The 72089-nt window shown below is 39.5% G+C and overlaps 1 protein-coding gene and 2 non-coding genes across 3 annotated transcripts; all 3 read left to right on the top strand.

Moving 5' to 3' along the window:
• The first annotated feature begins 25549 nt into the window (after nucleotides 1-25549).
• LOC130978062 (small nucleolar RNA R71) lies at nucleotides 25550-25653 on the top strand. The gene has a single exon (XR_009085726.1). It is a non-coding gene; the product is annotated as a small nucleolar RNA R71 (small nucleolar RNA).
• Nucleotides 25654-44297: 18644 nt separating this feature from the next.
• LOC130978607 (small nucleolar RNA R71) lies at nucleotides 44298-44405 on the top strand. The gene has a single exon (XR_009086229.1). It is a non-coding gene; the product is annotated as a small nucleolar RNA R71 (small nucleolar RNA).
• A 14410-nt stretch (nucleotides 44406-58815) lies between these two features.
• Nucleotides 58816-59796, top strand: LOC130975077 (uncharacterized). The gene is made up of 2 exons (XM_057899908.1): nucleotides 58816-59201; nucleotides 59256-59796. Exons 1-2 carry the CDS (start codon nucleotides 58816-58818, stop codon nucleotides 59794-59796), a joined length of 927 nt encoding a protein of 308 aa, XP_057755891.1.
• The last annotated feature ends 12293 nt before the right edge of the window (nucleotides 59797-72089 follow it).

The following is a 72089-nucleotide window of genomic DNA, read 5'->3' as shown; positions in this document are numbered from 1 at the left end:
TATGCAGTGAATCCAGCAACATCACTTGTCTGCATAATCATATTGCCTTTTACAGTGTTATTTTTCTTCTTAGTTGGATAATTTTTGTTTTCTCTTTGTTTCATTTATTTACTTGTTTTTAATGCTTTCTTTCATTAACTGTTTTTGTTAATACATCACCAAGACATCCTTATTCATGACAGACTCTTCATTTGGTGATTGTATTTAACATATAACAGTTTCTTTTGTTTAGTTTTAGTTCAAATAAATTGACATATGGTTGCATTCTAAGTTTGGTGTTGCTATGCAACAAAATTTGGTTCCAATGCTTACTAGATACTTGCATTAATTTCAAGTGAAAGTGTCACACTAAGTTTGGTGTACCACTTATATTTTTATGCAATGTATCATGCTCACCTTCTTATGTTTGCAATTAAAATGTCTCTATCTCTGGTGCCTTGATTGTTATCTTTCATTTTGCTTGCTTAAAACACATGTGCTACTAACATTTCATTGTATAAGACATTCATGATCTATCTTAGCCCCATAGCCATTGTTCTAATTGTTGCTTGAGGATGAGCAAGCATTCTGAGTTTGGCAAGGGAAAGAGGAAGAATAGAGGAAAAAGGACAACAATAATGAAGATGAACTACAAGGTTGTAGAGTTCCTTTTCTTCTCATTTGTTTCCAACACTTAAATTGCATGATTGTCTTCATCTTTTCTGTTTACATGTGTGTATGAATAAAGCATAGCTTGAATCTTGATTTGTAACATGTTGCTGTGGCATTATGACTACCAACTTGAGTTTTGTGAGTTCAAAAGCAATAAAGCATCATGATCATAAACAAACAAGGAATTAAAGAAGATTTTAGCATGTGCATACAAGTATTGGAAAGCTAATATGATTAATTGTTGCTCAATTGCATTGGATTTTATTTAATTGAAGTTTTTATCTAGGACATTTTGTGAAATCTTTTGAAATCATGAAAACCTTGAAAAAAAAAGCAAAAAAAGGGCAAGAAAAGAAAAAAGGAAAGAATGAGAAAGCTGAAGGCTCTGAGCACCGATGGCAATTTATTTGTTAAGTGCTTGTGGTGATTATGTATCAAGCCAAATGCTTGAAAACAAAACACTTAGAAGTCAAGGCTAGGCTCAAGTGCAAAAGCACTCCCTCAAAGCTCAAGGCTCTGAGCATCAATGATTAGAGAGTTAAGAAAAGAAACAAATGAGCTTAATGAAGTCCTCTAATTAAATGCTTGTGGTGCTTATGTATCAAGTGGTAATACTTGAAAACAAAGCATTTAGAAGTCATATCTTTGTTATTAACTCATGGGGTAAAGCACCCAAAAGGAGAAGCTAAAAAAAAAATCAAAAGCTTGTTTCAAGGAAGAATTATAAGAAAAAGATTTCATAAATTGAGCTAGATAGAAGCATCAATCATTTACATTTCTTTTGTGATTGAAGCATGCATAGAAAACTAGCTTACCATGAACATTGAGTTGCTATTCTTCTTACCTTGGATTGTCAATGTTTATTGCATGATTCTTTTCTTGCTTGGGGACAAGCAAGGTTTAAGTTTGGTGTTGTGATGACATCTCACCATGTCATGTTTTTCTATGCTTTTTCATACAATAAATTGATGATTAGTGCTTAAATATTGCATTCTTTTGTGCTTAATTGGAATATTTCCTTGATCTTTTAATTTTATAAATCTTGTAGGAAATAAGAAGAAAAAGAAGCAAAGAAGCACAAAATAAGCTAAAAAGGAGAAAAAAAAGAGCTTTGGGGCACACTTTGAAGTTGGAGCACACTTTGGAGCCTTAGGCCATGCTTTTAAAAGCGTGGCCCATGACCAAATCAAAGAAGGAAGCAACCAGCACGCACATTGCTCCGCTCTTGCCAAGAGCAGAGCAATATCGTGATGAAACAAAGTGAGGTTGGAGCAAATTTTCGCCAAGTTAAATTTGGGGCGCTCACAACATGACCATGCCTCCTTCAAAGGGCTATAACTTGAGCTACAGATGTTCGATTGATGTGCTTTCAGTTGCGTTGGAAAGCTGACATTCAGAGCTTTCCAATGATATATAGCAATTCATATTTGGCGTAAAATGGAGGCTTGAGTGAAAGGCATCTTTAAGGGCAAAAAATAAGCGAAAATAAACCAAAGTGCTTCCACCAAGGCTCGAAGAGGGAGACACAAGGAAACCAAGGAAGTCTGCTCTCTCAAGGAGAGCAGAGTGCTCTCTTGGTGAGAGCAATGTTGTGTTCTCTTCATAAAAATTCAAGGAAAATTGTTTCCCCAAATGCTTTCACAAGGGTTTGAACTTGGGACCTCCCCTTGGAAGCTCTATTGCCCTGCTCACAAGGAGAGTAGAGCACTACTCCTTGGTGCCACACACATGAGGCATACAACTTGACACGGCCCAGGGAAGCATGTCACGCACAATTTGGCACGGTCAAGGAACTTGGTGCTCACACAAGACACACCACAAGCCAATGCTCTGCTCTCCACAGGTGCAGAGCATCCTCCTGGGAGCAACACTTCGGCTAAAAATTCAACCAAAATTCCATTTAAATTCAATTCCTCTCCAAATTGAATCAAGGCCAACCAAACCCATTTCTCCTCAAATCCAAAGCAAGAAAAGCCCACATCATCACTCAAAGGCACATGGATCAATTAGATTAGAATTTTCATTTTAATTGTAATTTGTTTTAATTTCATTTTCATTTTCACTTTGTAAAGTCTATATAAAGGCATCAATTCCATCTCATTGAAAGGAGGCTAGCTCCACTAGGGAGCATTAGGATTAGAGAGCTCTCTCTTTTAGTTTTCTTTTCTTTGTTTTGAATCTTGGGTGGAGAATTGAAGGAATTCTGTTTCATTCTCCCTTTGAGATTTCTCTTTGTTTACCTTGCTGCATAATTTCAGTAAATTACAATTTGAATCAAATTCCTCTTACTGCTTTCATCTTCATTTCTTCTTCAATCTATCTACTATTGAATCAAGGAAGGGCTTAAGATCTAGACTTATTTTCTGGTCTCTTTGATTCCCTGAGATCTTCAATTTTATTTTGCAATTGAGTTAAGTTCTTGGCTGCTCTTCTATTTTTACTCTTTCATTGAAATTGTTGATTCTTCTTCTGGAATTTCATGCATGATCTAAGTTCCTGCTGTTTTGATTCTTCAACACCTTTACATTTTTGTTTTGATATTGAATTGATCTGTTTCTAAATTTCAAAATCTGAGAGCTCTTTAATTCACTGCACTTTACATTTTTCAGTTCTGTTTAAATTCCCTGCTCCTACTCCCTTTTATATTCAATGCAATTTATATTTCTTGTCATTTAAGTTTCTGCAATTTACATTGCTTGCTCTTTAAGTTTCTGCCCATTTATATTCTGCAATTTTAATTTCCCTGTAATTTTACATTCTGCAACATCAATTTCACCCAATCACTCAATGTTAGCTTGACTAAACTAATCACCCACTAAAGTTGCTTGATCCATCAATCCCTGTGGGATCGACCTCACTCTAAGTGAGTTATTACTACTTGCTGCGACCCGGTATACTTGCCGGTTAGATTTGTGTGTTTAGAAATTTCTTTTTCTACAAAAACACCATCAATTGTGCAGGTGGACTAGTTTGTCTTCCCATTACGAAGCCTTTCCTCTCCCTTCGTGGTGGCCATCCTGAAAGAAGAGGGAAAAGAAGAAAAGTAACCCAAAAATAAAGATGGAAAATAAATAAAATATGGGTGTTAATGCCAGATAATAAGGGTCTCAATTACATGGTAGCTACAACATGCAAGTGAGAAAACAGTAGAAGTACATGGCAAAGCAAGAGTGCAAAAACTTGCAACAATGAGAAAGAGAGTGCAAGATAATATAAATTCATGTCAATGCAAAATTAATACAAATATCATAAAAGAATAGCATTGACTTAAACAATATTACCCAACAGTGTAAAACAAGTCACTAAGTACCAAAATAATACCAGAAAAGACACAACAGTTGAATATGAACAAGTAACACCATTGGAAAAATAATAAATTTAGAAAAGAAAAAATGAAAAGATGCACAAAATTAAAATGCAATGGAAGAAAGTATGCAAATAAATTAAATAAAATAGAATGGAGGTGAAAAACCCGATTTTTAGGGTTTATCTTGTATTGAATTTAGAGTATTTTGATAACCTTTTCTCGCATTTAGCCTATGAATTGGCATGGTTTTGTAATCTCTCCTGTATTTGTGCTTAAGTGTAAAAACATGCTTTTTAAGCCTTATTCTGATGAATTCTAATTCCTCTTTGATTCCATAAGATGCTTTGATGTGTTTGCTAGTAATTCCAAGATTGAAATAGGCTAGGCATGGATCAAAGGAAGCAAGGAAGGAAGCATACGAGTGGAGAGAAGCATAAAAAGACAAAGAAGTGAAATCAACCAAGCACGCGCACGCGCACAAGGCGCCCGCGCGCACATTGCAGAATCGGCCAGGGACGCGCACACGTACCGTGTGCGCACGCGTCGCAGTCCGCACATGACTTCATTAGAGCAACATGTGCCTGGCGATTTGGAAGGGTTTCTGAACCCATTTTGGCGCCAATTACTGATAGAAGGGAATAAAAGGATCAAGGATTGAAGGGGGAGGAGGGGGTTTTAGAAGTTAGTTACCATTAGTTTAGCTTTAGTTTAGAGTAGTTTTAGAGAGAGAAGCTCTCACTTCTCTCTAGAATTAGGATTAGGTTTAGGATAATCTCTCTTCTTAGATCTAGGTTTAATTCATGCTTTAATTCACTTCTCCTTTATCAAGTTTTAATCTTCTCCTCTTCCTCTTTCTAGTTATGTGCTCTAATAATTGTAATTCTTCATTTTGTTTTGGATAGATTGTTGTTCCTTTGTTTTCTTTCAATAATGCAATTTGAGGTAATTCATGATAATTGTGATTTCCTTGATTTGTTGTTGTTAATTCTTTGCAATAATTGTTGTTAGATTCTGGTGGACGAAATTGTGATCCATATTCTTTGTATTTGTATGAAATCATTATTATGGCACCGGTTGAATTCACAACTCCGTTCAAGTAACCAACAAGTGTACTGGGTCGTCCAAGTAATAAACCTTACGTGAGTAAGGGTCGATCCCACAGAGATTGTTGGTATGAAGCAAGCTATGGTCACCTTGTAAATCTCAGTTAGGCAGATTAAATTTGCTTATGGTTTCGAAAATTAATAATAAAATAGAAATAATAAAAGGGATAAAATACTTATGCAGATTCATTGGTGGGAATTTCAGATAAGCGAATGGAGATACTGTATGGCTCAAGAACGCCTACTTTCCTACTGCTTCAACTCAATCCTTCTTACTCCTTTCCATGGCAAGCTGTGTATAGGGGTTCACCGTTCGACGATGGCTACTTTGTATCCTCTCTGGAAAATGGTCCTCTGCGCTGTCACTCGCATGGCTAATCGTCTGGAGGCATCACACTGGCCGAAGGCTACATCCCATCCTCGCAGTGAAAACTACGCTCACGCGCTCTGTCACAGCACGGCTAATCACTGGTTGGTTCCCGCTCCTGCTAGAATAGAATCCCTTGATTCTTTTGCGTCTGTTACTAACGCCCAGCATTTGCGAGTCTGAAGCACGTCACAGTCATTCATTACCAGAATCCTACTCGGAATACCACAAACAAGGTTAGACTTTCCGGATTCCCAGGATCCTACTCGGAATACCACAGACAAGGTGAGACTTTCCGGATCCTCATGAATGCCACCATCTATCTAGCTTATACCACGAAGATTCTGTTGGGGAATCTAAGAGATACACATTCAAGCTCGGTTGCATGTAGAACGGAGGTGGTTGTCAATCACGCGCGTTCATAGGTGAGAATGATGATGAGGGTCACATAATCATCACATTCATCATGTTCTTGGGTGCGAATGAATATCTTGGAATAAGAATAAGAGAGAATTGAATAAAAGAAAATAGAATTGCATTAATACTTGAGGTGCAGTAGAGCTCCACACCCTTAATCTATGGTGTGCAGAAACTCCACCGTTGAAAATACATAAGTAAAAGGTTCAGGCATGGCCGAATGGCCAGCCCCCTGAATGTGATCACTAGCCTCTTAAGATGAAGAATAAAACAAAACTGAGACCAAAGATGTCTAATACATTAGTAAATCATCCTATTTATAATAAACTAGCTCCTAGGGTTTACATGAGTAAGTAATTGATGCATAAATCCACTTCCGGGGCCCACTTGGTGTATGCTTGGGCTGAGCTTGATCAATCCACGAGCTGAGGCTTCTCTTGGAGTTGAACTCCGAGTTATGACGTGTTTTGGGCGTTCAACTCCGGATCATGACGTTTTTCTGGCGTTTAACTCCAGACAGCAGCATGTACTTGGCGTTCAACGCCAAGTTACGTCGTCAATTTCAGAATAAAGTATAGACTATTATATATTGCTGGAAAGCTCTGGGTGTCTACTTTCCAACGCCGTTGAGAGCGCGCCATTTGGAGTTCTGTAGCTCCAGAAAATACATTTCGAGTGCAAGGAGGTCAGATTCCAACAGCATCAGCAGTCCTTTTGTCAGCCTTTTTCAGAGTTTTGCTCAAGTCCCTCAATTTCAGCCAGAAATTACCTGAAATTACAGAAAAACACACAAACTCATAGTAAATTCCAGAAAGGTGAATTTAACATAAAAACTAATGAAAACATCCCTAAAAGTAGCTTGAACTTACTAAAAACTACCTAAAAATAATGCCAAAAAGCATATAAATTATCCGCTCATCAGATTCCATTCTTGTTGTTGATTTACTATGCTTTCCTTTTGTGCCTTCCAAGTGTTTGATAAAATGCTTGGTGAGATTTTAGTAAAGGTTTTGTTCCTCTTGGCCTAGGTAGAGTAATTAATGACTCTTGAGTTATCTAATTCCTTTGTTGATTGATAATTAGAAGCTGCTAATTAATTTGGATGCCTCTAAAGCTAGTCTTTCCTTTAGGAGTTGATTAGGACTTGAGGAATCAAATTGATTCATCCACTTGACTTTCCTCCATGGTTAGAGGTTAACTAAGTGGGAGCAATGGACAATTTGCTATCACAATTGAGGAGGATAATTAGGATAGGACTTCTAGTTCTCATATCTTGCCAAGTGCTTTGTTAGTTGTTAGTTTATTTCCTTTGCCATTTATATTTCTTGTCCAAAATCTTAAAAACCCCAAATAACTCACAACCAATAACAAGACACTTTATTGTAATTCCTAGGAAGAACGACCCGAGGTCCAATACTTCGGTTTATAAATTTTAGGGATTTGTACTAGTGACAAACAACTTTTTGTATGAAAGGATTATTGTTTGGTTTAGAAACTATACTTTACAATGAGATTTCATTAGTGAAATTCTAAACCGTCAAAAATCCAATCATCAGGAGGTGAAAAAGATAAGAAGTCAAAGAAAATAAGAAAGGAAGGAGAAAGAAATAAGAAAAGATAAGAAAAATAAGGATTTGGAGAAGAAAAGATAAGATATTTAGCAAATTAGGATAAGCTGTGCGGCACAAGCGATGCGATCGCGTGGGGCCCGCGGTTGCGCGACTTGTGCTGATACTGATTGACGCGATCGCGTCGGTCATGCAGTCGTGTGACACAATTCATGCTACTGGCGCGAGGGCAGCCTTGCGCTCGCACAACTCTCTGTTCAAATTATTATTAGTGCCAAATTTAAAGTGACGTGATCGCATGGGGCATGCGATCGCGTGAGTGGGCTTTAGAAGAATGTGACGCGGTCGCGTGGGGCACGCGGCCGCATGGGTAGAATTGTGTGTTCAACACCAATCCAGCATCACTTTCGCACAATAATTCGTTGTGCACCCTTTTTACGTCAAAAATCAGGGCACGCGGTCGCGTGGGAGGCCATTATTCCCATGGGACGCGGATGCGTTAGCGACGCGGTCGCGTGGGACATTTTGTGCCACTTGCACGCCTCCAGCCACGCTTCAGCGTGACTCTCTGTTCGTTTTTATTTTCTCCCCTCTCCTTCCGACGTGGACGCGTCGCTGATGCGGTCGCGTCGCATGGCTCCTTTTTTTATGCAGGTATGTAATTATGCAGTATGTAGTGCTAAATGCAAATGTTATGAATAGCATCCAGGTTCAATAGAAATAAACAGTATAAAATAAACAAAAACGAAATAAAATGGAAACAGAAACGATCATTCCATGGTGGGTTGTCTCCCACCTAGCACTTTTAGTTAAAGTCCTTAAGTTGGACATTAGATGAGTTTCCTGCTATGGTGGCTTATGCTTGAATTCGTCCAGAAATCTCCACCAATGCTTGGAATGCCAACAGCCTCCGGGGTCCCAAACTAGGCATGTGAAGCATCTGAGCAGCTTCAAACAGATTTTCAGACTCCCGGGGTGATGAATATCAGAATATATTCCAGGATCCTAAACTTTGGTTCCAAATCCGCTTTCGTTTTGATCTATACTTTTCCGAGATCCATTCGATTGAACATGATACCAATCCGTGCACTTTGAATTGAAGCGTGGAACCTTATTGAACCTTGTATACCAGCTCTGAGTGCGAGCCATTTCCCTTTTACTCTTAAAGCCGCAGAGAACTCTAAGCTGGCCATCTGTTTCAAGTAAACCGTATTCAAGTGGAAAAATAAAGATAAGAGTCAAGGATTTTACCCCCTTAAAGCTTGTAATGGGTGGTAGTGGCCTCGGGATAGGTGGTTCCAGTGATTCTGTAAGTTTTACTCCCTTGTGGTCTTCAGTGAATTCATCCACTTCCTTGCAAACCTTTTCCATTCCAGCCATGTCCTGGTCAAAGTCTTCCATATCTTTCTCATCACTTGAGTCATAAACAGGAGGTTGAGAAAAGTCGACCTCTGCATAATCTCCATATTCACTTAGGGAAGATTCTTCCATCTCAAAGAATTCACTTGCAGATTGGTGGACGAAATTGTGATTCATTCTTTTCCAACTCGAAACAATCCCCGGTAATGGCTCCAAAAACTTGGTGCTCAATATTACGGTGTCTAAAATTCAATTCACAACTCCGCACAACTAACCAGCAAGTGTACTGGGTCGTCCAAGTAATAAACCTTACGTGAGTAAGGGTCGATCCCACAGAGATTGTTGGTATGAAGCAAGCTATGGTCACCTTGTAAATCTCAGTCAGGCAGATTAAATATTGATTTATGGGTTCGAAAATTAATAATAAGAAAATAGATGATATATAATAAAAGGGATAGAATACTTATGTAGATTCATTGGTAGGAATTTCAGTTAAGTATATGAAGATGCTGTATGGCCCAAGGACGCCTGCTCTCCTATTTCTTCAACTCAATCCTTCTTACTCCTTTCTATGGCAAGCTTTGTATAGGGGTTCACCATCAGCGGTGGCTACTTTCAATCCTCTCGGGAAAATGATCCTATGCGGCTGTCACTCGCACGGCTAATCGTCTGGAGGCATCACCCATGGTTGATGGCTACATCCCATCCTCGCAGTGAAAACTAATGCTCACGCACTCTGTCATAGTACGGCTAATGACTGGTTGGTTCCCGCGCCTACTGGAATAGAATCCCTTGATTCTTTTGCGTCTGTCACTAACGCCCAGCACTTGCAAGTTTGAAGCACGTCACAGTCATTCATTACCGGAATCCTACTCGGAATACCACAAACAAGGTTAGACTTTCCGGATTTCCAGGATCCTACTCGGAATACCACAGACAAGGTTAGACTTTTCAGATCCTCATAAATGCCGCCATCTATCTAGCTTATACCACGAAGATTCTGTTGGGGAATCTAAGAGATACACGTTCAAGCTCGGTTGCATGTAGAACGGAAGTGGTTGTCAATCACGCGCGTTCATAAGTGAGAATGATAATGAGGGTTATCTAACTCATCACCTTCATCATGTTCTTGGGTACGAATGAATATCTTGGAATAAGAATAAAAGAGGATTTGAATAAAAGAAAATAGAACTTCATTAATACTTGAGGTACAGCAGAGCTCCACACCCTTAATCTATGGTGTGCAGAAACTCCACCGTTGAAAATACATAAGTGAAAGAGGTTCAGGCATGGCCGAATGGCCAGCCCTCTCCATGATCAAGTGACCAAATATTCAAAGAGATTAAACTGTCAAAAAGATGTCAAATACATTAGTTAAATGTTCTATTTATAATAAACTAGCTCCTAGGGTTTACATGAGTAAGCAATTGATGCATAAATCCACTTCCGGGGCCCACTTAGTGTATGTTTGGGCTGAGCTTGTTCAATCCACAAACTGAGGCTTCTCTTAGAGTTGAACTCCGAGTTATGACGTGTTTTGGGCGTTCAACTCCGGATCATGACGTTTTTCTGGCGTTTAACTCCAGACAGCAGCATGTACTTGGCGTTCAACGCCAAGTTACGTCGTCAATTTCCGAATAAAGTATGGACTATTATATATTGCTGGAAAGCCCTGGATGTCTACTTTCCAACGCCGTTGAGAGCGCGCCATTTGGAGTTCTGTAGCTCCAGAAAATCCATTTCGAGTGCAGGGAGGTCAGAATCCAACAGCATCAGCAGTCCTTTTGTCAACCTTTTTCAGAGTTTTGCTCAAATCCCTCAATTTCAGTCAGAATTTACCTGAAATCACAGAAAAACACACAAACTCATAGTAAAGTCCAGAAATGTGAATTTAACATAAAAACTAATGAAAACATCCCTAAAAGTAGCTTGAACTTACTAAAAACTACCTAAAAACAATGCCAAAAAGCGTATAAATTATCCGCTCATCACAACACCAAACTTAAATTGTTGCTTGTCCCCAAGCAACTGAAAATCAAATAGGATAAAAAAAAGAGAATATACTATAAATTCAGAAATATCAATGAATATTAATTATAATTAGATGAGCGGGACTTGTAGCTTTTTGCTTCTGAATAGTTTTGGCATCTCACTTTTTCCTTTGAAGTTTAGAATGATTGGCTTCTTTAGGAACTTAGAATTTCGGATGGTGTTATTGACTTTCCTAGTTAAGCATGTTGATTCTTGAACACAGCTACTTATGAGTCTTGGCCGTGGCCCTAAGCACTTTGTTTTCCAGTATTACCACCGGATACATAAATGCCACAGACACATAACTGGGTGAACCTTTTCAGATTGTGACTCAGCTTTGCTAGAGTCCCCAGTTAGTGGTGTCCAGAGCTCTTAAGCACACTCTTTTGCTTTGGATCACGACTTTAACCACTTGGTCTCAAGCTTTTCACTTGGACCTTCATGACACAAGCACATGGTTAGGGACAGCTTGATTTAGCCGCTTAGGCCTGGATTTAATTTCCTTGGGCCCTCCTATCCATTGATGCTCAAAGCCTTGGATCCTTTTTACCCTTGCCTTTTGGTTTTAAGGGCTATTGGCTTTTTCTACTGCTCCTTCTTTTTCTATATACTCTTTTTAGCTCCATTTTTTTTTCGAATGCTTCTTCTTTTTCACTGCTTTTTCTTGCTTCAAGAATCAATTTCATGATTTTTCAGATCATCAATAACATTTCTCTTTGTTCATCATTCTTTCAAGAGCCAACAATTTTAACATTCATAAACAACAAGATCAAAAGACATATGCACTGTTCAAGCATTCATTCAGAAAACAAAAAGTATTGTCACCACATCAATATAATTAAATTAAATTCAAGAGCTATTTTCGAAATTTATGTACTTCTTGTTCTTTTGATTTAAAACATTTTTCATTTAAGAGAGGTGATGGATTAATGGATTTTATTCATAGCTTTAAGGCATGGTTGCATACTAATGATCATGAAATAAAGACACAAAACATAAATAAACACCATACTAAAAACTGAAAACAGAAAGAAATAAAGAACAAGGAATGAATCCACCTTTAGTGGCGTCTTCTTCTTGAAGGACCAATGATGTTCTTAAGCTCTTCTATGTCCCTTCCTTGCCTTTGTTGCTCCTCCCTCATTGCTCTTTGATCTTCTCTTATTTCTTGGAGAATGATGGAGTGCTCATGATGTTCCACCCTTAATTGTTCAACATTATGGCTCAAATCTTCTAAAGAGGTATTGAGTTGCTCCCAATAGTTGTTGGGAGGAAAGTGCATTCCTTGAGGCATTTGTTGATGATGAACTTCCTCATGTTCTTCTTGAGGGCCGTGAGGCACTTCTCTTGTTTGCTCCATCCTTTTCTTGGTGATGGGCTTGTCTTCTTCAATGGAGACATCTCCATCTATGATAACTCCGGCTGAGTAACATAGATGGCAAATAAGGTGAGGGAAGGCTAGCCGCGCCATGGGTGAGGACTTGTCGGCTATTTTGTAGAGTTCATTGGAGATGACCTCATGAACTTCTATTTCCTCTCCAATCATGATGCTATGGATCATGATGGCCCGATCCACAGTAACTTCAGATCGGTTGCTTGTAGGGATGATGGATCTTTGGATGAACTCCAACCATCCTCTAGCTACAGGCTTGAGGTCCAGTCTTCTTAGTTGGACCGGTTTGCCTTTGGAGTCTATTCTCCATTGGGCGCCTTCCACACATATGTCCATGAGGACTTGGTCCAACCTTTGATTAAAGTTGACCCTTCTTGTGTAGGGGCGTTCATCACCTTGCATCATAGGCAAGTGGAATGCCAACCTTACATTTTCCGGACTGAAATCCAAGTATTTCCCCCTAACCATTGTGAGATAATTCTTTGGACTTGGGTTCATACTTTGGTCATGGTTCCTAGTGATCCATGCATTGGCATAGAACTCTTGAACCATTAAGATTCCAACTTGTTGCATGGGGTTGGTTAAGACTTCCCACCCTCTTCTTTGGATCTCATGTCGGATCTCCGGATACTCATTCTTTTTGAGCTTGAAAGGGACCTCAGGGATCACCTTCTTCTTTGCCACAACATCATAGAAGTGGTCTTGATGGCTCTTGGAGATGAATCTTTCCATCTCCCATGACTCGGAGGTGGAAGCTTTTGCTTTCCCTTTCCCTTTTCTTGAGGAAACTCCGGCCTTAGGTGCCTTTGGTAATGGAAAAACAAAAAAAGCTTATGCTTTTACCACACCAAACTTAAAATTTTGCTCGTCCTCGAGCAAGAAAGAAAAGAAGAGTAGAAGAAGAAGAAGAGAATATGGTAGAGAGGGAGAGAAGTAGGTTCGGCTATATAGGAGAAGAAGGGGTTTGTGTTGTGTGAAAATGAAGAAGAATGGAAGGTTATTTATAGGGAGAGGGAGGGTGGGAGTTCGGCCATTTGGGTGGGAATGGGTGGGAAATTGAATTTGAATTTTATGAGGGTAGGTGGGGTTTATGGGGAAAAGGAGGTTGATGTGAATGATGAATAGGGTAATTGGGAAGAAGACTTGAGGTGATTGGTGAAGGTTTTTGGGAAGTGTGATATGGGGAAGAGTGAAATGGGATTTGGATTAGGAGAGTGTGATTAGGATTAAAAGGTAAGGTGGGAATGTGGTAGGTGGGGATCCTGTGGGGTCCACAGATCCTTAGGTGAGGATCCTGTGGGGTCCACAGATCCTGAGGTGAGGATCCTGTGGGGTCCACAGATCCTGAGGTGAAAACAAATACCATTCCTTCACCATATAGGCATGTGAAATGCCTTCATGCATCATTCTGGCGTTCAAACGCCCGTTGATGCATGTTCTGGGCGTTCAACGCCCATGTAATGCATGTTTCTGGCATTGAACGCCAGTTTCATGCTTGTTCCTGGCGTTCAGCGCCAATTTGTCCTCTCTGTGCACATTCCTGGCGTTTAACGCCAGGTTGTTGCTTGTTTCTGGCGTTCAGCGCCAGAATGGTGCTCTGTTCTGGCGTTGAACGCCAGCCAGATGCATCTTACTGGCGTTGAACGCCAGTCTGCGCTACCTCCAGGGTGAAAAAATTTTTTCTTCTGTTTTTGACTCTGTTTTTAATTTTTTTGATTTTTTTCGTGACTCCTCATGATCATGTACCTAATTAAACACAAAAATAACAATGAACAAAATAAAATAAAATTAGATAATTAAAATTGGGTTGCCTCCCAACAAGCGCTTCTTTAATGTCAATAGCTTGACAGTGGCTCTCATGGAGCCACAAGGTGATCAGGTCAATTTAGTGTGGTCCCAACACCAAACTTAGAGTTTGGATATGGGGTTTGAACACCAAACTTAGAGTTTGGTTGTGGCCTCACAACACCAAACTTAGAGTTTGACTGTATGGGCTCTTCTTGACTCTGAACTGAGAGAAGCTCTTCATGCTTACTCTCTTTTGTCACAGAAGGATGGCCATGTGCCTGAAACACAAGGTAGTCCCCATTCAATTGAAGGACTAACTCACCTCTGTTGACATCTATCACAGCTCCTGCTGTGGCTAGGAAAGGTCTTCCTAGGATGATGCATTCATCATCCTCCTTCCTAGTGTCTAGGATTATGAAATCAGTAGGGATGTAAAGGCCTTCAACCCTTACTAGCACGTCCTCCACTATTCCATAAGCTTGTCTTATGGACTTATCTGCCAATTGTAATGAGAACAAGGCAGGTTGTACCTCAATGATTCCCAGCTTCTCTATTACAGAGAGTGGCATAAGATTTATCCCTGACCCAAGATCATATAGAGCTTTTTCAAAGCTCATGGTGCCAATGGTGCAAGGTATTAAGAACTTGCCAGGATCTTGTTTCTTTTGAGGTAGAGTTCTCTGAATCCAAGTATCTAGTTCACTAATGAGCAAGGGAGGTTCACTTTCCCAAGTCTCATTACCAAACAGCTTGGCATTCAGTTTCATGATAGCTCCTAAGTATTGAGCAACTTGCTCTCCAGTCACATCTTCATTCTCTTCAGAGGATGAATATTCTTCAGAGCTCATGAATGGCAGAAGGAGATTTAAAGAAATCTCTATGGTCTCTAGATGAGCCTCAGATTCCTCAGGATCCTTAATAGGAAACTCCTTCTTGCTTGAGGAACGTCCCAGGAGGTCTTCCTCACTAGGATTTTCGTCCTCCTCCTCCTTTGTGCATTCGGCCATATTGACTATGTCAATGGCCTTGCACTCTCCTTTTGGATTTTCTTCTGTATTGCTTGGGAGAATACTGGGAGGAGTTTCAATAACTTTCTTACTCAGCTGGCCCACTTGTGCCTCCAGATTTCTAATGGAGGATCTTGTTTCATTCATGAAACTGAAAATGGCCTTTGACAGATCAGAGACTATATTGGCTAAATTAGAATTGTTTTGTTCAGAGTTCTCTGTCTGTTGCTGAGAAGATGATGGATATGGCTTACTATTGTTCAGCCTATTGCGTCCACCATTGTTAAAGCATTGTTGAGGCTTTTGCTGATCCTTCCAGGAAAAATTTGGATGATTTCTCCATGATGAGTTATAGGTGTTTCCATAAGGTTCACCCATGTAATTAACCTCTGCCATGGCAGGGTTCTCAGGATCATAAGCTTCTTCAGAAGCTGCCTCTCTAGTACTGTTGGATGCATGTTGCAATCCATTCAGATTTTGAGAGATTATGTTGACCTGTTGAGTCAACATTTTGTTCTGAGCCAATATGGCATTCAGAGCATCAATTTCAAGAACTCCTTTCTTTTGAGGTACCCCATTGTTCACGGAATTCCTCTCAGAAGTGTACATGAACTGGTTATTTGCAACCATGTCAATGAGCTCTTGAGCCTCTTCAGGCGTTTTCTTCAGGTGAATAGATCCACCTGCAGAATGGTCCAATGACATTTTCGAAAATTCAGAGAGACCATAATAGAATATATCTAATATGGTGGTCCATTCTGAAAACATGTCAGATGGACATCTTTTGGTTAGCTGCTTGTATCTTTCCCAAGCTTCATAGAGGGATTCACCATCTTTTTGTTTGAAGGTTTGAACATCCACTCTCAGCTTGCTCAACTTTTGAGGAGGGAAGAATTTATCTAAGAATGCAGTAACAAGCTTATCCCATGAGTCCAGGCTATCCTTGGGTTGTGAATCCAACCATACTCTAGCTCTGTCTCTTACAGCAAAAGGGAAAAGCATGAGTCTGTAGACTTCAGGATCAACTCCATTCGTCTTTACAGTCTCACAGATCTGCAAGAACTCAGTTAAAAACTGATAAGGATCTTCAGATGGAAGTCCATAAAACTTGCAGTTTTGTTGCATTAAAGCAACTAGTTGAGGCTTAAGCTCAAAGTTATTGGCTCCAATGGCAGGAATAGAGATGCTTCTTCCATCAAACTTGGATGTTGGCTTTGTGAAGTCACCAAGCATTCTCCTTGCATTATTATTATTATTTTCGGCTGCCATGTCCTTCTCTTGTTCTAAAATTTCTGAAAGGTTGTTTCTGGATTGTTGTAATTTAGCTTCTCTTAATTTTCTCTTCAGAGTCCTTTCAGGTTCTGGATCAATTTCAACAAGAGTGCCCTTATCCTTGTTCCTGCTCATATGAAAGAGAAGAAAACAAGAAAAGAAGGAGGAATCCTCTATGTCACAGTATAGAGATTCCTTTATGTTAGTAGAAAAAGAAGGGAGTAGAAGAATGAAGAAGAGGGTTCGGATTTTTTGGATTAGGAGAGGTGAAGAGAAGTGTTAGTAATTAATTAATTAAATAGAAGAAGAGAAGAGGAGGGAGAATTCGAAAATAATTTTTGAAAAAGGGGTTAGTAATTTTCGAAAATTAGAGATAAAATGTAATTAAAACATGAAACAATTAATTAATTAAAAAGAATTTTTGAAAAAGAAAGAGATATTTTCGAAAATAGAAGAGGGAAAAGTAGTTAGGTGGTTTTGAAAAAGATAAGAAACAAACAAAAAGTTAGTTAGTTGATTGAAAAGGATTTGTAAATCAAATTTGAAAAAGATAAGAAGATAAGAAGTTAGATAAGATTTTTTTTGAAATCAAATTTTGAAAAAGATAAAATTTTTGAAAAAGATCAAATAAAAGATAAAAAGATTTAGTTCAAAAATTTTGAAATTAATTACTTCACTAACAAGAAACTTACAAGATAAGATTCTAGAATTTAAAGATTGAACCTTTCTTAACAAGAAAGTAACAAACTTCAAATTTTTGAACCAATCACATTAATTGTTAGCTAATTTTCGAAAATATGATATAAAGATAAGAAAAAGATTTTGAAAATAATTTGAAAAATATTTTTGAAATTTTCGAAAAAATAGAAAAAAAAAATGAAAAGGATATGATTTTTGAAAAAGATTTTGAAAAGATAAGATTTTTAAAATTGAAATTTTGACTTGACTTGTAAGAAACAACTAATTTTAAAATTTTTTTGACCAAGTCAAACCAAAATTTCGAAATTTTGGAGGGAAATAAGGAAAAGATATTTTTTTGATTTTTGAATTTTTAAGGAAAAACACAAAAATGACCCAAAACATGAAAATTTTGGATCAAGACACAAGATGCATGCAAGAATGCTATGAATGTCAAGATGAACACCAAGAACACTTTGAAGATCATGATGAACATCAATAACATATTTTTAAAAAATTTTTAATGCAAAGAAAACATGCAAGACACCAAACTTAGAAATCTTTAATGCATGGACTTTAACAAACAAAAAATGCATATGAAAAACAACATAAGACACAAAACAAGAAATCATCAAGATCAAACAAGAGGACTTATCAAGAACAACTTGAAGATCATGAAGAACACTATGAATGCATGGATTTTCGAAAAAATGCAAGAAAAATTTTTAAAGCATGCAATTGACACCAAACTTAAAAATTGACTCAAGACTCAAACAAGAAACACAAAATATTTTTTTATTTTTATGATTTTATGAAATTTTTTTGAATTTTTATTAATTTTTTCGAAAATAGAGTTTAGAAAAACGAAAAATAAAAGAAAAATTTTGAAAAAGATTTTTGAAAAGAAAATTACCTAATCTGAGCAACAAGATGAACCGTCAGTTGTCCATACTCGAACAATCCCCGGCAACGGCGCCAAAAACTTGGTGGACGAAATTGTGATTCATTCTTTTCCAACTCGAAACAATCCCCGGTATTGGCTCCAAAAACTTGGTGCTCAATATTACGGTGTCTAAAATTCAATTCACAACTCCGCACAACTAACCAGCAAGTGTACTGGGTCGTCCAAGTAATAAACCTTACGTGAGTAAGGGTCGATCCCACAGAGATTGTTGGTATGAAGCAAGCTATGGTCACCTTGTAAATCTCAGTCAGGCAGATTAAATATTGATTTATGGGTTCGAAAATTAATAATAAGAAAATAGATGATATATAATAAAAGGGATAGAATACTTATGTAGATTCATTGGTAGGAATTTCAGTTAAGTATATGAAGATGCTGTATGGCCCAAGGACGCCTGCTCTCCTATTTCTTTAACTCAATCCTTCTTACTCCTTTCCATGGCAAGCTTTGTATAGGGGTTCACCATCAGCGGTGGCTACTTTCAATCCTCTCGGGAAAATGATCCTATGCGGCTGTCACTCGCACGGCTAATCGTCTGGAGGCATCACCCATGGTTGATGGCTACATCCCATCCTCGCAGTGAAAACTAATGCTCACGCACTCTGTCACAGTACGGCTAATCACTGGTTGGTTCCCGCGCCTACTGGAATAGAATCCATTGATTCTTTTGCGTCTGTCACTAACGCCCAGCACTTGCAAGTTTGAAGCACGTCACAGTCATTCATTACCGGAATCCTACTCGGAATACCACAGACAAGGTTAGACTTTCCGGATTCCCAGGATCCTACTCGGAATACCACAGACAAGGTTAGACTTTCCGGATCCTCATAAATGCCGCCATCTATCTAGCTTATACCACGAAGATTCTGTTGGGGAATCTAAGAGATACACGTTCAAGCTCGGTTGCATGTAGAACGGAAGTGGTTGTCAATCACGCGCGTTCATAAGTGAGAATGATAATGAGGGTTATCTAACTCATCACCTTCATCATGTTCTTGGGTACGAATGAATATCTTGGAATAAGAATAAAAGAGGATTTGAATAAAAGAAAATAGAACTTCATTAATACTTGAGGTACAGCAGAGCTCCACACCCTTAATCTATGGTGTGCAGAAACTCCACCGTTGAAAATACATAAGTGAAAGAGGTTCAGGCATGGCCGAATGGCCAGCCCTCTCCATGATCAAGTGACCGAATATTCAAAGAGATTAAACTGTCAAAAAGATGTCAAATACATTAGTTAAATGTTCTATTTATAATAAACTAGCTCCTAGGGTTTACATGAGTAAGCAATTGATGCATAAATCCACTTCCGGGGCCCACTTAGTGTATGTTTGGGCTGAGCTTGTTCAATCCACGAGCTGAGGCTTCTCTTAGAGTTGAACTCCGAGTTATGACGTGTTTTGGGCGTTCAACTCCGGATCATGACGTTTTTCTAGCGTTTAACTCCAGACAGCAGCATGTACTTGGCGTTCAACGCCAAGTTACGTCGTCAATTTCCGAATAAAGTATGGACTATTATATATTGCTGGAAAGCCCTGGATGTCTACTTTCCAACGCCGTTGAGAGCGCGCCATGTGGAGTTCTGTAGCTCCAGAAAATCCATTTCGAGTGCAGGGAGGTCAGAATCCAACAGCATCAGCAGTCCTTTTGTCAGCCTTTTTCAGAGTTTTGCTCAAATCCCTCAATTTCAGTCAGAATTTACCTGAAATCACAGAAAAACACACAAACTCATAGTAAAGTCCAGAAATGTGAATTTAACATAAAAACTAATGAAAACATCCCTAAAAGTAGCTTGAACTTACTAAAAACTACCTAAAAACAATGCCAAAAAGCGTATAAATTATCCGTTCATCACAGATGCAAGTTCATTACTAAGAGGACTTGACTTGTGACTATCATCATCAAGAAAGCATGCGTCTTGAGTTACTCTGTCCAGTTCTTCATAAGATATCCGCATTGGAGGTTGTGAAACATCCTCTTTAGCATCAGTTGTAACATCCTTGACGGGGTCTTCTATGACTCTGTATTCCCCAGGAGGTTCAGCATCTCCTAAATCTTCAACCAACTCTTCTTCTTCTACAATGACAGTGTCCTCGACTTGTTCCAGTACGAAGTTATGCTCTATGCTATCCACTGGAGTCTCTTTAGTCTTCTTCACAATACATTCTTCATTAGATTCTCCACATGAAGCCATGGGAGTCTGTTGAGTATCCGAACGTCTGAAAGATAATTGATTTAACTCCAGACAGCAGCATGTACTTGGTGTTCAACGCCAAGTTACGTCGTCAATTTCCGAATAAAGTATGGACTATTATATATTGCTGGAAATCTCTGGATGTCTACTTTCCAACGTCGTTGAGAGCGCGCAATTTGGAGTTCTATAGCTCCAGAAAATCCATTTCGAGTGCAGGGAGGTCAGATTCCAACAACATCAGCAGTCCTTTTGTCAGCCTTTTTCAGAGTTTTGCTCAAGTCCCTCAATTTCAGCCAGAAATTACCTGAAATTACAGAAAAACACACAAACTCATAGTAAAGTCCAGAAATGTGAATTTAACATAAAAACTAATGAAAACATCCCTAAAAGTAGCTTGAACTTACTAAAAACTACCTAAAAACAATGCCAAAAAGCGTATAAATTATCCGCTCATCACAACACCAAACTTAAATTGTTGCTTCTCCCCAAGCAACTGAAAATCAATTAGGATAAAAAGAAGAGAATATACTATAATTTTCAAATTATCAACGAATATTAATTATAATTAGATGAGTGGGACTTGTAGCTTTTTGCGTCTGAACAGTTTTGGCATCTCACTTTTTCCTTTGAAGTTTAGAATGATTGGCTTCTCTAGAAACTTAGAATTTCGGATAGTGTTATTGACTTTCCTAGTTAAGCATGTTGATTCTTGAACACAGCTACTTATGAGTCTTGGCCGTGGCCCTAAGCACTTTGTTTTCCAGTATTACCACCGGATACATAAATGCCACAGACACATGACTGGGTGAACCTTTTCAGATTGTGACTCAGCTTTGCTAGAGTCCCCAGTTAGTGGTGTCCAGAGCTCTTAAGCACACTCTTTTGCTTTGGATCACGACTTTAACCACTCAGTATCAAGCTTTTCACTTGGACCTTCATGACACAAGCACATGGTTAGGGACAGCTTGATTTAGCCGCTTAGGCCTGGATTTAATTTCCTTGGGCCCTCCTATCCATTGATGCTCAAAGCCTTGGATCCTTTTTACCCTTGCCTTTTGGTTTTAAGGGCTATTGGCTTTTTCTACTGCTCCTTCTCTTTTTTTTTTTTTCGCAAGCTTCTTCTTTTTCACTGCTTTTTCTTGCTTCAAGAATCAATTTCATAATTTTTCAGATCATCAATAACATTTCTCTTTGTTCATCATTCTTTCAAGAGCCAACAGTTTTAACATTCATAAACAACAAGATCAAAAGACATATGCACTGTTCAAGCATTCATTCAGAAAACAAAAAGTATTGTCACCACATCAATATAATTAAATTAAATTCAAGGATAAATTCGAAATTCATGTACTTCTTGTTCTTTTGAATTAAAACATTTTTCATTTAAGAGAGGTGGAGGATTAATGGATTTTATTCATAGCTTTAAGACATGGTTACTACATACTAATGATCATGAAGTAGAGACACAAAACATAGATAAACACAACATTAAAAACCGAAAATAGAAAGAAATAAAGAACAAGGAATGAATCCACCTTTAATGGCGTCTTCTTCTTGAAGGTCCAACAATGTTCTTAAGCTCTTCTATGTCCCTTCCTTGCCTTTGTTGCTCCGCCCTCATTGCTCTTTGATCTTCTCTTATTTCTTGGAGAATGATGGAGTGCTCATGATGTTCCACCCTTAGTTGTTCAACATTGTGGCTCAAACCTTCTAAGGAAGTGTTGAGTTGTTCCCAATAGTTGTTTGGAGGGAAGTGCATCCCTTGAGGCATCTCAGGGATTTCTTGATGATGAGCTTCCTCATGCATCTCTTGAGAACCGTGAAGGGTATCTCTTGCTTGCTCCATCCTCTTCTTAGTGATGGGCTTATCCTCTTCAATGAGGATGTCTCCTTCTATGATAACTCCAGCTGAGTAACATAGATGGCAAATAAGGTGAGGAAAAGCTAGCCGTGCCATGGGTGAAGGCTTGTCGGCTATTTTGTAGATTTCATTAGAGATGACCTCATGAACTTCTATTTCCTCTCCAATCATGATGCCATGAATCATGATGGCCCGATCCACAGTAACTTCAGATCGGTTGCTAGTAGGAATGATGGAGCGTTGAATGAACTCCAACCATCCTCTAGCTATAGGCTTGAGGTCCAGTCTTCTTAGTTGGACTGGCTTGCCTTTGGAGTCTCTCTTCCATTGAGCTCCTTCCACACAAATGTCCATAAGGACTTGGTCCAACCTTTGATCAAAGTTGACCCTTCTAGTGTAGGGGCGTTCATCTCCTTGCATCATAGGCGAGTGAAACGCCAACCTCACATTTTCCGGACTAAAATCCAAGTATTTCCCCCGAACCATTGTGAGATAATTCTTTGGACTCGGGTTCATACCTTGATCATGGTTCCTAGTGATCCATGCATTGGCATAGAACTCTTGAACCATTAAGATTCCGACTTGTTGCATGGGGTTGGTTAGGACTTCCCAACCTCTTCTTCGGACTTCATGTCGGATCTCCGGATACTCATTTTTCTTGAGCTTGAAAGGGACCTCAGGGATCACCTTCTTCTTTGCCACAACATCATAGAAGTGGTCTTGATGGCTCTTGGAGATGAATCTTTCCATCTCCCATGACTTGGAGGTGGAAGCTTTTGTCTTCCCTTTTCCTTTTCTAGAGGATACTCCGGCCTTAGGTGCCATTGATGGTAATGGAAAAACAAAAAGCTTATGCTTTTACCACACCAAACTTAAAATATTGCTCGCCCTCGAGCAAGAGAAGAAAGAAGAGAAGAAGAAGAAGAAGAAAAGATGGTAGAGAGGGAGAGAGGTGGGTTCGGCTAAGTGGGAGAAGAGGGGGTTGTGTTGTGTGAAAATGAAGTAGAATGGAAGGGTATTTATAGGGAGAAAGGGTTGTGTGTATTCGGCCATGTAGGGTGGGAATGGGAGGGAAACTGGTTTTGAATTTTTGAAGGTAGGTAGGGTTTTTGGGGAAGAGTGGATGGATGTGAATGGTGAAGGGAGTGATTGGGAAGAGGAATTGAGGTGATTGGTAAAGGGTTTTGGGAAAGAGTGTTCATTGGGAAGAGAGAAATTCAGAGATTGAAGTTGTTGGGAAGTGTGACATGGGGAAGAGTAAAATAGGATTAGGAGAGTGTAATTAGGATTAGGAGGTAAGGTGGGAATATGTTAGGTGGGGATCCTGTGGGGTCCACAGATCCTGAGGTGATCCTGTGGGGTCCACAGATCCTGAGGTGTCAAGGAATTCCATCCCTGCACCAAATAGGCATGTAAAATGCCTTCGTGCACCATTCTGGCGTTTAAACGCCGTGTGGTGCACATTCTGGGCGTTTAACACCCATGTAAAGCATGTTTATGGCGTTGAACACCAGTTTCATGCTTGTTACTGGCGTTCAGCGCCAGTTTTTCCTCTCTGGGCACATTCCTGGCGTTCAGCGCCAGAATGTTGCTTGTTTCTGGCGTTCAGCGCCAGAATGATGCTCTGTTCTGGTGTTGAACGCCAGCCAGATGCATCTTGCTGGCATTGAACGCCAGCCTGTGCGTCCTCCAGGGTGTGATTTTTTTCTTCTGCTGTTTTTTATTCTATTTTTAATTTTGATGATTTTTTCGTGACTCCTCATGATCATGCACCTAATAAAACACAAAATAACAATAAAATAGAATAAAATAAAATTAGATAAATAAAATTGGGTTGCCTCCCAACAAGGGCTTCTTTAATGTCAATAGCTTGACAGTGGTTCTCATGGAGCCACAAGGTGATCAGGTCAATGTTGTATAGTTGCCAACACCAAACTTAGAGTTTGGATATGGGGTCTCAACACCAAACTTAGAGTTTGGTTGTGGCCTCACAACACCAAACTTAGAGTTTGACTGTGTGGGCTCTTCTTGACTCTGAACTGAGAGAAGCTCTTCATGCTTACTCTCTTCTGTCACAGAGGAGTGGCCATGTGCCTTAAACACAAGGTAGTCCCCATTCAATTGAAGGACTAATTCACCTCTGTTGACATCTATCACAGCTCCTGCTGTGGCTAGGAAAGGTCTTCCAAGGATGATGCAATCATCCTCTTCCTTCTTAGTGTCTAAGATTATGAAATCAGCAGGGATGTAAAGGCCTTCAACCTTTACTAGCACGTCCTCTACTAATCCATAGGCTTGTCTCAATGACTTGTCTGCCAATTGTAATGAGAACAAGGCAGGTTGTACCTCAATGATCCCCAGCTTCTCCATTACAGAGAGTGGCATAAGATTTATCCCTGACCCCAGGTCACACAGTGCTTTTGCAAAGGTCATGGTGCCTATGGTACAAGGTATTAAGAACTTGCCAGGATCTTGTTTCTTTTGAGGTAGAATTTTCTGAATCCAAGTATCCAGTTCATTAATGAGCAGGGGAGGTTCACTGTCCCAAGTCTCATTACCAAACAACTTGGCATTCAGCTTCATGATAGCTCCTAAATATTGAGCAACTTGCTCTCCAGTTACATCTTCATCCTCTTCTGAGGAAGAATAGTCTTCAGAGCTCATGAATGGCAGAAGGAGATTTAATGGAATCTCTATGGTTTCTATATGAGCCTCAGATTCCTTTGGATCCTTAATAGGAAACTCCTTCTTGCTTGAGGGACGTCCCAGGAGGTCTTCCTCACTAGGATTTTCGTCTTCCTCCTCCCTTGTGCATTCGGCCATATTGACTATGTCAATGGCCTTGCACTCTCCTTTTGGATTTTCTTCTGTATTGCTTGGGAGAATACTGGGAGGAGTTTCAATGACTTTCTTACTCAGCTGGCCCACTTGTGCCTCCAGATTTCTAATGGAGGATCTTGTTTCACTCATGAAACTGAAAGTGGCCTTTGACAGATCAGAGACTACATTGGCTAAATTAGAGGTGTTTTGTTCAGAATTCTCTGTCTGTTGCTGAGAAGATGATGGATATGGTTTGCTATTGCCCAGCCTAGTACGTCCACCATTGTTAAAGCCTTGTTGAGGCTTTTGTTGATCCTTCCATGAGAAATTTGGATGATTTCTCCATGATGGGTTATAAGTGTTTCCATAAGGTTCACCCATGTAATTAACCTCTGCCATGGCAGGGTTCTCAGGATCATAAGCTTCTTCAGAAGCTGCCTCTCTAGTACTGTTGGATGCATGTTGCCATCCATTCAAATTTTGAGAGATCATGTTGACCTGTTGAGTCAACACTTTGTTCTGAGCCAATATGGCATTCAGAGTATCAATTTCAAGAACTCCTTTCTTTTGATGTATCCCATTGTTCACGGAATTCTTCTCAGAAGTGTACATGAACTGGTTATTTGCAACCATATCAATGAGTTCTTGAGCCTCTTCAGGCGTTTTCTTCAGGTGAATAGATCCACCTGCAGAATGGTCCAATGACATTTTCGAAAATTCAGAGAGACCATAATAGAATATATCTAATATGGTCCATTCTGAAAACATGTCAGATGGACATCTTTTGGTCAGCTGCTTGTATCTTTCCCAAGCTTCATAGAGGGATTCACCATCTTTTTGTTTCAAGGTTTAAACATCCACTCTCAGCTTGCTCAGCTTTTGAGGAGGAAAGAATTTGTCCAAGAAGGCAGTGACCAGCTTATCCCATGAGTCCAGGCTATCCTTGGGTTGTGAATCCAACCATATTCTAGCTCTGTCTCTTACAGCAAAAGGGAAAAGCATGAGTCTGTAGACTTCAGGATCAACTCTATTCGTCTTTACAGTCTCACAGATCTGCAAGAACTCAGTTAAAAACTGATAAGGATCTTCAGATGGAAGTCCATAAAACTTGCAGTTTTGTTGCATTAAGGCAACTAGCTGAGGTTTCAGCTCAAAGTTGTTGGCTCCAATGGCAGGAATGGAGATGCTTCTTCCATCAAACTTGGACGTTGGCTTTGTAAAGTCACCAAGCATTCTCCTTGCATTATTATTATTTTCGGCTGCCATCTCCTTCTCTTGTTCAAAAATTTCTGAAAGGTTGTTTCTGGATTGTTGTAATTTAGCTTCTCTTAATTTTCTCTTCAAAGTCCTTTCAGGTTCTGGATCAATTTCAACAAGAGTGCCTTTATCCCTGTTCCTGCTCATATGAAAGAGAAGAAAACAAGAAAAGAAAGAGGAATCCTCTATGTCACAGTATAGAGATTCCTTTATGTTAGTAGAAAAAGAAGGGAGTAGAAGAATGAAGAAGAATTCGGATTTTTAGATGAAGAGAGGTGAAGAGAAGTGTTAGTAAACAAATAATTAAATAGAAGAAGAAAAGAGAAAGAGAATTTCAAAAATAATTTTAAAAAGGGGTTAGTGATTTTCGAAAATTAGAGATAAGATGTAATTAAAATTAAGACATGAAACAATTAGTTAATTAAAAAGAATTTTTGAAAAGAGAGAGAGATATTTTCAAAAATTGAAGAGGGAGAAGTAGTTAGGTGGTTTTGAAAAAAATAAGAAACAAACAAAAAGTTAGTTAGTTGATTGAAAAAGATTTGAAATCAAAAATTGAAAAGATAAGAAGTTTAGATAAGATATTTTGAAATCAAATTTTGAAAAAGATAAAATTTTGAGAAAGATATGATAAAAGATAAGATAAAAAAAATTTTAAGAAAAAGATATTTTTGAAAAAGATTTAATTTTTAAAATGACTTAACTAACAAGAAACTACAAGATAAGATTCTAGAATTTAAAGATTGAACCTTTCTTAACAAGAAAGTAACAAACTTCAAATTTTTGAACCAATCATATTAATTGTTAGCTAATTTTCGAAAATATGATATAAAGATAAGAAAAAGATTTTAAAAAATATTTTGAAAAAGATTTTTAAAATTTTTGAAAAATAGAAGAAAAATGAAAAAGATATGATTTTTGAAAAAGATTTTGAAAAGATAAGATTTTTAAAATTTTGAAATTTTGACTTGACTTGTAAGAAACAACTAATTTCAAAAAATTTTTGACCAAGTCAACCCAAAATTTCGAAAATTTGGAGGGAAATAAGGAAAAGATATTTTTTTGATTTTTGAATTTTTAATTATGAGAGAGAAAAACACAAAAATTACTCAATGCATGAAATTTTTAGATCAAAACAATGAATGCATGCAAGAATGCTATGAATGTCAAGATGAACACCAAGAACACTTTGAAGATCATGATGAACATCAAGAACATATTTTTGAAAAATTTTTGATGCAAAGAAAACATGCAAGACACCAAACTTAGAAATTTTTAATGCTTGGAAAATATGAATGCAAAGATGCACATGAAAAACAACAAACAATACAAAACAAGAAATCATCAAGATCAAACAAGAAGACTTGTCAAGAACAACTTGAAGATCATGAAGAACACTATGAATGCATGGGATTTTCGAAAAATGCAAGAAAAATTTTTAAAAGCATGCAATTGACACCAAACTTAAAAATTGACTCAAGACTCAAACAAGAAACACAAAATATTTTTTTATATTTAAGATTTTATGATTTTTTTGGATTTTTATTAAATTTTTTTCGAAAATATATTTTAGAAAAACGAAAAAGAAAAGAAAAATTTTGAAAAAGATTTTTGAAAAGAAAATTACCTAATCTGAGCAACAAGATGAACCGTCAGTTGTCCATACTCGAACAATCCCCGGCAACGGCGCCAAAAACTTTGTATAGGGGTTCACCGTTCGACGATGGCTACTTTCCTACTGCTTCAACTCAATCCTTCTTACTCCTTTCCATGGCAAGCTGTGTATAGGGGTTCACCGTTCGACGATGGCTACTTTGTATCCTCTCTGGAAAATGGTCCTCTGCGCTGTCACTCGCATGGCTAATCGTCTGGAGGCATCACACTGGCCGAAGGCTACATCCCATCCTCGCAGTGAAAACTACGCTCACGCGCTCTGTCACAGCACGGCTAATCACTGGTTGGTTCCCGCTCCTGCTGGAATAGAATCCCTTGATTCTTTTGTGTCTGTCACTAACGCCCAGCACTTGCGAGTCTGAAGCACGTCACAGTCATTCATTACCGGAATCCTACTCGGAATACCACAGACAAGGTTAGACTTTCCGGATTCCTAGGATCCTACTCGGAATACCACAGACAAGGTGAGACTTTCTGGATCCTCATGAATGCCGCCATCTATCTAGCTTATACCACGAAGATTCTGTTGGGGAATCTAAGAGATACACATTCAAGCTCGGTTGCATGTAGAACGGAGGTGGTTGTCAATCACGCGCGTTCATAGGTGAGAATGATGATGAGCGTCACATAATCATCACATTCATCATGTTCTTGGGTGCGAATGAATATCTTGGAATAAGAATAAGAGAGAATTGAATAAAAGAAAATAGAATTGCATTAATACTTGAGGTACAGTAGAGCTCCACACCCTTAATCTATGGTGTGCAGAAACTCCACCGTTAAAAATACATAAGTAAAAGGTTCAGGCATGGCCGAATGGCCAGCCCCCTGAATGTGATCACTAGCCTCTTAAGATGAAGAATAAAACAAAACTGAGACCAAAGATGTCTAATACATTAGTAAATCATCCTATTTATAATAAACTAGCTCCTAGGGTTTACATGAGTAAGTAATTGATGCATAAATCCACTTCCGGGGCCCACTTGGTGTATGCTTGGGCTGAACTTGATCAATCCACGAGCTGAGGCTTCTCTTGGAGTTGAACTCCGAGTTATGACGTGTTTTGGGCGTTCAACTCCGGATCATGACGTTTTTCTGGCGTTTAACTCCAGACAACAGCATGTACTCGGCGTTCAACGCCAAATTACATCATCAATTTCCGAATAAAGTATGGACTATTATATATTGCTGGAAAGCTCTGGATGTCTACTTTCCAACGCCGTTGAAAGCGCGCCATTTGGAGTTCTGTAGCTCTAGAAAATCCATTTTGAGTGCAGGGAGGTCAGATTCCAACAGCATCAGCAGTCCTTTTGTCAGCCTTTTTCAGAGTTTTGCTCAAGTCCCTCAATTTCAGCCAGAAATTACCTGAAATTACAGAAAAACATACAAACTCATAGTAAAGTCCAGAAATGTGAATTTAACATAAAAACTAATGAAAACATCCCTAAAAGTAGCTTGAACTTACTAAAAACTACCTAAAAACAATGCCAAAAAGCATATAAATTATCCGCTCATCAGATTCCATTCTTGTTGTTGATTTACTATGCTTTCCTTTTGTGCCTTCCAAGTGTTTGATAAAATTCTTGGTGAGATTTTAGTAAAGGTTTTGTTCCTCTTGGCCTAGGTAGAGTAATTAATGACTCTTGAGTTATCTAATTCCTTTGTTGATTGATAATTAGAAGCTGCTAATTAATTTGGATGCCTCTAAAGCTAGTCTTTCCTTTAGGAGTTGATTAGGACTTGAGGAATCAAATTGATTCATCCACTTGACTTTCCTCCATGGTTAGAGGTTAACTAAGTGGGAGCAATGGACAATTTGCTATCACAATTGAGGAGGATAATTAGGATAGGACTTCTAGTTCTCATATCTTGCCAAGAGCTTTGTTAGTTGTTAGTTTATTTCCTTTGCCATTTATATTTCTTGTCCAAAATCTTAAAAACCCCAAATAACTCACAACCAATAACAAGACACTTTATTGTAATTCCTAGGGAGAACGACCCGAGGTCCAATACTTCGGTTTATAAATTTTAAGGATTTGTACTAGTGACAAACAACTTTTTGTATGAAAGGATTATTGTTTGGTTTAGAAACTATACTTTACAATGAGATTTCATTAGTGAAATTCTAAACCGTCAAAAATCCAATCATCAGGAGGTGAAAAAGATGAGAAGTCAAAGAAAATAAGAAAGGAAGGAGAAAGAAATAAGAAAAGATAAGAAAAATAAGGATTTGGAGAAGAAAAGATAAGATATTTGGCAAATTAGGATAAGCTGTGCGGCACAAGCGACGCGATCGCGTGGGGCCCGCGGTTGCGCGACTTGTGCTGATACTAATTGACGCGGTCGCGTCGGTCACGCAGTCGTGTGACACAATTCATGCTACTGGCGCGAGGGCAGCCTTGCGCTCGCACAACTCTCTGTTCAAATTATTATTAGTGCCAAATTTAAAGTGACGTGATCGCATGGGGCATGCGATCGCGTGAGTGGGCTTTAGAAGAATGTGACGCGGTCACGTGGGGCACGCGGCCGCATGGGTAGAATTGTGTGTTCAACACCAATCCAGCATCACTCTCGCACAATAATTCGTTGTGCACCCTTTTTACGTCAAAAATCAGGGCACGCGGTCGCGTGGGAGGCCATTATTCCCATGGGACGCGGATGCGTCAGCGACGCGGTCGCGTGGGACGTTTTGTGCCACTGGCATGCCTCCAGCCACGCTTCAGCATGACTCTCTGTTCGTTTTTATTTTCTCCCCTCTCCTTCCGACGTGGACGCGTCGTTGATGCGGTCGCGTCGCGTGGCCCCTTTTTTTTATGCAGGTATGTAATTATGCAGTATGTAGTGCTAAATGCAAATGTTATGAATAGCATCCAGGTTCAATAGAAATAAACAGTATAAAATAAACAAAAACGAAATAAAATGGAAACAGAAACGATCATTCCATGGTGGGTTGTCTCCCACCTAGCACTTTTAGTTAAAGTCCTTAAGTTGGACATTAGATGAGTTTCCTGCTATGGTGGCTTATGCTTGAATTCGTCCAGAAATCTCCACCAATGCTTGGAATGCCAACAGCCTCCGGGGTCCCAAACTAGGCATGTGAAGCATCTGAGCAGCATCAAACAGATTTTCAGACTCCCGGGGTGATGAATATCAGAATATATTCCAGGATCCCAAACTTTGGTTCCAAATCCGCTTTCGTTTTGATCTATACTTTTCCGAGATCCATTCGATTGAACATGATACCAATCCGTGCACTTTGAATTGAAGCGTGGAACCTTATTGAACCTTGTATACCAGCTCTGAGTGCGAGCCATTTCCCTTTTACTCTTAAAGCCACAGAGAACTCTAAGCTGGCCATCTGTTTCAAGTAAACCGTATTCAAGTGGAAAAATAAAGATAAGAGTCAAGGATTTTACCCCCTTAAAGCTTGTATTGGGTGGTAGTGGCCTCGGGATAGGTGGTTCCAGTGATTCTGTAAGTTTTACTCCCTTGTGGTCTTCAGTGAATTCATCCACTTCCTTGCAAACCTTTTCCATTCCAGCCATGTCCTGGTCAAAGTCTTCCATATCTTTCTCATCACTTGAGTCATAAACAGGAGGTTGAGAAAAGTCGACCTCTGCATAATCTTCATATTCACTTAGGGAAGATTCTTCCATCTCAAAGAATTCACTTGCAGATGCAAGTTCATTACTAAGAGGACTTGACTTGTGACTATCATCATCAAGAAAACATGCGTCTTGAGTTACTCTGTCCAGTTCTTCATAAGATATCCGCATTGGAGGTTGTGCAACATCCTCTTTAGCGTCAGTTGTAACATCCTTGACGGGGTCTTCTATGACTCTGTATTCCCTAGGAGGTTCAGCATCTCCTAAATCTTCAACCAACTCTTCTTCTTCTTCTACAATGACAGTGTCCTCGACTTATTCCAGTACGAAGTTATGCTCTATGCTGTCCACTGGAGTCTCTTGTGTCTTCTTCACAATACATTCTTCATTAGATTCTCCACATGAAGCCATGGGAGTCTGTTGAGTATCCGAACGTCTGATAGATAATTGATTTATTGCTTGCTCCAGTTGATGAAGGGTTGCATTAAATTGGTTTACTGATTCTTCGAGGTGAACCTGTGATTCTGGCTTTGATGGATATGGGCATGGTGTACGGGGGAGTGGTGGTTCTTGGGAGTAATTGGATTGGTGTTGAGGTGGATAAGGATCCTATGGTGAATGGTGAAAAGAAGCTTGTGAGTGTGGTGGTTTGAGGTTATTTTGAGAGGATGGTCTATAGGCATGGGGTGGGGCTTGTTGGTAGTTACAAGGTTGTCCACCATATCTTTCAGCTGGGGATGCATTGTAGAATGGTCGTTGTCCATGATATCTTGGAGGGTGTTGTTGCCTAAAGGGTTGATTAGATCCTCTTGGCTCCATCCATCCTTGATTGGTCTGACCTTGATGCATATTCCTGCTGTGGTTTCTATTTCCTTCAACAAAGTTAGAACCAAACTCAAAGCGAGAGGGGTGAGAATTCATAGCAGTTATCAGAAATAAGGGGGGAAAAAGGAGAAACAAATAAACAAGTAAAAAAAATGTTTTTTTTTTTAAAATTATTTACAATAACCAATAATAAGGCACACGTTTGCAATTCCCCGACAATGGCGCCATTTTGACGTTAGGATTTTTGCTAGTAAAGAATTTTACAAAAATAGTCGCGTTGTAGAAATAGATTCTAAACCAACAGAAATCCCTTCGTGCAAACGTTTTGGTTGTCACAAGTAACAAACCCCTAAATAATTTATAACCTCGGGTCGTCTTCTCAAGGAATTGCAGGGAGGTATGTTCTTATTATTGGCTATGAAAAAGGTAAAATTGGGGGTTTTGGAAATAAGGAATGAGTATGGCAAGTAGTTCAAATGACAATTAAAATAAATAAATACTGTAAAGCAAACTTTTGGCAAGGTATGAGAAATTGGAAGTCCAGACTTAGTTATTCTTATCAATAATAATGAAAGTTGAATCTTAATTCCACTTAGTTAACCTTTGCTAAAGCAAGGGAAAGTCAAGGGACTAATTAGTTGACCTTCGAATCTTATTTATTTCCTAAGAAAAGGTTGGGATTATTGAAGTTCAGTTCAATTAGCAAAGATAACAGTTATCAATTATGTTGAGCTAAGATAACTCCTGAGTTACTGATTTCTTAACCAAGACCAATAGGGAAGGAAATTAAATCTACCGGAATATCTTCAGATTGGGAATGATCAATAACATGAATAAAAAGAGCAATATTGGATTGAAATATCTCAAGTAACATTAAATAAGAAAATCATAACATGAATGTAGCATAAGCCAAATAGGCAACATAACTAATACAAGCAAGCATTAATGGTATCTGAAAATAAGAGATAACTGTCAAGCAAAAGAACATTGAACCTGGTAAAAAGATAATCCTTGAAGCAAATAAAATCCTAAACCTAAATCCTAACCCTAAAGAGAGAGAGGAGAGAACCTCTCTCAAAACTAAATCTAAATCATGGAAAGTGAATTATGAAAAGCATGATCTGAATGGATGCATTCTCCCACTTTATAAACTCTGGTCTATGCCTTCTGGACTTGGATTTGGGCCAAAAAGGGCTTCAGAATCCGCTATGAGCGTTTTCTGCAATTTCTGGAGCGTGGCCTCTGTCACGCATCTGCGTGGGTCACGCGGTTGCGTCAATTGGAGTCTTCCTTGTCGCGCGGTCGCATCAGTCATGCGGCCGCGTCGCTTCTTCTTCGCGCTTGGCATGCGGCCGCGTCATCCATGCGGTCCCGTCGCTCCAGTTTCTTCACAAACTCCGTTTTATGCTTTCCTTCCATTTTTGCATTCTTTCTTTCCATCCTCTGAGCCATTCATGCCCTATAATATCTGAAAACACTTAACACACATATCAAGGCATCTAATGGTAACAAGAGAGGATTAAAGATAGGGAACTTAAGGCCAAAGAAGCATGTTTTCAATCAAAGCACATAATTAGGAAGGCAAATGTAAAACCATGCAAATAGTATGAATAAGTGGGTGAAGAGTTGATAAAATCCACTCAATTAAGCACAAGATAAACCATAAAATAGTGGTTTATCAGATGCAATGGCACAACTGTCATCCCAGATTTCAGGAGCAGTCTTCACCCTCATGGACAGACAAGCACAAACTGACAAAAGGATAGATGCTAATCAAGAGGAATATAGGTCAAATCTGAAAAATCAAGGCGCAGCAATCTCAAAGTTGGAAGCACAAGTGGGGATTTTGTCCAAGCAAATCCTACTTCCCACATACACATTTCCCAGTGATACCATGGCTAACCCAAGAGGGAAATGCAAAGCCATAACTCTAAGAAGTGGGAAGGTTGTAGAGGAAGGAACCCCAAGCAAAGATAATATTGAAGAGGTTGCATCCAAGCATGGGAACGAGGATGAAGGGGAGATCCCAACTTCACCTCCACCAAAACCAGTCTTGAAGCCCTACGTGCCAAAGGCACCATACCCACAAAGACTGAGAAAAGATGGGGAGGATGGCTAGTTCTCTAAGTTCCTAGAGATCTTCAAGAGGCTCCAAATCAACATACCGTTTGCAAAGGCATTAGAACAAATGCCACTCTATGCCAAGTTTTTAAAGGAGCTTATAACCAAAAAGAGGAACTGAGAGGCAAAAGAAACCATAGTATTGACTGAGGAATGCAGCGCCATCATACAGAAGAAGCTGCCTCAAAAGCTGAAAGACACATGGAGTTTTCAAATTCCATGCATCATAGGGGACATCACTATTGAGAAAGTTTTGTGTTATTTAGGAGCTAGCACAAATCTTATGTCCCTAACCATGATGAGAAGGATGAAGATTGAGGAAGCCAAGCCAACAAGAATGGCACTCTAATTGGTTGAAAGAACAGTTAAGTTTCCACATGGGGTGGTGGAAGACTTGCTAGTGAAAGTAGGAGAATTCATTTTCCCTGCTGATTTCATTGTGCTGGACGTGGAAGAAGAGGCCAACACGTCAATTATCCTAGGAAGACCATTTCTAGCTACTGCTGGAGCCATCATTGATGTGCAGAAAGGGGAACTAGTCTTGAGATTGCATGAAGAGAAAATGGTATTCAACATCTTTAAAGTAATGAGTTACCCCAAAGAATCCATAAGAGAATGCATGCTGGTAGACACCATGGAACAAATAGTTCAAGAAGTCATGGAAGAAGAATAATGTGGAGAAAGCATTGAGCTGGAACAAGCACCAGATAGAGAACTACCACAAGCAACCATGAGGAACTCAATCATGCCAACTACCACAGACTTCAAAGATGCAGAGTCACCAAAACTAGAGCTGAAAGCCTTACCACCCAGCTTGAAATATGCATATCTGGGTGCTAACAACACTTACCCAGTAATCATAAATTCAAGTTTAAGTAAGGAACAAGAAGAGGAACTTATCCAAGTACTGAGACAACACAAGGATGCCATAGGCTGGACACTTGCAGATTTAAAGGGGATCAGTCCTTAAATGTGCATGCATAAAATCTTACTTGAAAAGGATGCCAAACCGTCAAGACAACAACAAAGGAGGCTGAACCCAACTATGACTAAAGTGGTTCAGAAAGAAGTGTTAAAATTGTGGCAAGCAGGGGTGATCTACCCCATCTCAGACAGCCCTTGGGTAAGCCCAGTGCAAGTAGTCCCTAAGAAGAGAGGGATCACTGTTGTGGCAAATGAGAAGAATGAATTGATACCCACAAGGACAGTGACCGGATGGCGTATGTGCATTGACTACCGGAAAATTAACGAAGCCACCCGGAAGGATCACTTTCCCCTACCCTTCATGGACCAGATGCTTGAAAGATTGGCAGAACATGAGTATTATTGCTTCCTGGATGGATATTCGGGATACAATCAAATTGTTGTAGACCCCAAGGATCAGGAAAAAACTTTATTTACTTGTCCATGTGGTGTCTTTGCTTATAGGAGAATGCCCTTTGGATTGTGTAATGCATCTGCAACATTCCAAAGGTGCATGCTCTCCATTTTTTCAGATATGATTGAAAAGTTCATAGAAGTATTTATGGACGACTTCTCTGTATTTGGGAACTCATATTCTGATTGTCTGTACCATCTTGCTCTTGTGCTAAAAAGGTGTCAAGAAACCAACCTGGTTTTAAACTGGGAGAAGTGCCATTTTATTATTGGTTCTTGGTCACAAGATTTCAAAAGATGGCATAGAAGTAGACAGGGCAAAAGTGGAAGTAATTGAAAAATTACCTCCACCTTGCAATGTCAAAGCAATCAGAAGCTTTTTGGGACACGCTGGGTTCAATAGGAGGTTTATTAAAGATTTTTCAAAGATTGCAAAACCCCTTAGCAACCTACTTGTCCCAAATACTCCATTTATTTTTGATAGAGAGTGCATGGTAGCCTTTGATTAACTCAAAAAGAAACTCTCCTCTGCACCTATTATAGCACCACCAAGTTGGGATCTTCCCTTTGAACTAATGTGTGATGCATCTGATTTTGCTGTTGATGCTGTTCTAGGACAGAGGAAAGACAAGCTAGTACATGTCATTTACTATGCTAGCAAGGTCCTTAATGAAAATCAAAGGAACTATACCACCACGGAGAAAAAACTTTTAGCCATAGTTTTTTGCTTTTGATAAGTTTAGATCATATCTCATTGGCTCAAAAGTAATTGTGTTCACTGATCATGCAGCACTCAAATACTTGCTTACCAAACAAGAATCTAAGCCCAGACTAATAAGATGGATCCTGCTGCTCCATGAATTTGATATTGAGATTAAAGATAGGTGGTGCACGAAATTGCAATCACACTTTTGCAATCCCGCACAACTAACTAGCAAGTGCACTGGGTCGTCCAAGTAATACCTTACGTGAGTAAGGGTCGATCCCACGGAGATTGTCGGCTTGAAGCAAGCTATGGTTATCTTGTAACTCTTAGTCAGGATATCAATAATTATTAGGGTTGATTGTAAAAAGCAAAAAGAACATGAAATAAGTACTTGTTTTGCAGTATGGGGAACAGGTTGAGGTTTTGGAGATGCTCTATCTTCTGAATCTCTGTTTTCCTACTGTCTTCTTCTTCAAGCACACAAGACTCCTTCCATGGCAAGCTGTATGTAGGGTTTCACCGTTGTCAATGGCTACCTCCCATCCTCAGTGAAATGTTCAACGTGCTCTGTCACAGCACGGCTAATCATCTGTCGGTTCTCATCGGTTGGAATAGAATCCAGTAATTCTTTTGCGTCTGTCACTAAGCCCAGCCTTCAGGAGTTTGAGCTCATCACAGTCATTCAATCCTTGAATCCTACTCAGAATACCACAGATAAGTTTAACCTTCCGGATTCTCTTGAATGCCACCATCAATTCTAGCTTATACCACGAAGATTCTGATTAAGGAATCCAAGAGATATCTACTCATCTAAGGTAGAACGGAGGTGGTTGTCAGGCACACGTTATAGTTGAGAATGATGATGAGTGTCACGGATCATCACATTCATCAGGTTTAGGAAACAAGTGATATCTTAGAATGGAAGCAATCATGATTGAATGAAAACAGTAGTATTGCATTAATCCATCAAGACACAGCAAAGCTCCTCACCCCCAACCATGGGTTTAGAGACTCATGCTGTAGAAGATACAATGAGAAAACGTGTAAAGTGTCATGAGGTCTAGATACAATGTCAAAAGATCCTATATAGTGAACTAGTAACCTAGGGTATACATAAATGAGTAAATGACGTAAAATCCACTTCCGGGTCCACTTAGTGGTGCTTGGGCTGAGCATTAAAGCTTTCATGTGTAGAGACTTTTTCTGGAGTTAAACGCCAGTTTTATGCCAGTTTGGGTGTTTAACTCCAATTTTTATGCCAGTTCCGGCGTTAAACGCTGGGAATTCTGAAGCTGATTTGCAATGCCGGTTTGGGCCATCAAATCTCGGGCAAAGTATGGACTATTATACATTTCTGGAAAGCCCAGGATGTCTACTTTCCAACGCCGTTGAGAGCGCGCCAATTGGGCTTCTGTAGCTCCAGAAAATCTACTTTGAGTACAGGGAGGTCAGAATCCAACAGCATCTGCAGTCCTTTTCAACCTCTGAATCAGATTTTTGCTCAGGACCCTCAATTTCAGCCAGAAAATACCTGAAATCATAGAAAAACACACAAAATCATAGTAAAGTCTAGAAAAGTGAATTTTAACTAAAAACTAATAAAAATAATAAAAACTAACTAAAATATACTAAAAATACTAAAACAATGCCAAAAGCGTATAAATTATCCGCTCATCACAACACCAAACTTAAATTGTTGCTTGTCCCCAAGCAACTGAAAATCAAAATAGAATAAAAAGAAGAGAATATACTATAGACTCTGGTCGGCGAAATTGTGAACTATACTTTTCACAACTCTCATAATCCCTGGTAATGGCTCCAAAAACTGGTGCGCTTAACCATGGCATTACCCAACTTCGCACAATAACCAGCAAGTGCACTGGGTCGTCCAAGTAATAAAACCTTACGTGAGTAAGGGTCGATCCCACGGAGATTGTTAGTAATGAGCAAGCTATGGTCATCTTGTAAATCTTAGTCAGGCAAATCAGATATATGGTGATGAACGAACATACATAAAGATAAAGATGATACTTATGTATATCATTGTGTATGAGCTTCAGACAAGTGATCCCACGGAGATGTTAGTAATGAAGCAAGCTATGGTCATCTTGTAAATCTTAGTCAGGCAAACTCAGATATATATGGTGATGAACGAAAATAACATAGAAGATAAAGATAGTGATACTTATGTATATCATTGGTGTATGAGCTTCAGACAAGTGTATGAAGATGCCTTCCCTTCCGTCTCTCTGCTTTCCTACAGCCTTCATCCAATCCTTTCTTACTCCTTTCCATGGCAAGCTCGTATAGGGTCTCACTGTTGTCAGCAGCTACCTCCCATCCTCTCAGTGAAAGCGATTGCATATGTCCTGTCACGGCATAGCGGAATTCATCTGTCGGTTCTCAATCAGGCGCGGAATAGAATCTAGTGATTCTTTTGCGTTATCACTAACGCCCCCGCCCTCAGGGTTTGAAGCACGTCACAGTCATTCAGTCATTGAATCCTACTCAGAACACCACAGACAAGGTTAGACCTTCCGGATTCTCTTGAATGCTGCCATCAGGTCCTGCCTATACCACGAAGACTCCGAAGAATCCAAGAGATATTCACTAAGCCTCGAATGCTTGTAGAACAAGAATGGTTGTCAGTCACCTTGTTCATAGGTGAGAGTGGTGATGGGCGTCAATCATCACCATCATCATGTTGAAGAACAAGTGATATCTTGGTAAAAGAACAAGCGGAATTGAATGGAAGAACAATAGTAATTGCATTAATACTCGAGGTACAGCAGAGCTCCACACCCTTAATCTATGGTGTGTAGAAACTCCACCGTTGAAAATACATAAGAACAGGGTCTAGGCATGGCCGAATGGCCAGCCTCCCAAAGATCTAAGATAGCATAAAACAAAGATAGCTACCAAAGTCTCGATACAAATACAATAGTAAAAGGTCCTACTTATAGATAACTAGTAGCCTAGGTGTACAAAGATGAGTAAATGACATAAAAATCCACTTCCGGGCCCACTTGGTGTGTGCTTGGGCTGAGCAATCAAGGAAATTCGTGTAGAGAACTTTTCTGGAGTTAAACGCCAGCTCCCATGCCAGTTTGGGCGTTTAACTCCAACTTTTATTCCTGTTCCGGCGTTTAACGCTGGAATTCCTGAGGCCGGATTGCTTTGCGGGTTTGGGCCATCAAATCTTGGACAAAGTATGGACTATTATATATTGCTGGAAAGCCCTGGATGTCTACTTTCCAACGCCGTTGAGAGCGCGCCAATTGGGCTTCTGTAGCTCCAGAAAATCCACTTCGAGTGCAGGGAGGTCAGAATCCAACAGCATCTGCAGTCCTTTTTGGTCTCTGAATCAGATTTTTGCTCAGGTCCCTCAATTTCAGCCAGAAAATACCTGAAATCACAGAAAAACACACAAACTCATAGTAAAGTCCAGAAAAGTGAATTTTAAATAAAACTAATAAAAATGTACTAAAATCTAACTAAAAGATATCAAAAACATACTAAAAACAATGCCAAAAAGTATACAAATTATCCGCTCATCACAACACCAAACTTAAATTGTTGCTTGTCCTCAAGCAACTGAAAATCAAATAAGATCAAAAGAAGAGAATATGCAATGAATTCCAAAAACATCTGTGAAGATCAGTATTAACTAGATGAGCGGGGCTTTTAACCTTCTGTCTCTGAACAGTTTTGGCATCTCAATCTATCCCTTGAAATTCAGAATGGTTGGCTTCTTTAGGAACTCAGAGTCCAGATAGTGTTAATGATTCTCCTAGTAAAGTATGATGATTCTTGAACATAGCTATTTATTGAGTCTTGGCTGTGGCCCAAAGCACTCTGTCTTCCAGTATTGCCACCGGATACATACATGCCACAGACACATGATTGGGTGAACCTTTTCAGATTGTGACTCAGCTTTGCTAAAGTCCCCAATTAGAGGTGTCCAGGGTTCTTAAGCACACTCTTATTTGCCTTGGATCACAACTTTATTTTTTCTTTTTCTTTCTTTTTTTTTTTTTTCGATTTTTTTTTTTTTTTTTTTTTTGAATAGCTTTTTCTTGCTTCAAGAATCATTTTATTGATTTTTCAGATCCTCAGTAACATGTCTCTTTTTTCATCATTCTTTCAAGAGCCAACATTCATGAACCACAAATTCAAGATACATATGCACTGTTTACACATACATTCAGAGAACAAAAATTGCCACCACATCAAAATAATTAAACTATTATAAAATTCAAAATTCATGCAATTCTTCCTTTTTCAATTAAGCACATTTTTATTCAAGAAAGGTGATGGATTCATAGGACATTCATAACTTTAAGGCATAGACACTAAGACACTAATGATCATAAGACACAAGCATGGATAACATAAAGCACTAAAAATTTCGAAAAACAAGGGAATAAAGAACAAGGAAATCAAGGAATGGGTCCACCTTAGTGATGGCGGCTCTTCCTTGCTTTTGAAGGTCCTATGGAGTGCTTGAGCTCCTCAATGTCTCTTCCTTGTCTTTGTTGCTCCTCCCTCATGATTCTTTGATCTTCTCTAATTTCATGGAGGAGAATGGAGTGTTCTTGATGCTCCACCCTTAGTTGTCCCATGTTGGAACTTAATTCTCCTAGGGAGGTGTTTAGTTGCTCCCAATAGTTTTGTGGAGGAAAGTTCATCCCTTGAGGAATCTCAGGGATTTCTTGATGAGAGGGGTCTCTTGTGTATTCCATCCTTTTCTTGGTGATGGGCTCATTAACTTCTATTTCTTCTCCAATCATGATGCTATGGATCATGATGGCCGGTCTATGGTACTTCGGACCGGTTGCTAGTGGGAATGATTGAGCGTGTATGAACTCTAACCATCCTCTAGCCACGGCTTGAGGTCATGCCTTCTCAATTGGACCGGCTTTCCTCTTGAATCTTGCTTCCATTGTGCGCCCTCTTCACATATGACTGTGAGGACTTGGTCCAACCTTTGATCAAAGTTGACCCTTCTAGTGTAAGGATGCTCATCTCCTTGCATCATAGGCAAGTTGAACGCCACCCTCACACTCTCCGGACTAAAATCCAAGTATTTCCCCCGAACCATAGTAAGATAATTCTTTGGATTCGGGTTCACACTTTGGTCATGGTTCTTTGTGATCCATGCATTGGCATAGAACTCTTGAACCATCAAGATTCCAACTTGTTGAATGGGGTTGGTGAGAACTTCCCACCTCTTCTTTGGATCTCATGGCGGATCTCCGGATATTCACCCTTTTTGAGTAAAAAGGGGACTTCGGGGATCACTTCTTCAAGGCCACAACTTCATAGAAGGTCTGATGCACCCTTGAGGAATCTATCCATCTCCCATGACTCGGAGGTGGAAGCTTTTGCTTTCCTTTCCTCTTTTTAGAGGTTTCTCCGGCCTTTGGTGCCATAATGGTTATGGAAAAACGAAAAAGCAACGCTTTTACCACACCAAACTTAAAATGTTTGCTCGTCCTCGAGCAAAGAAGAAAGAAAGGAGTAGAAGAAGAAGAAATGAGGAAGAGGGGGAGGGTAGTGTGTTCGGCCAAAGGGGGAAGAAGTGGTCTTTAGGTTGTGTGAAAATGAAGGGTTGAAGAAGGGTATTTATAGGAGAGAGGGGGTAAAGGTTCGGCCATTTGAGGGTGGGTTTGGGAGGAAAGTGGTTTGAATTTGAAGGGTGAGGTGGTGGGGTTTTATGAAGGATGGATGTGAGTGGTGAAGAGAAAGATGGATTTGATAGGTGAAGGGTTTTGGGGAAGAGGTGTTGAGGTGATTGGTGAATGGGGAAGAAGAGAGAGAGTGATGGTAGGGTCCTGTGGGGTCCACAGATCCTGTAGTGTCAAGGAAAAGTCATCCCTGCACCAAAAGTTGCTCAAAATCACGTTTGAGCCATTTCTGGCGTTAAACGCCGGGCTGGTGCCCATTCCTGGCGTTTAAACGCCAGGTTGTTGCCCTTACTGGCGTTTAACGCCAGTCTGGTGCCCTTTTCTGGCGTTAAAACGCCCAGAAAGGTGCTAGGCTGACTGGCGTTTGAACGCCAGCAGCATCTTCCTCCAGGGTGTGCTGTTTTTCTTCCTGTTTTTCATTTTGTTTTTGCTTTTTTCATTGTTTTTGTGACTTCTTATGATCATCAACCTACAAAAAAGATAAAATAACAAAAGAAAATAATTAATTATAAAACATTGGGTTGCCTCCCAACAAGCGCTTCTTTAGTGTCATTAGCTTGACAGAGGACTCCCATGGAGCCTCAGAAACACTCAGAACCGTGTTGAAACCTCCCAACACCAAACTTAGAGTTTGAATGTGGGTTTCAACACCAAACTTAGAGTTTGGTTGTGGCCTCCCAACACCAAACTTAGAGTTTGACTGTGGGGGCTCTGTTTGGCTCTGTTTTGAGAGAAGCTCTTCATGCTTCCTCTCCATGATGATAGAGGGATATCCTTGGGTCTTAAACACCATGGATTCTTCATTCACTTGAATGATCAACTCTCCTCTATCAACATCAATCACAGCCTTTGCTGGGCTAGGAATGGTCTGCCAAGGATGATGGATTCATCCATGCACTTCCCAGTCTCTAGGACTATGAAATCAGTAGGAATGTAATGGTCTTCAATCTTCACCAAAACATTCTCTATAAGTCCATGAGCTTGTTTTCTTGAATTGTCTGCCATCTCTAATGAGATTCTTGCAGCTTGCACCTCAAGGATCCCTAATTTCTCCATTACAGAGAGGGGCATGAGGTTTACACTTGACCCTAAGTCACACAAGGCCTTCTTGAAGGTCATGGTGCCTATGGTACAAGGTATAGAAAACTTCCCAGGATCCTGCCTCTTTTGAGGTAGTTTCTGCCTAGACAAGTCATCCAGTTCTTTGGTGAGCAAGGGAGGTTCATCCTCCCAAGTCTCATTTCCAAATAACTTGTCATTTAGTTTCATGATTGCTCCAAGGTATTTAGCAACTTGCTCTTCAGTAACATACTCATCCTCTTCAGAGGAAGAATACTCATCAGAGCTCATGAATGGCAGAAGTAAGTCCAATGGAATCTCTATGGTCTCATTTTGAGCCTCAGATTCCCATGGTTCCTCATTGGGGAACTCACTGGAGGCCAGTGCACGCCCATTGAGGTCTTCCTCAGTGGCGTTCACTGCCTCTCCTTCCTCCCAGAATTCGGCCATGTCTATGGCTTTGCACTCTCCTTTTGGATTTCTTCAGTGTTACTTGGGAGAGTGCTTGGAGGAAGTTCAGTAATTTTCTTGCTCAGCTGACCCACTTGTCCTTCCAAATTCCTAATGGAAGATCTAGTTTCAGTCATGAAACTTTGAGTGGTTTTGATCAGATCAGAGACCATGGTTGCTAAGTCAGAATTATTCTGCTTAGAGCTCTCTGTCTGTTGCTGAGAAGATGATGGAAAAGGCTTGCCATTGTTAAACCTGTTTCTTCCACCATTGTTATTGAAACCTTGTTGAGGTCTCTCGTGATTCTTCCATGAAAGATTTGGGTGATTTCTCCATGAAGAATTATAGGTGTTACCATAGGGTTCTCCTAGGTAATTTACCTCTTCCATGGAAGGGTTCTCAGGATCATAAGCTTCTTCCTCAGATGAAGCTTCCTTAGTACTGTTTGGTGCATTTTGCATTCCAGACAGACTTTGAGAAATCAAATTGACTTGTTGAGTCAATATCTTATTCTGAGCCAATATGGCATTCAGAGTGTCAATCTCAAGACTCCTTCTTCTGACTAGTCCCATTGTTCACAGGATTTCTTTCAGAAGTGTACATGAATTGGTTATTTGCAACCATTTCAATCAGTTCTTGAGCTTCAGTAGGCGTCTTCTTCAGATGAAGAGATCCTCCTGCAGAGCTATCCAAGGACATCTTAGATAGTTCAGAGAGACCATCATAGAAAATACCTATGATGCTCCATTCAGAAAGCATGTCAGAAGGACATTTTCTGATTAATTGTTTGTATCTTTCCCAAGCTTCATAGAGGGATTCTCCATCCTTTTGTCTAAAGGTTTGGACTTCCACTCTAAGCTTACTCCATCTTTGTGGTGGAAAGAATTTTGCCAAGAAGGCATTGACTAGCTTTTCCCAAGAGTCCAGGCTTTCTTTAGGTTGAGAATCCAACCATATTCTAGCCCTGTCTCTTACAGCAAAAGGGAATAGCATCAGTCTATAGACCTCAGGGTTAACCCCATTAGTCTTGACTGTGTCACAGATTTGCAAGAATTCAGCTAAAAACTGATGAGGATCTTCCATTGGAAGTCCATGGAACTTGCAATTCTGTTGCATTAGAGAAACTAATTGAGGCTTAAGCTCAAAGTTGTTTGCTCCAATGGCAGGGATAGAGATGCTTCTCCCATAAAATCAGGAGTAGGTGCAGTAAAGTCACCCAGCACCTTCCTTGCATTGTTTGCATTGTTGTTGTTTTCTGCTGCCATGTTTTCTTCCTTGAAGAATTCGTCAGGTCCTCTAAAGAGAGTTGTGCTTTGGCTTCTCTTAGCTTTCTCTTCAGAGTCCTTTCGGGTTCAGGATCAGCTTCAACAAGAATGCCTTTGTCCTTGCTCCTGCTCATATGAAAGAGAAGGGAACAAGAAAATGTGGTATCCTCTATGTCACAGTATAGAGATTCCTTTAAGTGTCAGAGGAAAGAGAAATAGAAAGAAGAAGGAGAAGATAAATTCGAACTTTAGTTAGATAAGGTTCGAATTGTGCATTGAGAAGGAGTGGCACTCCATAAATAGAAGGATGTGGGAAGGAGGAAGTTATTTTCGAAAATCAAGTGAAAAATTTTGAAGTTATTTTGAAAAACATTAATTAATTTTCGAAAATAAAAGTGGAAAGAAACCAAGTGATTTTGAAAAAGATTTTGAAATTAGAAATTAAAAAGATTTGATTGAAAACTGTTTTGAAAAAGATGTGGTTAAAAAGATTTAAAAAAAATGTGATTGAGAAGACATGATTTGAAAACTATTTGAAAAGATATGATTTTAAAAATGAATGACTTGCTTAACAAGAAAGATATGATTTGAAACATTCAAACCTTTCTCAACAGAAAAGGTAACAATCTTGTGATGTTCAATCAAATCATTAATTGTTAGTAAGTATCTTTTAAAAGGAAAGAAATTGATTTTGAAAACATTTGATTGAAAAGATTTGATTTGAAAAAGATTTGATTTTGAAAAATTTGAAAAAATTGATTTGAAAACAAATCTTCCCCCTAGCACCATCCTGGCGTTAAACGCCCAGAATGGTATACATTCTGGCGTTTAACGCCCAAAATGCTACCTCTTGGGCGTTAAACGCCCAACCAGGTACCCTGGCTGGCGTTTAAACGCCAGTCTGCCTTCTTCACTGGGCATTTTTGAATGCTCAGCTTTTTCTGTATAATTCCTCTGCAGCATGTTTTGAATCTTCAATTCTTTGTATCATTGACTTGAAAGGACACAAATTAAAAATATTTTTGGATTTTTTGATAATCAAAATGCAAAAGGAATCAATTAACAATGCATGCAAGACACCAAACTTAGCAGTTTGTGTACTACTGACACTAACAACATGAAAATGCATATGAGACACACAAAATACTTCAAGTCAATAGAATTCAAAGATCAAAACAAAGAAATATATGCATGGATTCGAAAAATATAACAAAACATGCATTTGACACTAAACTTAAGATGAGACTCTAGACTCAAACAAGAAATATTTTTGGGATTTTATGGTTTTGCAAATTTTTTGTATTTTTCGAAAATTAAGTGAAAAAAAGTATCAAAATTCTTAATGAGAATTCCAGGAATCAGTGCAATGCTAGTCTAAGGCTCCGGTCCAGGAATTAGACATGGCTTCACAGCCAGCCAAGCTTTCAAAGAAAGCTTCGGTCCAAAACACTAGACATGACCAAGGTCAGCCAAGCCTTAGCAAATCACTGCTCCAACAGCAAGATTGATACGAATCAACAAGCTCTTGTGGTGATAAGTTGAAACCTCGGTCCAATCAGATTAGACATGGCTTCTCAGCCAGCCAGATTTCAACAAATCATCATGAAACTCTAGAATTCACCTTCAAGAATTTCGAAAAAAAATACCTAATCTAAGCAACAAGATGAACCGTCAGTTGTCCAGCCTAAACAATCCCGGGCAATAACACCAAAAATTTGATGTTGTTGCCGGATCTTGGCTCTGATGTTACCAAAAGCTTGCTCAAAACATGAACAATCCCCGCAACGGCGCCAAAAACTTGGTCGGCGAAATTGTGAACTATACTTTTTCACAACTCTCATAATCCCTGGTAATGGCTCCAAAACTTGGTGCGCTTAATACCATGGCATTACACAACTTCGCACAACTAACCAGCAAGTGCACTGGGTCGTCCAAGTAATAAAACCTTACGTGAGTAAGGGTCGATCCCACGGAGATTGTTAGTAATGAAGCAAGCTATGGTCATCTTGTAAATCTTAGTCAGGCAAACTCAGATATATATGGTGATGAACGAAAATAACATAGAAGATAAAGATAGTGATACTTATGTATATCATTGGTGTATGAGCTTCAGACAAGTGTATGAAGATGCCTTCCCTTCCGTCTCTCTGCTTTCCTACAGCCTTCATCCAATCCTTTCTTACTCCTTTCCATGGCAAGCTCGTATAGGGTCTCACTGTTGTCAGCAGCTACCTCCCATCCTCTCAGTGAAAGCGATTGCATATGTCCTGTCACGGCATAGCGGAATTCATCTGTCGGTTCTCAATCAGGCGCGGAATAGAATCCAGTGATTCTTTTGCGTTATCACTAACGCCCCCGCCCTCAGGGTTTGAAGCACGTCACAGTCATTCAGTCATTGAATCCTACTCAGAACACCACAGACAAGGTTAGACCTTCCGGATTCTCTTGAATGCTGCCATCAGGTCCTGCCTATACCACGAAGACTCCGAAGAATCCAAGAGATATTCACTAAGCCTCGAATGCTTGTAGAACAAGAATGGTTGTCAGTCACCTTGTTCATAGGTGAGAGTGGTGATGGGCGTCAATCATCACCATCATCATGTTGAAGAACAAGTGATATCTTGGTAAAAGAACAAGCGGAATTGAATGGAAGAACAATAGTAATTGCATTAATACTCGAGGTACAGCAGAGCTCCACACCCTTAATCTATGGTGTGTAGAAACTCCACCGTTGAAAATACATAAGAACAGGGTCTAGGCATGGCCGAATGGCCAGCCTCCCAAAGATCTAAGATAGCATAAAACAAAGATAGCTACCAAAGTCTCGATACAAATACAATAGTAAAAGGTCCTACTTATAGATAACTAGTAGCCTAGGTGTACAAAGATGAGTAAATGACATAAAAATCCACTTCCGGGCCCACTTGGTGTGTGCTTGGGCTGAGCAATCAAGGAATTCGTGTAGAGAACTTTTCTGGAGTTAAACGCCAGCTCCCATGCCAGTTTGGGCGTTTAACTCCAACTTTTATTCCTGTTCCGGCGTTTAACGCTGGAATTCCTGAGGCCGGATTGCTTTGCGGGTTTGGGCCATCAAATCTTGGACAAAGTATGGACTATTATATATTGCTGGAAAGCCCTGGATGTCTACTTTCCAACGCCGTTGAGAGCGCGCCAATTGGGCTTCTGTAGCTCCAGAAAATCCACTTCGAGTGCAGGGAGGTCAGAATCCAACAGCATCTGCAGTCCTTTTTGGTCTCTGAATCAGATTTTTGCTCAGGTCCCTCAATTTCAGCCAGAAAATACCTGAAATCACAGAAAAACACACAAACTCATAGTAAAGTCCAGAAAAGTGAATTTTAAATAAAAACTAATAAAAATGTACTAAAATCTAACTAAAAGATATCAAAAACATACTAAAAACAATGCCAAAAAGTATACAAATTATCCGCTCATCAGACTCCAAAATATCAAAGAAACTTAGCTCCAATTAGATGAGCGGGACTAGTAGCTTTTTGCTTCTGAACAGTTTTGGCATCTCACTTTATCCTTTGAAGTTTAGAATGATTGGCATCCATAGGAACTCAGAACTCAGATAGTGTTATTGATTCTCCTAGTTAAGTATGATGATTCTTGAACATAGCTACTTTATGAGTCTTGGCCGTGGCCCAAAGCACTCTGTCTTCCAGTATTACCACCGGATACATACATGCCACAGACACATAATTGAGTGAACCTTTTCAGATTGTGACTCAGATTTGCTAGAGTCCCCAATTAGAGGTGTCTAAGGTTCTTAAGCACACTCTTTTTGCCTTGGATCACAACTTTATTTCTTTCTTTTTCTTTTTCTCTTTCTTTTCTTTTTCTTTTTTTTTTTGTATTCACTGCTTTTTCTTGCTTCAAGAATCAATTTGATGATTTTTCAGATCCTCAATAACAGTTCTCCTTTTCCATCATTCTTTCAAGAGCCAACAATTTTAACATTCTTAAAACAACAAATTCAAAAGACATATGCACTGTTCAAGCATTCATTCAGAAAATAAAAAGTATTGTCACCACATTAAACTAATTCAACTAGTTTCAAAGATGAATTCGAAATCCTGTACTTCTTGTTCTTTTGTGATTAAAGCATTTTTCATTTAAGAGAGGTGATGGATTCATAGGACATTCATAGCTTTAAGATATGAACCTTAAATTTTATTAATCCTGAATCAAGAACAAGACTCAAAAATAGATATAAGATAAGACTAATAGTAATAGAAAACAAAAATTTAAATAGGCTCCTAATGATAGAGGTTATCACAGAGTTAGGACTCAACAACCTTGATTTTGAGAAGTGGATGCTCCCTCAACTTGAGGGGAGAGCTTTTGGCGTTTCAACTCTTGAAGTTCACGCCCCTGCTTCTCTTGTTCCTTTAGCAATTTGCAGAGCATGCAGTTCTGATTCTGCTGTTCTTCCTTAAGTTGCTCCATAGTTTCTTGCAACTTGGTGATAGATGCTTCTAGGCTGGCCCAGTAGTCAATTTCAGGAAATTCAGGGAGGAACTCCTGCACCCTCTTTTTGATAGAGTTGTCTTGCATTTGTCCTTCCATTGACTTCTCGGTGATTGGATGTTCAATGGGTATGAATTCATCTACTCCCATCTTCACCCCAGCCTCTTTACAGAGCAAGGAGATCAAGCTTGGGTAAGCCAGTTTGGCTTCAGTGGAATTCTTATTTGCAATTGTGTAGATCTCACAAGCAATCAGATGATGAACCTCCACTTCTTTTCCAAGCATAATGCAATGAATCATCACTGCTCTCTTGATAGTGACCTCAGAATGGTTGCTAGTGGGCAATATGGAACGCCCAATAAAGTCTAGCCAGCCTATTGCAATTGGTTTGAGGTCTCCCCTATTGAGTTGGTTTGGGACACCTTTTGAATTGGTTATCCACTTAGTTCCAGGGAGGCAAATGTCCTCTAGAACTTGATCCAACCCCTTATCTGCTCTCACCATTCTCCTATTAAAGGATTCAGGATCATCTTGCAGTTGAGGCAATTTGAAAACCTCTCTTATTTTGTCCAGATGGAAGTAAATAACTTTCCCTCTGACCATGGTTCTGTAAGTATGGAAAGCAGTTCCAGTCATTCTCTGCTTATCTGTCAGCCACAGATTTGAGTAGAATTCCTGAACCATATTTCTTCCAACCTTTATCTCAGGATTGGTTAGAACTTCCCATCCTCTGTTTCGAATTTGCTCTTGGATCCCCGGATATTCATCTTCTTTTAGATCGAATTTGACTTCCGGGATCACTGACCTCAGACCCATTATTTTGTGATAATGGTCTTCATGTTCTTTGGTTAAGAACTTCTCTTGATTCCAAAGACTCTTTGGATTATTCTCTTTCTTGCCTCTTAAATTGGTTTGTTTTCCCTTAGGAGCCATGATCTTGATGAATCTTGGCTTAGTGATCATGGAAAAGCACACCAAACTTAGAGGTTTGCTTGCCCTCAAGCAAAAGAAAGAAAAGAGGGGAGAGAGGAGGAGAGCAAATTCGAATGGTGGGGAGAAAAGGGGTGGCCGAACATGTATTTATAAGGGAGGGGGAGAGATTTCGAAAATTTTGAAGGAGATTTGAGAAGATATGGAAAGAATTTGAGAAATATTTGAGTTTTTTAAGAAGATTTGGGAAGGATTTGAGAGAGATTTGAAGAATGATTTTAATTTTTTGAAAATTTGAAGGTGGATGATGAAAGTTTGAAATGCGTTTATGTAGAAAATTATGGATCAAAAAAGGAAAGTTTGAAAAAATTTTAATCAGAAAGCAAAATCTCTGTCCCCCACCTTTCTGGCGTTAAACGCCCAGAATGGCATCCATTCTGGCGTTTAACGCCCAATTGTTGGCCATTGTGGGCGTTTAACGCCCAGCCAGATACCCTGGCTAGCGTTAAACACCAGAATTCCCTTCATCACTGGGCGTTTTGCTAAACGCCCAGGATGCTACACACCTGGCGTTAAACGCCCAGAATGGAGCCCATTCTGGCGTTTAACGCCCAAAATGACACCTTTACTGGCGTTAAACGCCCAGAATGGTGCCCATTCTGGCGTTTAACGCCCAAAATTCCCTTTACTGGCATTTTTTTGCCAGCAAGCTCTTTTTCTCTGCTTTTTGTACTGAATTCTTCTGTAACTCTGTGAATTCCTTCAATTTTGATATTTGCCCTTTGAGAATATGGATTGAACCTTGATTAAACAAAACAGATAACCTGCTAATCACTGGGTTGCCTCCCAGCAAGCGCTTCTTTATTGTCTCAGTTTTGAGCATTCTTGCTCAAAATTGCTTTCAAGATAATGCTTAATCCTCTGTCCATTAACAATGAACTTCTTGTCAGAATCAGTATCCTGAAGCTCAACATATCCATATAGTGATACTCCTGTAATCACATACGGACCCCTCCAGTGGGATTTAAGTTTTCCTGGGAACAATCTGAGCCTAGAGTTGAAGAGCAGAACTTTTTGTCCTGGCTCTAAGACTCTGGATGACAACTTCTTGTCATGCCACTTCTTTGCCTTTTTCTTATAAATTTTAGCATTTTCAAAGGCACTGAGTCTAAATTCATCTAGCTCATTTAGCTGGAGCAATCTTTTTTCACCAGCTAACTTAGCATCCAGGTTTAGGAATCTGGTTGCCCAGTAGGCTTTATGTTCCAGTTCCACGGGCAGATGACAGGCCTTGCCATACACAAGTTGGTATGGAGAGGTTCCTATTGGAGTCTTGAATGCTGTTCTGTATGCCCACAGAGCATCATCCAAGCTCTTTGCCCAATCCTTTCTACGGGCAATTACAGTCCGTTCTAGGATTCTTTTTAGCTCTCTGTTAGAGACTTCAGCTTGCCCATTTGTCTGTGGATGATACGGGGTTGCCACTTTGTGGCTAATTTCATATCGGACCATAGCAGAGTACAGCTATTTATTGCAGAAATGAGTACCCCCATCACTGATTAGTACTCTGGGAACACCAAACTTGCTGAAGATGTGTTTCTGGAGGAATTTCAGCATGGTCTTAGTATCATTAGTGGGTGTAACAATTGCTTCTACCCATTTGGATACATAGTCCACTGCCACCAGAATGTAAGTGTTTGAGTATGATGGTGGGAATGGACCCATAAAGTCAATTCCCCATACATCAAACAATTCAATCTCTAGGATCCCTTGTTGAGGCATGGCGTATCCATGAGGCAGGTTACAGGCTCTTTGGCAACTGTCACAGTTACGCACAAACTCCCGGGCATCTCTATAGAGAGTAGGCCAGTAGAAGCCACATTGGAGGACCTTAGTGGCTGTTCGCTCACTTCCGAAATGTCCCCCATACTGTGATCCATGGCAATGCCACAGGATCCTTTGTGCTTCTTCTCTGGGTACACATCTGCGGATCATTCTGTCTGCACATCTCTTAAAGAGATATGGCTCATCCCATAGGTAGTACTTGGCATCTGAAATTAATTTCTTTCTTTGCACTCTGCTGTACTCCTGGGGTATGAACCTCACAGCTTTGTAGTTTGCAATGTCTGCAAACCATGGAGCTTCCTGAATGGCAAAGAGTTGCTCATCTGGGAAAGTCTCAGAGATCTCAGTAGAAGGGAGGGACGTCCCAGCTACTGGTTCTATTCGGGACAGATGATCAGCTACTTGGTTCTCTGTCCCTTTTCTGTCTCTTATTTCTATATCAAACTCTTGCAGAAGCAACACCCATCTTATTAGCCTGGGTTTTGAATCCTGCTTTGTGAGTAAGTATTTAAGAGCAGCATGGTCAGTGTACACAACCACTTTGGATCCCACTAGATAGGATCTAAACTTGTCAATGGCATAGACCACTTCAAGTAACTCTTTTTCTGTGGTTGTGTAATTCTTCTGTGCATCATTTAGAACACAGCTGGCATAATAAATGACGTGCAGAAGCTTGTCATGCCTCTGTCCCAACACTGCACCAATGGCATGGTCACTGGCATCACACATTAGTTCGAATGGCAATGTCCAGTCTGGTGCAGAGATAACTAGTGCTGTGACCAGCTTGGCTTTCAGGGTCTCAAATGCCTGCAGACACTGTGTGTCAAACATAAATGGTGTGTCCGCAGCTAGCAGGTTGCTCAAAGGTTTTGCAATTTTCGAAAAATCCTTTATAAACCTTCTGTAGAATCCTGCATGCCCCAGAAAGCTTCTGATTGCCTTAACATTGGCAGGTGGTGGTAATTTTTCAATTACCTCTACCTTTGCCTTATCCACCTCTATTCCTTTGCTTGAAATTTTGTGTCCAAGGACAATTCCTTCAGTCACCATAAAGTGACATTTCTCCCAGTTTAAAACCAGGTTAGTCTCTTGGCACCTTTTCAGGACAAGTGCTAGGTGGTTAAGACAGGAGCTGAATGAGTCTCCATATACTGAGAAGTCATCCATGAAGACTTCCAGGAATTTCTCCACCATATCAGAGAAGATGGATAGCATGCATCTCTAAAAGGTTGCAGGAGCATTACACAGACCAAAAGGCATCCTCCTGTAAGCAAACACGCCAGAAGGGCAAGTAAATGCTGTTTTCTCTTGGTCTTGAGGATCCACTGCAATTTGGTTGTAACCTGAATAGCCATCCAAAAAGCAGTAATAATCATGACCAGCTAGTCTTTCTAGCATTTGGTCTATGAATGGTAAAGGAAAGTGATCCTTTCTGGTGGCTGTATTGAGCCTTCTATAGTCAATACACATACGCCACCCTGTGACTGTTCTTGTAGGAACCAGTTCATTTTTTTCATTATGAACTACTGTCATGCCCCCCTTCTTGGGGACAACTTGGACACGGCTCACCCAGGGGCTATCAGAAATAGGATAAATAATCCCAGCCTCTAGTAATTTAGTGACCTCTTTCTGCACTACCTCCTTCATGGCTGGATTTAGCCGCCTTTGTGGTTGGACCACTGGTTTGGCATTATCCTCCAATAGGATCTTGTGCATGCATCTTGTTGGGCTAATGCCCTTAAGATCACTTATGGACCACCCAAGAGCTGTCTTGTGTGTCCTTAGCACTTGAATCAGTGCTTCCTCTTCCTATGGATTTAAAGCAGAGCTTATGATTACAGGAAAGGTATCACCTTCTCCCAGAAATACATATTTCAGGGATGGTGGTGATGGTTTGAGCTCGGGTTTGGGAGGTTTCTCCTCTTCCTGAGGGATTTTCAGAGGTTCTATTATTCTCTCTGATTCCTCCAAATCAGGCTGAACATCTTTAAAGATGTCCTCTAGCTCTGATTCGAGACTCTCAGTCATATTGATCTCTTCCACAAAAGAGTCAATAATGTCAACGCCCATACAGTCATTTGATGTGTCTGGATGCTGCATAGCTTTTATAGCTGGCGCACGAATTTGTGATTCGCACAACTAACCAGCAAGTGCACTGGGTCGTCCAAGTAATACCTTACGTGAGTAAGGGTCGATCCCACGGAGATTATTGGCTTGAAGCAATCAATGTTTATTTTATTTGTCTCAGTTAGGATGTCACAAAATTGTTTGGATTACTTGAACAATAGAGTTATTTGTTTATAAAGGATTGTGGAATATATTAGAATAACAAAGAATACTAGCATTACTTGTTGTGCAGTAATGGAGAATATGTTGAAGTTTTGGAGATGCTTTGTTCTCTGAACTTCAACTCTTCCTTGAGATCCTCTTCTCACACGCAAGGTCTATCCATGGCAAGCTCTATGTAGGGTGTCACCGTTGTCAATGGCTACTTCCCATCCTCGCAGTGAAAGCTAATGCTCACGCACTCTGTCACAGTACGGCCAATCACCGGTTGGTTCCCGCTTCCTACTGGAATAGAATCCCTCTTTTGCGTCTGTCACTAACGCCCAGCAGGTTGCAAGTTTGAAGCACGTCACAGTCATTCAATCCTGGAATCCTACTCGGAATACCACAGACAAGGTTTAGACTTTCCGGATTCTCATGAATGCCGCCATCTATCTAGCTTATACCACGAAGATTCTGTTGGGGAATCTAAGAGATATTCATTCATTCTGATGTAGAACGGAGGTGGTTGTCAGGCACACATTCATGGATTGAGGAAGGTGATGAGTGTCACGGATCATCACCTTCTTCACAATTAAGCGCGAATAAACATCTTAGATAAGAACAAGCGTGTTTGAATGGAAAACAAAGGAATTGTATTAAATCATCGAGACGCTGCAGAGCTCCTCACCCCCAACAATGGAGTTTAGAGACTCATGCCATCAAAAGTATGTAATTCAGATTTGTAAAAATGTCATGAGGTACAAGATAAGTCTGTAAAAGTTGTTTAAATAGTAAACTAGTAACCTAGGTTTACAGAAAATGAATAAACTAAGATAATTGGTGCAGAAATCCACTTCTGGGGCCCACTTGGTGTGTGCTGGGGCTGAGACTAAAGCTTTCCACGTGTAAAGGCCTTTCTTGGCGTCAAACTCCAGGTTATGACGTGTTTTGGGCGTTCAACTCCGGATCATGACGTTTTTCTGGCGTTTAACTCCAGACAGCAGCATGAACTTGGCGTTTAACGCCAAGTTACGTCGTCTATCCTTGCGCAAAGTATGGACTATTATATATTGCTGGAAAGCCCTGGATGTCTACTTTCCAACGCCGTTGAGAGCGCGTCAATTGGACTCCTGTAGCTCCAGAAAATCCATTTCGAGTGTAGGGAGGTCAGGATCCAACAGCATCAGCAGTCCTTTTTCAGCCTAAGTCAGATTTTTGCTCAGCTCCCTCAATTTCAGCCAGAAAATACCTGAAATCACAGAAAAACACACAAACTCATAGTAAAGTCCAGAAATATGATTTTTACCTAAAAACTAATATTATTTTACTAAAAACTAACTGAAACATGCTAAAATCTACATGAAATTACCCCCAAAAAGCGTACAAAATATCCGCTCATCACAACACCAAACTTAAACTGTTGCTTGTCCTCAAGCAACTAGATAAATAAAATAGGTTTTAACAGAAATAAAGAAGTAATAATATTTTAGAGTTTTAAATGAAGCTTAGATTCTTATTAGATGAGCGGGGCTTGTAGCTTCTTGTTTCTGAACAGTTTTGGCATCTCCCTGTATCTTTTAAATTTCAGAATGATTGGCATCCTTAGGAACTCAGAATTCAGATAGTATCATTGACTCTCCTAGTGTAGTATGTTGATTCTTGAACACAGTTATTTTATGAGTCTTGGCTGTGGCCCTAAGCACTTTGTTTTCCAGTATTACCACCGGATACAAAAAATGCCACAGACACATAACTGGGTGAACCTTTTCAGATTGTGACTCAGCTTTGCTAGAGTCCCCAATTAGTGGTGTCCAGAGCTCTTAAGCACACTCTTTTGCTTTGGATCACGACTTTAACCACTCAGTCTCAAGCTTTTCACTTGGACCTTCATGACACAAGCACATGGTTAGGGACAGCTTGATTTAGCCGCTTAGGCCTGGATTTTATTTCCTTGGGCCCTCCTATCCATAGATGCTCAAAGCCTTGGATCCTTTTTACTCTTGGCTAGTGCCCATGGCTTGTGAATATTGTGTTTTTTTTTTTTTTTTTTGAACTGCTTTTTCTTGCTTCAAGAATCAATTTCATGATTTTTCAGATCATCAATGATATTTTTCGTGTTCCTCATCCTTTCAGGAGCCAATATTCATCAAATTCAAAGTACATATTATGCACTGTTCAAGCATTCATTCAGAGAACAAAAAGTATTGCCACCACATATAATTAATTATAAATTTTATTATTAAGAACTCGAAAAATATAGATTACTTCTTTATTCTAAAATAAAATCTACTACTTTATTCATGCCTGATGATGATGAGAAAAATAAACTATAGCTTAATTGGAAATAAAATCAAAATAGACATACTAATTACTACTAAATATCTCCTAAGGTGAATTTCAATAAAATAAAATAAAAACGCTATTACTAAATTAAAGCAGGAAAATTGGAACTCAGCAACCTGTTGTTTTGAGTAGTAGATGTTCTTTTAATCCATGGAGCACTTTTCAGGGATTAATTTTTGGCGTTTCAGCTCCCTTAGATCACGCCCTTGCTCCTCCTGTTCCTTGAGCAGTTTGCAAATCATGCTACTTTGATTATTCTGCTCTTCCTTTATTTGATCCATAGCTTCTTGCAATCTGGAAATAGAAGCCTCAAGATGTTCCCAATATTCGAATTGGGGCAGTTCTGGGAGGGCTTCTTGTGCTCTCCTCTTGGTTGAATCATCTTGTTGCTGTTGTCTGACCATTGATATTCCAGTAATGGGCTTTTCAATTAGGATATATTCAGTTATTCCCATCTTCACTCCAGCATCTTTGCAAAGCATAGAAATTAGGCTTGGATAAGCCAATTTGGCGTCCGTATAATTCTTGTTTGCAATTTTGTATAGCTCACATGAGATCATCTGATGGACTTCCACTTCTTTTCCTAGCATGATGCAGTGAATCATGACAGCTCTTTTGATGGTAACTTCAGAACGGTTGCTGGTGGGTAATATGGAACGACTAATAAAATCCAGCCAGCCTCTAGCTACTGGTTTTAGATCTTCTCTTTTGAGTTGAACTGGGTTGCCAGTTGTACTGGTAGTCCACTTGGCTCCAGGGACGCATATATCTTCCAAGATCTTGTCCAATCCTTTATTGATCCTCATCATTCTCCTATTAAAGGAGTCTGGGTCATCCTTCAGTTGAGGAATCTTGAATATCTCCCTGATCTTGTCAGCATTGGTATGAATGATCTTTCCTCTGACTACGGTCTTATGGTCAAAGAGAGCCGCTCCAATGATTCTTTGCCTTTCTGTCTGTCATAGATTAGCATAGAATTCCTGAACCATGTTCCTTCCCACTTTTGTTTCAGGATTGGCCAGAATTTCCCAATGCTGTAGAAGATACAATGAGAAGCGTGTAAAGTGTCATGAGGTCTAGATACAATGTCAAAAGATCCTATTAATAGTGAACTAGTAACCTAGGGTATACATAAATGAGTAAATGACGTAAAAATCCACTTCCGGGGTCCACTTAGTGTGTGCTTGGGCTGAGCATTGGAGCTTTCATGTGTAGAGACTTTTTCTGGAGTTAAACGCCAGCTTTTATGCCAGTTTGGGCGTTTAACTCCAATTTTTATGCCAGTTCCGGCGTTAAACGTTGGGAATTCTGAAGCTGATTTGCAACGCCGGTTTGGGCCATCAAATCTCGGGCAAAGTATGGACTATTATACATTTCTGGAAAGCCCAGGATGTCTACTTTCCAACGCCATTGAGAGCGCGCCAATTGGGCTTCTGTAGCTCCAGAAAATCCACTTTGAGTGCAGGGAGGTCAGAATCCAACAGCATCTGCAGTCCTTTTCAGCCTCTGAATCAGATTTTTGCTCAGGACCCTCAATTTCAGCCAGAAAATACCTGAAATCACAGAAAAACACACAAACTCATAGTAAAGTTCAGAAAAGTGAATTTTAACTAAAAACTAATAAAAATATAATAAAAACTAACTAAAATATACTAAAAATATACTAAAAACAATGCCAAAAAGCGTATAAATTATCTGCTCATCAATAGGAACGGAGCAGAGAACAAGGTAGCTGACCACCTCTCAAGGATCCCACAAGAAGAAGAAATGCAGCAAGTAGTAGTAAATGAAAGCTTTCTTGATGAACAATTGATGATGATTCGAGTAGCCCCTTGGTTTGCAGACATAGCTAACTTCAAGGCTTTTGGGGAGCTACCAACTAACATCAATAAGCACATGAGGAGGAAGCTAATCAAGGTCGCCAAACACTACATATGGGATGACCCCTATTTGTTCAAAAAGTGTACTGATGGAGTCCTAAGAAGGTGTATATCCCATGAGAAGGGCAGGAAGTGTTATGGCAGTGCCATGGGTTAGCATATGGAGGTCACTTCAGTGGAGAAAGGACAGCAGCAAAAGTGCTTCAATCCGGATTTTACTGGCCAACAACGTTTAAGGATGCCAAGGAAATGGTGTCAAGGTGTGATGAATGTCAAAGAGCTGGTAATCTAACCAAGAGGAATGAGATGCCACAACAATACATACTAGAGCTGGAGCTATTTGATGTATGGGGAATTGATTTCATGGGACCCTTCCCAACCTCCTACTCAAATAGCTACATATTAGTGGCTGTTGATTATGTTTCGAGGTGGGTAAAAGCCATAGCCACTGCAACAAATGACAACAAGGTTGTGATAAGGTTCTTGAGAAGGAACATCTTCAGCAGATTTGTAGTTCCCAGAGCTCTCATTAGTGATGGAGGGACACACTTCTGCAACAAACAACTCGAGACACTGCTTCTCAGATATGGAGTAAAGCACAAAGTGGCAACTCCATACCACCCACAGACCAACGGGTAAGCCGAGATCTCCAACAGAGAGCTAAAACGAATCTTTGAAAAAACTGTTAGAAGCTCAGTAAAGGACTGGTCTAAGAAGCTAGATGATGCTCTATGGGCCAACAGGACAGCCTTCAAGACCCCCATTGGGATGTCACCATACCAACTGGTATTTGGCAAGGCTTGCCACTTGCCATTTGAACTGGAGCACAGAGCCTTCTGGGCTCTAAAACTACTGAATTTTGATGAGCAAGCTGTTGGAGAAAAGAGATTAATACAACTCAATGAGCTGGAAGAGTTTAGAAATCAAGCATATGAGAATGCAAAAATCTACAAAGAGAACACAAAAAGGTGGCATGACCAAAAGATAGCAAGAAGGGAGTTCACTGAAGGACAGAAGGTGTTACTCTACAACTCAAGACTCAAGTTCTTCCCTGGAAAACTTAAGTCTCGATGGTCAGGACCTTTCACCATACTCAAGGTGTTTCCCTATGGTCATGTGGAGCTCATGGAGAACAAAACTCAGAGAACCTTTTCTTTCAATGGCCATAGACACAAGCACTACTTGGGAGGCTCCTTGGAAGAGCAGAGAGTGAGCTACAAGCTCAGCTAAAGATGAAGGAATGTCAAGCTAAAGACAATAAAGAAGCGCTAGTTGAGAGGCACCCCAACACTTTATCCTTTCTGATTTAGTTGCTTTTCTTAGAAGTAGTTTAAATTCTGTTGCATTAGATAGTTTATTTTTCAGTAATTTGGATCAGTTTACAATTGTAGAATAGAAAGTTTGATATTAGCTTTGATAGCTAGATTTTCTTTATGCTCTCTTATTTCTTTCTATTTGGGAATTGCAACTTGATGAATGCGTAACTAATGATGAGTGAATGAACTGAGAACTAGCTAAAGTGCTAAGTTTGGTGTGGCCTCTCACCACTTAATCTAGGCTTACAAACAATAAATAGTTTGATTTTGAAGAGTAAGCCCAGAGATTAAGTTTGGTGTGGCCACCACCAAGGATCACATAGCAGCCCAACTCACCCAATTTGAAAGCACTTAATGCTTTGGGTAAAGACATGAACGTGGTTTAATGAGTTCAAAGGAAGTGAAATCAAAAGAAAATGAAAAGTTTGATGTTATTCCACTCTTATGAACACATTAAATACACAATGATGAAACCAATTTATTAAGATGCCAAAGAATTAAGTTTGGTGTCCCAAGGGACACCCATCAGTTGCAATCCAATTCATTCTTGATTAGAAGGAACGGGAAGGGGTTCTTTTGTCATTACTAATGGGTTCAGTTTTAATTTCAGGAGAGAGGATGGGGCCCACATGGTAAACAACTCACAAAATAAGGAAGTCAAAGTGTACTTGCACTTTGGAACTCGACACACGCAGAAGACACTGTGAGAAAAGAGTTGGCGCCTCTTCCCACGCTAGGCGCCGCTTCCCAAAGTGGGAAAACATTTAACCCTTTTTGTTTCCCACCCTTTTAACCACACCATCCACCCATTATAAAAGCTTCACCCCAATATCCTCTCCCACTTCAACAATCTCCACACCCCTCACCATCACTTCTCTTCTCATCTTCTACTATCTCTCATCCCCTACTTTTTTTCTTGATTGGGACAATCAAGTCCTAAGTTTAGTGTTGGAGAAAAAACTTGTTTTGACTTCTCTTTCTTTTAACCCCTATTTTTTTACAACCTCAAGCACCCTTGATGAGCGGATATTTTATACGCTTTTTAGGGGTAATTTCATATAGATTTTAGTATATTTTAGTTAATTTTTAGTATATTTTTATTAGTTTTTAGGCAAAATTCATATTTCTGGACTTTACTATGAGTTTGTATGTTTTTCTGTGATTTCAGGTATTTTCTGGCTGAAATTGAGGGAGCTGAGTAAAAGAATCTGATTCAGGCTGAAAAAGGACTGCTGATGTTGTTGGATTCTGACCTTCCTGCACTCGGAATGGATTTTTTGAGCTACAAGAGTCCAATTGGCGCGCTCTCAATTGGGTTGGAAAGTAGATATCCAGGGCTTTCCAGCAATATATAATAGTCCATACTTTTCGTAAAGATAAACGATGTAAACCGGCGTTTAACGCCAGTTCCATGTTGCATTCTGGCGTTGAACGCCAGAAACAGGTTGCAAGTTGGAGTTAAACGCCAGAACAGGTTACAACCTGACGTTTAACTCCAGAAACAGCCCAGGCACGTGAGAAGCTCAAGTCTCAGCCCCAGCACATGCCAAGTGGGCCCCAGAAGTAGATTTCTGCACTATCTATGTTAGTTTACTCATTTTCTGTAAACCTAGGTTACTAGTTTAGTATTTAAACAACTTTTACAGACTTATTTTGTATCTCATGACATTTTAGATCTGAACTTTGTACTTTTTGACGGCATGAGTCTCTAAACTCCATTGTTGGGGGTGAGGAGCTCTATAGCGTCTCGATGAATTAATGCAATTATTTCTGTTTTCTATTCAAACACACTTGTTTCTCTTTAAGATGTTCATTCGTACTTAACCATGATGAAGGTGATGATCCGTGACACTCATCACCATTCTCAATCTATGAACGCGTGCCTGACAATCACCTCCGTTCTACCTTTGATTGAATGAATATCTCTTAGATTCCTTAATCAGAATCTTCGTGGTATAAGCTAGAATCCACTGGCAGCATCCTTGAGAATCCGGAAAGTCTAAACCTTGTCTGTGATATTTCGAGTAGGATTCAGGGATTGGATGACTGTGACGAGCTTCAAACTCGCGAGTGTTGGGCGTAGTGACAGACGCAAAAGGATCAATGGATCTTATTCCGACATGATCGAGAACCGACAGATGATTAGCCGTGCGGTGACAGCGCATTTGGACCATTTTTACTGAGAGGACGGATGGTAGCCATTGACAACGGTGATCCACCAACACACAGCTTGCCATAGGAGGAACCTTGCGTGTGTGAAGAAGAAGACAGGGGGAAAGCAGAGATTCAAAAAACAAAGCATCTCCAAAACTCCAACACAATCTCCATTACTGCGTAACAATTACTTATTTTATGCTCTTTTACTTTTTTACAATTGAAACTAAAGAACCCTATTGGTATCCTGACTAAGAATAATATGATAACTATAGCTTGCTTCAAGCCAACAATCTCCGTTGGATTCGACCCTTACTCACGTAAGGTATTACTTGGACGACCCAGTGCACTTGCTGGTTAGTTGTGCGGAATTACATAGTGTGAGTGTAATTTTCTTGCACTAAGTTTTTGGTGCCGTTGCCGGGGATTATTTGAGTTTGAACAACTGACGGTGAATCTTGTTGCTTAGATTAAGAAAATTTCGTCTTTTGGGTCAGAGTCTTTTATTTTCTTTTCAAAAATTTTTCAAAAATATTATTTTCTGACTTTTAGTTTTTCTGTGAGTTTAGTGTCATGTTTTAAGTTTGGTGTCAATTGCATGTTTTTCTTTGTCTTTTGATTTTCGAATTGCATGTTCTTTGTTCTTCCTTGATCTTCAAATTATTCTTGTGAATTTTTCTTGTTTGATCCTTGGTTTGTCTTGTTTTGTGTCTTTTCTTGTTTTTCTTGTGCTTTTTCAAAATATTAGTTTTCAAAAAATTATTGTTATTTATTAAAAATACCTCTTTAAAACACGTTACACTTATAGCTCAATTGGCTAGAGCGTTGGTTTGTGTCCTTGGTAATTGGGTATCTTCTTCTTAAAGCTTTTTCAAAAATAATTTTTCTTTGATTAAATCTTGTGCCAAAGTTTAAGTTTGGTGTTCCCTTGTTAATTTTTCTTTAGTTTTCGAAAATTTTAAATTGGTTTTCTAAAAATTTTAAGTTTGGTGTTCTTTCTTTTGTTCTTGGTGTTATTGTGAGTCCTTAAAGTGTTCTTGAGTCTTCTTTGTGTTTTAATCTTAAAATTTTAAGTTTGGTGTGCCTTTGTGTTTTCCCTCCAAAATTTTCGAAAACAAGGATCATTGGATTTAAAAATTTTAAGTCTTGTGTCTTTTGTGTGTTTTTCTCTTTCATAATAAAATTCAAAAATAAAAAAATTATCTTTTCTAACTATTTTTAAAAAATTATTTCGAATTTTTTTTTAAATTCAGATTTCAATTTCAACATTTTTCAAATCTTATCCTTTTAAGATTTTTAAAATCATATCTTTTTCAAAAATATCCTAATCACTTTCTCTCTCTCCTCACTTTTTTGAAAATCTTCATAAAATATTTTTCAAATTTCTTTTAGTTTTATTTTTTTTATTTTAAGTTTTTATTTTATTTTATTTTATTCTTTCAAAAATTATTTTTTCTTATATAATAAAATAAATAAAATAAATCCACATCATCTCCTTTTCTCCATCATGGACCTAAGTGGAAATGAACAGTCCAGAAGGACTCCGGGGTCATATGCTAACCCCACTACTACTTTGAGTTGAATCCTCAGCTCATTATCATGGTGTAGCAAAGTTGCCAGTATTCCAGTCTTCCACAGGAAGAACCTACAGAGTTTCTGGCACAGTTTTTACAAATTGCTGACACAGTACATGATAAAGAAGTAGATCAGGATGTCTACAGATTATTACTGATTCCATTTGCTGTAAAAGGCCAAGCTAAGAGGTGGTTAAATAACCAACCTAAGGCTAGCATAAGGCCATGGAAAAAACTGTCAGAAAAATTCCTGAATTAATACTTCCCTCCAAAATGGATGACACAGCTAAGGCTGAGCATCCAAGGCTTTAAACAAGGAGATAATGAATCTCTTTATGATGCCTGGGAGAGATACAGAGAGATGCTAAGAAATTACCCCTCTGAAATATTTTCAGAGTGGGTGCAGTTAGACATCTTCTATTATGGGCTTACAGAGAAAGCTCAGATTTCTCTAGACCACTCAGCTGGTGGATCTATCCACATGAGAAAGACAATTGAAGGAGCTCAAGAGCTCATTGATACAGTTGCCAGAAATCAGCATCTGTACCTAAGCAGTGAACCTTCCATGAAGGAAGAGGCTAAAACAGTAACTGCTGAACTCAGTCCTGCAGAACAAGTTACTGAATTCAATCAGCAATTAGATTTTCTAACAAAACAGCTAGCCAAATTCAAGGAGATATTACAAGACACAAGAATGGCTAATATGAATATAGAAGCGTAGTTGAAGCAAACAGAACAGCAGTTATCAAAACAGATATCAGAAGACTACCAAGCAGTTTAATTAAGAAGTGGAAAGATATTAAATACCTCACTTCAAGGTAGCAGAAAGCCAAGAAATGAACAAACTGCTACCCAAAATCCCTCTGAACACAGTAAAAGCCCAGGGAAGAACAATTATGGGGTTCAAACGCCAGAAAAGGGTGAAGGGCTCGCGTTAAACGCCTAACCCATGCTCAGTTCTGGCGTTCAAATGCCAGAAACATGCAAGAAGTTGGTGTTGAACGCCCAAAGGAAGCTCAGTTTTGGCGTTCAGACGCCAGAAATAGGTAAGGAGTTGGCGTCTAACGCCACTCCAGCTTCCACCCCTAGCATTCAAATGCAAGCGGGGGATCAGACACATACAAGTGTTGATAGCAACCCCTCTAAAAAGGCTTCTCAACCCACATCTGTAGACAATAAACCTGCAGCAACTAAGGTTGAGGAATACAAAGCCAAAATGCCTTATCCTCAGAAACTCCGCCAACCAGAACAGGATAAGCAATTTGCCTGCTTTGCAGACTATCTCAGGACTCTTGAAATAAAGATTCCGTTTGCAGAGGCATTTGAGCAAATACCCTCTTATGCTATGTTCATGAAAGAGCTCTTAAGTCATAAGAAGGATTGGAGAGAAACTGAAAAAGTTTACCTCACTGGAGAATGCAGTGCAGTCATTCTGAAAAGCTTACTAGAAAAGTTTAAAGATCCTAGAAGTTTTATGATACCATGCACATTAGAGGGTACTTGTACCAAGCAAGCTCTATGTGATATTGGGGCAAGTATCAACCTAATACCTGCATCTACTATCAGAAAACTTGGTTTGACTGAAGAAGTCAAACCAACCCGGATATGTCTCCAACTTGCTGATGGCTCCATTAAATACCCATTAGGCGTGATTGAAGACATGATTGTCAAGGTTTGGCCATTTGCCTTTTCCACTGACTTTGTGGTGCTGGAAATGGAGAAGCACAAGAGTGCAACTCTCATTCTAGGAAGACCTTTCCTAGCAACTGGACGAACCCTCATTGACGTCCAAAAAAGGGAAGTAACCCTGAGAGACAATGAGGACGAGTTTAAGTTGAATGTTGTCAAAGCTATGCAGCATTCAAACACCCCAAACGACTGTATGAGCATTGATATTATTGACTCTCTGGTAAAAGAGGTCAATATGACTGAGAGTCTCGAATCAGAGCTAGAGGATATCTTTAAAGATACTCAGCCTGATCTGGAGGAACCAGAGAGAATCATAGAACCCCTGAAAATACCTCAGGAAAAGGAGAAACCTCCCAAGCCCAAGCTCAAACCATTACCACTATCCCTGAAATATACATTTCTGGGAAGGTGATACCTTTCCTGTAATCATAAGTTCTACCTTAGAGTCACAGGAAGAGGAAGCACTAATTTAAGTGCTAAGGACACACAAGACTGCTCTTGGGTGGTCCATCAGTGATCTTACGGGCATTAGCCCAGCTAGATGTATGTACAAGATCCTATTGGAGGGTGACGCTAAGCTAGTGGTTCAACCACAGAGGCGGCTAAATCCAGCCATGAAGGAGGTGGTGCAGAAGGAGGTCACTAAATTACTAGAGGCTGTGATTATTTATCCTATTTCTGATAGCCCCTGGGTAAGCCCTGTCTAAGTCATCCCTAAGAAGGGTGGCATGACAGTGGTTCATAATGAAAAAAATGAACTAGTTCCTACAAGAATAGTTACAGGGGTGGCGTATGTGTATTGATTAAAGAAGGCTCAATACAGCTACCAGAAAGGATCATTTTCCTTTACCATTCATAGACCAGATGCTAGAAAGACTAGCAGGTCATGAATACTACTGCTTCCTGGATGGATATTCAGGTTATAATCAAATTGCAATAGATCCCCAGGATCAAGAGAAAACAACATTCACATGTCCATCCGGAGTATTTGCATACAGAATGATGCCATTTGGTCTGTGCAATGCACCTGCAACCTTTCAAAGTTGCATGCTCTCTATTTTCTCTGATATGGTGGAAAATTTTCTGGAAGTCTTCATGGATGACTTTTCAGTATTTGGAGACTCATTCAGTTCCTGTCTTGACCATCTAGCACTTGTTCTAAAGAGGTGCCAAGAGACTAACCTATTCTTAAACTGGGAAAAATGTCACTTTATGGTGACTGAAGGAATTGTCCTTGGGCACAAAATTTCGGATAAGGGAATAGAGGTAGATCAAGCTAAGGTAGAGGTAATTGAAAAATTACCACCACCTGCCAATGTTAAAGCAATCAGAAGCTTTCTAGTGCATGCAGGATTCTATAGGAGGTTTATAAAAAAGATTTTTCAAAAATTGCCAAACTTCTGAGTAATCTGCTAGCTGCTGACATGCCATTTATCTCTGATAAGGAGTGTCTGTAGGCATTTGAGACTCTGAAAGCTAAGCTGGTCACAGCACCAGTCATCTCTGTACCAGACTAGACATTACCATTTGAACTAATGTGTGATGCTAGTGACCATGCCATTGGTGCAGTGTTGGGACAAAGGCATGACAAGCTTCTGCATGTCATTTATTATGCTAGTCGTGTTTTAAATGACGCACAGAAGAACTACACAACCACAGAAAAAGAGTTACTTGCAGTGGTTTACGCCATTGACAAATTCAGATCTTATTTAGTAGGATCAAAATTGATTGTGTATACTGACCATGCTGCTCTTAAATATCTACTCACAAAGTAGAATTCAAAACCCAGACTCATAAGATGGGTGTTGCTTCTGCAAGAGTTTGATATAGAAATAAGAGACAGAAAAGGGATAGAGAACCATGTAGCAGATCACCTGTCCCGAATAGAACGAGTAGAAGGAGCGTCCCTCCCTCTTACTGAGATTTCTGAAAACTTTCCAGATGAGTAACTCTTTGCCATCCAGTAAGTACCATGGTTTGCAGACATTGCAAATTATAAGGCTATGAGATTCATACCCAAAGAGTATAGTAAGTAGCAATAAAAGAAATTGATCACATATGCAAAGTACTATCTTTGGGATGAACCATATCTCTTCAAGAGATGTGCAGACGGAGTAATCCGTAGATGTGTGCCTAAAGAAGAAGCATAGAAAATCCTATGGCATTGCCTTGGATCACAATATGGAGGACATTTTGGAAGTGAGCGAACAGGCACAAGAGCCCTCCAATGTGGCTTCTATTGGCCTACTCTCCATAAAGACTCCCGAGAGTTTGTACTTAATTGTGACAGTTTCCAAAGATCTGGCAATCTGCCTCACAGTTATGCCATGCCTCAACAAGGGATCTTGGAGATTGAGTTGTTTGATGTATGGGGTATTTACTTTATGGGGCCTTTCCCACCATCATACTCAAACACTTATGTTATGGTTGCAGTGGATTATGTATTCAAATGGGTGGAAGCTATTGCAACACCCACTAATGATACTAAGACAGTGCTGAAATTCCTCCAGAAATATATCTTCAGCAGATTTGGTGTCCCTAGAGTACTAATCAGTGATGGAGGCGCTCATTTCTGCAATAAACAGCTTTACTATGCTATGGTTCGATACGGAGTCAGCCATAGGGTGGCAACTCTATATCATCCACAGACAAATGGGCAAGCTGAAGTCTCTAATAGAGAACTTAAAAGAATTCTGGAACAGACTGTGATTAACCATAGAAGGGATTAGGCAAGAAGCTTGGATGATGCTCTGTGGGCATACAGAACAGCATTCAAGATTCCTATAGGGACCTCTCCATACCAGCTTGTGTATGGAAAAGCTTGTCACTTACCAGTGGAACTGGAACATAAGGCCTACTGGGCAACTAGATTCCTAAACCTTGACGCCAAGTTAACTGGAGAAAAACGATTGCTCTAGTTAAATGAGTTAGAGGAATTCAGACTCAATGCTTTCAAAAATGCAAAAATTTACAAAGAGAAAGCAAAAAGATGGCATGATAAGAAGCTGTCATCCAGAGTCTTTGAGCCAGGGCAGATAGTTCTGCTATTTAACTCTAGGCTCAGATTATTCCCCGGGAAATTGAAATCACGGTGGAGAGGTCTATATGTGATTACAAGTGTGTCACCATATGGATACGTAGAGCTTCAGGATAATGATTCTAACAAAAAGTTCATTGTTAATGGATAGAGAGTCAAACATTATCTTGAAAGAAATTTTGAGCAAGAATGCTCAAAACTGAGACTTGATTAAAGCTCAGTAATAGTCCAGCTAAAGACAATAAAGAAGCGCTTGCTGGGAGGCAACCAAGCCATTTTGTTAATTAATTGAATTTTACAGGTTCATATTAATTATCTTCAAGGTAAAATAGCAATTGCATGAGTTCAAAGAGTTACAGAAGGATTCAGAGGATAAAACAGCAAAAGAGAAGCTCACTGGTGCGAAAAAAGCCAGTAAGAGCTGTTTTGGGCGTTAAACGCCCAAAAGGAGCATCTACTGGGCGTTTAACGCCAGTAGAGATAGCCATATGGGTGTTAAACGCCAGAAAGAAGCATCTTCTGGGCGTTTAATGCCAGATTTACAGCGTCCTGGGCATTCAAAAAAATGCCCAGTGATAAGGGAGTTTCTAGCGTTTAACGCTAGCCAGATGCTACAGCTCGGCGTTAAAGGCCCAAAAGAAGCTACAAATGGGCGTTAAACGCCCAAAACATGCAGCGTTTAGGCGTTTAACGCCAGAATTGTGGGGAGGAGGTAAATTCATTTTTCACTTCAAATTTTTTCCATTTTTCATGTTTCAATTCATGATTTCTTGCATAAACATGTTACAAACTCCCATCTTTCAACTTCAATTCCAAAAGTTTTTAATCCTAAACTCGTTTCTTAATTCTTCTTCAAAATCTTTTCAAACCTTTTTCAAAACTCAATTATCTTTTTAAATTCTTTTCAAATATTTTTAAATTCATTTCAAATCTTTTTAAACTAATCATATCTTCTTTTCAAAATTCAGATTTATCTTTTTCAAATATCTTTCATAACTTTTCAAATTTTAAATTATATCTTTTTCCTATCATACTTATCTTTTACAAATCATATCTTCTATATTATCTTTTTCAAAATTTTTGAAAACCCAATCTACATTCGGCCTCCCTCCTCTCCTCCACCATTCAAAATTGGCTCTCCTTCTATCCCTTTCCTTTCCTTTCTTTTGCTTGAGGACAAGCAAACCTCTAAGTTTGGTGTGTTTATCCGTGATCACTAAACCAATACCCACTAGGATCATGGCTCCTAAGGGAAAATAAACCACTCCAAGAGGCAAGAAAGAGAATATTCTTAAACTACTTTGGAATTAAGGGAAGTTCTTAACCAAAGAACATTCAGACCATTACTACAAAATAATGGGTCTAAGGTCAGTGATCCCAGAAGTTAAATTCGATCTGAAAGAAGACGAATATCCGGAGATCCAAGAGCAAATTCGAAACAGGAGTTGGGAAATCCTAGCTAATCCTAAAACAAAGACGGGAAGAAACATAGTTCAGGAATTCTACTCTAATCTATGGCAAACAGACAGGCAGAGAATAGCTGGAACCGCCTTCTATGATTATCGGACCTTGGTCAGAGGGAAGATTGTTCACCTTCACCCTGACAAAATCAGGGAGATCTTTAAGCTACCTCAGCTAAAAGATGACCTAAACTCCTTTAATAGGAGAATGATGAGAACAAATAAGGGCTTAGACGAAATTCTAGAGGACATATGCCTCCCTGGAACCAAGTGGATAACCAGCACCAAGGGTGTCCCAAATCAACTCAAGAGAGAAGATCTCAAACCAGTCGCCAGAGGCTGGCTGGACTTCATTGGGCGTTCTATACTGCCCACTAGCAACCGCTTTGAAGTCACCATCAAAAGACCAGTAATGATCCATCGCATTATGTTGGGAAAAGAAGTGGAAGTTCATCAGCTGATTTCTTGTGAACTTTACACAATTGCAAACAAGAACTCCAAAGATGCTAAATTGGTTTATCCAAGCTTAATCTCTATGCTATGTAAAGATGCTGGGGTAAAGATGGGAGTAACTGAGTATATCTCAGTTGAGCGACCAATCACCAAAAAGTCAATGGAAGGACAACAAGTGCAGGACAACCCCATTAAGAGGAAAGCACAGGAGTTCCTCCTGAAAATCCCTCAAATTGAATACTAGGATCGCCTTGAAGCATCTGTCACCAAATTGCAAGAAGCCATGGAGCAACTAAAGGAAGAACAGCAAAATCAAAATATTATTCATTTTAAATTGCTTATGGAACAAGAAGAGCAAGGGCATGAACTGAGGGAACTGAAGCGTCAGAAGCTATCTCTTGAATGGCCAAGCACCCCACAGATTAAAGGAGCATCCACCTCCCAAAATAAAGGTTGTTGAGTCCTAATCTTTGCCTTAACTCTGTGATAATTGTTCTTATTAGGAATTTACCTTAGAAGTTATATATTAGTAATAGTAATTAGTATATCTATTTTGATTTTATCTCCAATTAAGCTATAATTTATTTTTCTCATCATCATCAAACATAAATAAATTAGTAGATTTTTAGAATAAAGAGGCAATATTTTCTTTTCGTGTTTTTAATAATGAAAATTCTAATTATTTAGATGTGGTGGCAATATTTTTTGTCTTCTGAATGAATGCCTGAACAGTGTATATTTTTTATATTAAATTTTATGAATGTTAAAATTGTTGGCTCTTGAAAGAATGATGAACAAGAGAAATATTATTGTTGATCTGAAAAATCATAAAATTGATTCTTGAAGACAGAAAAGACAGTGAAAAAAAAAAGAAAAAAGAGAAGAAGCAGTAGAAAAAGCCAATAGCCATTTAAACCAAAAGGCAAGGGTGAAAAGGATCCAAGGTTTTGAGCATCAATGGATAGGAGGGCCCAAGGAAATAAATCCAGGCCTAAGCGGCTAAATCAAGCTGTCCCTAACCATGTGCTTGTGGCATGTAGTTCCAAGTGAAAAGCTTGAGACTGAGTGGTTAAAGTTGTGATCCAAGGCAAAAGAGTGTGCTTAAGAACTCTAGACACCTCTAATTGGGGACTTTAGCAAAGCTAAGTCACAATCTAAAAAGGTTCACCCAGTTATATGTCTGTGGCGTTTATGTATCTGGTGGTAATACTGGAAAACAAAGTGCTTAGGGCCACGACCAAGACTCATAAAGTAGCTGTGTTCAAGAATCAACATACTAAACTAGGAGAATCAATAATACTTTTTGAATTCTGAGTTCCTATGGATGCCAATCATTCTGAATTTCAACGGATAAAGTGAGATGCCAAAACTGTTCGGAAGCAAAAAGCTACTAGTCCCGCTCATCTAATTAGAATCTGAGCTTCACTTAAAATTCTGAGATATTATTGCTTCTTGATTTATTTTTATCCTATTTTATTTATCTAGTTGCTTGGGGACAAGCAACAGTTTAAATTTGGTGTTGTGATGAGCGGATATTTTATACACTTTTTTGGGGTAATTTCATATAGATTTTAGTATGTTTTAGTTCGTTTTTAGTATATTTTTATTAGTTTTTAGGAAAAATTCATATTTCTGGACTTTACTATGAGTTTGTGTGTTTCTTTGTGATTTCAGGTATTTTCTGGCTGAAATTGAGGGAGCTGAGTAAAAAAATCTGATTCAGGCTGAAAAAGGACTGCTGATCCTGTTGGATTCTGACCTTCCTGCACTCGAAATAGATTTTTTGGAGCTATAGGAGTTCATACTTTGCACGAAGATAGATGACGTAAGCTGGCGTTTA

This window comes from Arachis stenosperma, chromosome 4 (assembly GCF_014773155.1).
Source record: "Arachis stenosperma cultivar V10309 chromosome 4, arast.V10309.gnm1.PFL2, whole genome shotgun sequence".
In the NCBI taxonomy this organism is placed as follows: domain Eukaryota; kingdom Viridiplantae; phylum Streptophyta; class Magnoliopsida; order Fabales; family Fabaceae; genus Arachis; species Arachis stenosperma.
Note: the sequence above shows the minus strand (reverse complement) of the source record. Positions and strands in the feature narration are given on the sequence as shown.

Coding starts and splice junctions, on each gene's coding strand:
- LOC130975077 (XM_057899908.1), top strand. CDS start 58,816: ATGGTGTCAAGGTGTGATGAATGTCAAAGAGCTGGTAATCTAACCAAG. Junction 59,202..59,255: donor TACCACCCACAGACCAACGG/GTAAGCCGAGAT, acceptor AAAAACTGTTAG/AAGCTCAGTAAAGGACTGGT.